This window comes from Phaenicophaeus curvirostris, chromosome 1 (genome assembly GCF_032191515.1).
Source record: "Phaenicophaeus curvirostris isolate KB17595 chromosome 1, BPBGC_Pcur_1.0, whole genome shotgun sequence".
Classification (NCBI taxonomy): Eukaryota; Metazoa; Chordata; class Aves; order Cuculiformes; family Cuculidae; genus Phaenicophaeus; species Phaenicophaeus curvirostris.
Window position 1 is genome coordinate 76,830,709 of NC_091392.1, and position 71,761 is coordinate 76,902,469.

Here is a 71,761-nt window from a genome sequence, read left to right on the forward strand (position 1 = left end):
TAGGCAGCCTGAATTCGCCTGCGCAACATGAACACACCCAACCTGACTGGGCTTCAGTCTGTCAATGAAGCCTGCCAGTCCAGCTCCCACAGTCACAAAGAAAATATGTAGTGTGATGAGGAGAATGTAAGAAAGATCTGCCTTGTTTGTGCTTTGTCCAAAGCTAGCCCCGAAGAAGCATGCTCAAGTGCCCAGTCTTCTCTCTGTAGGCTGCTCAACTGTACAATGTATGACAAGTGATGTGTCAGGTTCCCTCTCTTCAAAACCATTAAGAGCAGAGACATATATGACTGTGGCCTCAACCGCCTGAATCACATCAGGAATCTCATCTCCCCAGCTGGAGAGAAACAGAAAGACTTAACAGCCTGAAGTCAGTGTTTAGAAGAGGGAAGTGCACAACATCTCACAAGTCGTGTCCCATCACTGATCTTATGCTTCAGACCACTGTGTAAAAACAGGAACAGCACATCTGCACCCTTGGTTAATGGTTGCCAAAACTAAGTCAGTAGCTTGGAGTACATGCACAAAAAAAACAGTAGCTCAAAACAAAAAGCTTAACTAATGCCACAGATCTGGACTGGGAGGCTGTCTCATTCTTTTCTTCATGGAGACAAGAACGTATTCAAGCAGGTCTATAACTTTTAATTTTAGAAGCTGGCGTGAGTAGTGGGTTTCAGACCCTTTTGCAAATGGAGAAAACTAGACAGAAAATTGAAATTTGATACAATGTCCATTTTTAGAGTGAAGCTCTTTGAGATTATTGGAACAGGTCAAGTCTTTTCAAGTCAGAACTGAAACATGATTTCACTCTAAATGTCTTTCACTACTGAACATATTTAGATCCTGATAACAAAGGCTTTTCTTTGATTTTTGTTTTTTACATTGTTAGGGTTTTTTTCTTTTTCCAGTATAAAGATCAGATTTATGGGTGGGACACTTGGAAAGTAGACTCACTCCCTGATACCAGGAAATTCGCTCTTAGCAGCTTGGCTGTCTGTTGGCCAAGTTCCTTTCAAAGTCTTGGATAAATAGCACCTGACTGTAGCCATTTGTTTCCATTAATTTTACTGCTTTCTTTCATAACTTCTTGCACTGATTTTCTGAACTGAGGCACAGCTTCTCATGTACTGCGCGTGCAGAAGGTTCTAGCATGGGAACCTCCCCAAGTTCCTGCACAGCAAACACATGCTTTGTTGTTTTGATGCTCCTTGGCAAGCTGCTCCTCAGTCTCTTTCTTGTTTTGCTTTATCATGTTTTCATATTCAACTTTATAGAACTTATAGTCTCATCATCTTGCTTCAACACTAGTCTTTTTGTAAGTCGGCTTCTTACTGTTCACAGCCTTTTTTGCCTTCCTATCTAGCTCTGTCAGCGTTTTATGCTTTTACTTCAGCCAAAAACACAAACAAACAAACAAACAGAAAAGACCACAAGGAAGGGATTTGCCTTGGGACTCAGGCATTAAACCATGTCAGCCATGCAAAACTAGACTAGCTCTACTAATGTTCCTCTGGATTTATTTGCTGGGGACACCTGGGCAAAGGAGAAAAGAGGATCTGGAGGCACAGAAGCCAGTGATGTTTGATCACTGTTCTCCATCCCATCTACAACCAATTGCCCAAAACCGACACAATTATTTTCCCGGTGGATTTGAGGACAGCATGTAAAGATATACCAATCACTAAAAGGATATTTTGAGGGTCTGGAAGAGGTCTTTTGCCCTTGTACGTTAACTCTTTGTATTGTAGTAACTAAAATCCGGCACTAGATGTCTCTACTGGGCAAAAAATAGATCAGAAATACTATATTTAAACTGAAGAACATTTTAGATGCCTAGGTAGGCTTTTTAAGAAGTAAGAATTGCATAAAATAACTTTTCAGAGATAGCGAGAGCATGAAGGAGAAAGAAGCCTGGAAGATAAAAAGAAGTGGATGAGAGGGGAAGTGGCAGTGGTACATCAGACGATATTCTGAGGAAAACACATTTATGAAATTTTGAATAGATCAACTGAAAGCGCTTATACAGCTATGTTATTCTTGCAGGAAAACATCATAGCAGTTTCTTCCTGTCCTTGTCCTTGTCCTTGTTCTTGTTCTTGTCCTTCTCCTTGTCCTTCTCCTTCTCCTTGTCCTTGCCCTTCTCCTTCTCCTTCTCCTTCTCCTTCTCCTTCTCCTTCTCCTTCTCCTTCTCCTTCTCCTTCTCCTTCTCCTTCTCCTTCTCCTTCCATTTGAATATGGGATTAAAAACTCAAAACTGTTGAATTCTGATCTATCCCTTCCTCAGCTCACCTAAACTTTGTCAATTTCACTGCAGGCAGAAATCATTACAACCATTTCAGAGGGAAAAAAAACCCACTTAACTTTCTACTGAATCCTCAGTTTCCAGAAATAAACATTCCACACTAGCACTTAAAGATTTCTAAGAACTTGCTAAAATTCCCAAATTACTGTTTTTTTAAAAAGACCTTGCATGTAATTTAAAAAGCATATAAAGCTTATAAACAAGACCAGGCTTGTCCTTTTCAAGCACAACAGAAACATTGCAAACACTAAGATTTGAATAGGTGTGCTGCAGTATTTCCATGACACACAAGTCTCCATTGAAAGTAAGGCATTAAGTTACTCGAATCTACAAACAGTTGCTCATGTGGACAGGCACAAAGCAGAGCCAAGGAGCAATACATGTGTAGCCCTTTCCTGTTATTTGATGACATATGTACACAATTTTCTTTTGGTAAATCAAAAACCAATTCCCAGCATCTGAGAAAAGCATAGAAGTTGATACAGCTAATTTTTATGTAAGGTGAATGAGAAAAGTCTGTCAATATTGTGAAATGGGCTTGAGGGTCTCAAATCTGTTCCCTCACACACAGGAGTGTAGATGCATTGAAAGACTGCGTTTGAGGACTGTGATACTGCATTGGAGAAAAAGCAGTGCCAGAATTGTCTGTTAGAAAGGTTTGGAGTTTGTCTGAGAAAGACAGAGGAAGTGGAAAAGAAGTGAAAAAGCACTCGCTTGTCTGCACAGCTTATAATGTTAAGTTCCTTTCTGAAGTCCTGCTACTGCATGACTTCAGCTAGAAGTGCAAATGACCATCCGCAGTCCCCTTCCTGTTTATCACACTCATTTGAAGCAGTTCTCATAACCTAGTTTGGCACCAACAGTCAAACAGTCTTCAATAGGAAAAAGTGATAGAAAGACCTCGAGATGGAGAATGAAGAGGGTTACACAGAACTTTATTTTGAAGCAAGGAAGAAAAGCTCCAATGCGGGTGAGCATATGAGCATTTATGCTATGTCTTCAGACTTGTTCCATAAATAACACATCTCTAAAGTTCTATTCAGCTATGTTTGAATATTAAAAAACCCCGAAATTTGCCAAATTTTTCATGGGTACAATTAAAGTTGTTAATGATTTGTGGCAGTATACAGAGAAATGTGATGGATAGTAGATAAAATGCACTAATAGAACCAGGCTTGGAATACCATTGCTGACTGCCCCAGTACAAAATGGAGACTGCGGGATAGAGGAAGATGAGTAAAATGGGAGGCATTAGTTGTTAGCAAGTTTGGCTCGTTAGATGTTTAAATTTTCTACAGGGTTTTTTGTTTGGTTTTTTTTCCTCTGTTTTGCTTTGCTTTGTTTTCAGGAATCACAGCCTAGAAGAGTTCTGAATAATTTAAATCGAAACTGTAAGATAGTAACTTACTGTCCAGTAAGACTTTTAAACAACTTCTATTGTCAAAAGTGTTAGGAGCAGCAAGGGAGAAAATACAAAGGTATATGCTGGAAGGCTTTCAAGCTTACGTTTGATAACCTTTATTTCTTTTAAGTGTCCTGGGGAAGAGTTTCTTAGATTGTAAATATAATACCAAGTCCTCAGACCAATGAGATGTCCAATTTCCAACAGCTAATTAGCTATCAGTTCCTGAGAAATCATGGCTACACATATATTGAAGAACAATTTTTAATAGAAAAAAGCAAGAATCAACATCAGTTACTCAGTATAGCAGGATAAATAGTGTGTAACTTTATTGGCACCAGTTGTGCCGGTTTGTCTACTATTACAAGTCAGCTGAGAGCCTGTTCCCAGCTGCACTAAAAGCATAGAACCCAGAAAACTGAGAAAAAAATCATAAAATTGATCACAAAAGCTAATATTTATGTAACACATAATTTTAAATTGTCTTTGAAATATTTGTCAAAGTGTACCAAAGCATTGCTGTAATGGAATAGATTAAATGTTTCCATTTAAAAAATGTAGAAACTCAGACAAAACGTATGTGGCACAGAATAGTATGTGATCACAAACGTGCAGAGGCCACATTGACAAAACTGTGTATAAAATGCTCTATATTCATTGTTTACCTTCATGATTGGTTAGCATGACAGGACAGGGCATCAGGTAAGCAATTTAAGAGAACATTGCTTTCATTTAACTCTTTAAACAATGCACTGCAAGCTGAGCCTCTGCTTGCAGAGAAAAGTGTGTGAGCTAGCTTTAGACCAGACACAGAGCAGTCACAGAAGCATGATATACATACAGAATACAGAAAGGAATTCACTGGCGCGGTTAGAAATGGTTGCTGTGCCTCATTGGCATAATCTAGTGGAATATCTGTGCCAGTTCATGTAGCACAGAAGGAAGATCACAATGCGGAGCTCCCCTTGCCCTTTGCAGTGCCATCTGTTCTTGTCAGTGGTGGAAGCAACAGAGCTGTCTTGAGAAGCTGGGCAAATGCTGAGCTGCTGCCCATGCTGTGCTGTCAGCTCTGCGGTATTGCTGCTACAAGTGCTCACTCTGGATTGCTGAGTGCTAATCTGAGTACGCAAACCACTGTTACTGTTATACCTGCAGTCTAGTCATTGTGAGGAGTTAAGATTAGACTTCAGATATCCTAATTACTGTTTTTATGTCAAGATCACTGCATAGTAACCAAAGGAAGAAGGAATACGCTCACAGGTGCTTAACCTTGATATAGTGCATAGCCAGTGAAAAGTACTGCATTCTGTTTATGTATATTTGCCATATAAATAGGGTGATAATATAAAACCAGTGGGGATTAGCTGTATGAATATTTGAAGAGGACTAGTCACAGATAAAACATTTCAATAGTAAGCATGATTGAACTGACAAATGAGGAAAAAATATGTTTGACCTCTGTGCAAAATGATGATAGCTAGAAATGAGACAGAAAGTGAAAATGCTAGTGGAAGTGAGTTTATCATGTAGCACAAAATTCAAGTTACTTATGATTTGAAATACAGCTCCATGCATTACACTTTTGAAATAAGAGTGTAGAAGCAGGAAACTTTTCAATTAACTGATTCATATCTGATCTGGGCCACCAGCATTTGAAATCTAATGGCTTTTGAAGGATAATTCCATGGGGTAGTTCCTGACCTTATTTATGAGTTAGAGAACAAGTTACATCTGTCTACAAGGTATAACATTTTGGCACTCTGTTTTCTCTTCCAAGAATGGCCATTTCCATGAAATGTATAATCACCTTTCTGTTATTCTCTGACTTTAATCCTGGGTCCTAATTCATGGAAATTTCATGTGTAAAGTCTGTTTTTTCCATGAAGTTAAGTTTGGACAAAGAGAGTAGTGTATTATGCCTTAGTCTTTCTAGAAGAATGTTCACAAAGTATTTCCTGAAAACACAAGTGTTAGAAAGCCAGGAAGAATAATAAACATGACATTTCCCACATAGCTGGGCAACTTCTGTTATTCTCCCTGCTCCAAGGAATCCTTTGAGGTATCATAGAACATCTTTTATACCTCAGTTGTTCTGAAGATCTTTGTTGTATTGTAGTCTACATTAACTATATCATTACTCCATTCAAGAGCACAGGGGCAACCTGAAGGAACAAGTCCAGCAGAGGTCTCCTGATACACTGATTGAGCTGGAGAACTGACACAGGAAGAGAAGCTGAAATAATTTGCTTTGTGCAGCCCTAAGAAAAGGTGGAAGGGAGTCCTAACTTTCTCTTTAACTACCAAATGGGAAGGTGTAGAGAAGACAGAGGTGAACTCTTCTCAAAAGTGTGTGTTAAAGATATAAAGTGGAATATGGAAAATTGCAGTTGGAAAAATTACCATAGCAGTGGTCAAACTATAGGACAGGAGCCTGGAAAGGTTATTGAATCCCTATCCATGGAGATATTTATAAATTGGCTAGATGAAGCCTTGAGAAATCTTCTGTAACTCAGCTCACCTTAAGCAGGAGTCTGGACTAGATGGCTTCAATATTCCTTCCAGCCTACATAGTTGTTGATTTTATATTGAGATATTTAGAAATCCTGAAATAAAGTGAGTGAGCAAAAAGAGACAGTGGTTTTCACTAGGAATTGGTGTGGCAGGACTGTACCGGTCCTAAAAAAAATATATTCTAAGATCGTTGGGTAATATTAGAGAGAAAATTCACCAAGACTCTGCACTTTCAGGCTTCTCTGATTCTAATTAAAAGTAATTTTCTTTCAGTTTCAAGGGAGTTCATTTTTGCTTCTCATTGACTTTCGTCTAGCATCCACTCTAAAAATAAGCCATGTTTAATGCACTGCTACTTAATTTTTCAAACATTTTGTAGTAATTTTCCAGGTAGAACTGGCTGAATACAACCACTCATTAAAAAAAAACCCTCCAAATTATAATGTCCACTTTTCTAAAAGCCTTTGACTTGGCAACAAGTATACAAGTGATAAACCTAATTAGCGAGTCCTGGAGTTAGAAAGTTTAATTTTCAGAGAATCTACTCATCGTTTCTTGATTGACTGTATTGGTAGTCATAGCCCCAGAACCTCGTTTTTGGTCTCACTTCTTAGATACATCTCTTTCTCTATGATTGTTGGAAATGTTAGTTATTCCTTTTTCACTGAGTCTGTTAGTTTTTCTTTAGCAACATTTGTTAAGTGCTTGCTGTGACATTTAACAGCCTTCATGATACCTGCAAGGGACAACATCCTGCTATGAAGAAGCAGAAACTGTTCACTAGCCACTCGAAACCTCAAACGAACTGGCAAATGGTGAAGACAGCATGAGAAAACTCAAGCCCTCAAAAAGTTTTCATGAATGAAAGTTTATTAGAAACAAGAACCACTTGACATGCAGGAGGCAACCAGAAGGGAAAAAGCAATGGTGACAAAGCACATGGCAAAATGACAGTGATGGACATCCTGTCTGAAAGATATCCAGAGAAACCCAGTTTTATGTCCTGGGTAGCAATTCATGATGTATTTCTAAAGCCATCTTATTTCTTGCAGGACTTCCCTCTAATTCTTCAGGCTTCCGGTGTCTTACTGCTCTCATGGGATTTCTGAATGTTGTATTTCTGGGAGCTGTGATCACATAAATTCAGCAATGTGAGTGACTGAGTGAAAGGTTTTGCCTTAATTCCTGTGAAATTGACAGGTATCAATCCTTAACTTAAATAATTTCGTGAACAGTTTTTGTAAGGTGACAAGACTGCTCATACTTTCTGCTGTTGTATTTCTGATGAAGGTGGGAGAGAGTCACTGGCATTTTGGGGCCATGGCTCTGCAGAAAGTCAGTGGCTTTCAGAGGACTGTTGCATGTCTGGGGTGGGTGAAAGGGGCTGGAATATTTCCCACTTTCCAGTCCCCAATATAAGAATCCCTCCCATTCCTTTCCAAAACACAACAAACCACCAAAGTTTCTAGCCAAAGAATCCATTAGTTTGGAAAAAGTCAATTAGTAATGAAACAGTCCTCAATTCAGGTGTATGGTGCTACTGGAATCCCTGCTAACTCCTCCTTCTCTCATCCTCATGGCCAGTCTTCACGTCTAATGCCTGGCTTTGCTTATGTTAAGTAAGCCATTTCTTCCTGGCATGTACAATAGGGACATGAGCTGGGCTTCAGGGATGGTTGAGAGGGTACAGATAGTTGGAAAAGACATCTCAAAACAGAAATAAAAATGTGTACCTCTCACTTTATATCAGGGTCCTTTCCATTGCCCACAGAATTTGTCTATATGCACTGGGTCGCTACCAGCATTGATCATGTGTGTACAGAACTTATCTATCCAGCACAGAGATGGGCCATTATCCCTGAGCATTTCAATTCAGAGATCAGAAAGAAATGGTTGAAGGTGCTCTGGTCAGGCAAGTTGAACAAGTTTTTAGGTTTCCATCAACAAGCACCTGAATGTAAATCAAGAAGCCTAACTTCATTTTCGTCCTTTAGAGAATCTTGTCTTGGTATTCCTGACATTCACCCTGCTTCTGGACATCAAAATCACTTTGTGCATCAAAATCCTTTGAGAACACAGAAGGAAATGAGAACTAAAAAGCACTTCTGGGCATAAATATCCTACAGAGGCAATTGTTTTCTCTTTTCTTCATGCAAGTCAAACCGTGTTTTTCTGAAATAAGCTCGAAACAAATTTCAGGAACTGGAAAATCAAAGGCACAACCATGTTATTTGAAAAACAACTGTTGCGTACCACGCTGTCAAATGCATGGTGTTAATACACTGCCTTTGTGAAGTCAGTCACCTCAAGTATTTGTTTTGTGTATATGATTTGGATGCCCAACTCCTCCACCTACCATTTTTAGGCGAGCTGGAAGGATGAATGCACAATCTGATTTTCCACTTAAAGCTCCTATTATTATTATCCATGGGAAAATACTGTGTGGTTTCTATACATTTCACTTGTGAGCTTTACATTAAAATGTTTGAGATTCTTGTCCAGGTGACTTACTGACAAGTAACATGGGGAAGTCCAGAGAAAATCTTTCTGGAAGTGACGGTGTCTTTGAGGAGGATCTTCATGAAAACAGATTACTGACTACATTAAAAGAAAGCTTATGCTTGCATACAAATGGTAAGGAAATAAAATCTTGCTCATAGTAACATAAATGGTTTGACATTCTTGAAAATACTAAAAAGAAAATTAAAATCTATTAATGTGATAAAATATAAATAAAATATATTAAGATTATAAAAATATATTAAAATATATTTAGATTAAAATAATAAAATAATCACCCATGCAAAGGAATTGACACTTAGCTATTAAAATAAGCATATTTATATTGATAAAGACTTAGAAAGTGATGTATTTTAGAGTTCCTTGAAATATATCAGCTTAAGCCAAAAACCAAAGTGAAACAGTGTTACTGAACATCTTTGTTACTTCTCCCTGGATGACATTTAATTTTACTTCTCCCAGTAACTGCAGCAGAGCTGGATTTTAACCATACCTTTTATACCAATTGTAATGTAAAATATTTTGTACAATTATCTAGAAATCTGAAATATATAAAGGTACAGAGTGATCCCTAATCAAGGAATTACTATTGTAAAGCAGGGTAAAAAAAAGATACTGGTTGGGGGGGGGGAAAAAAAAAAGAACTTACAGAAATCCCTTCACCCAAAATTCTTCACAGACTCCAGGTGTGAACTCTGCCCCACTGGCTGGAAGCTGCCCTACCAGAGATGTTATTTCTACTCAGAAACTTGTGATACTTGGGAAAATAGTAGAAAATATTGCTCAGGAAAAGAATCTGAGCTCCTGATTATAGAAGATGAGGCTGAAATGGTAAGCCTGTAAGATGCTCTGTGGTTCGAATGCTTTTCTTACTTAAACTTTGTGAATTCAAATATCAAAGTATAGCTTTCTGAGTACAAGGGCACGTAGTAATAGGACAAGAGGGAATGGCTTTAAATTGGAAGGGAGAAGATTTAGATTAGACATTAGGAAGAAGTTCTTCACGATGAAGGTAGTGGGGCACTGGCATAGGTTACCCAGAGAAGCTGTGGATGCCCCCGTCCCTGGAGGTGTTCGAGGCCAGGTTGGATGGGGCCTTGGGCATCCTTGTCTGGTGGGAGGTGCCCCTGCCCATGGCAGGGGGGTTGGAACTAGATGGGCTTTGAGGTCCCTTCCAACTCAAACCATTCTATGATTCTATGATTCATTCTATGATTCTATGCATTTTTAAAAAACATTTGTAATCCAGATATGGTCATAAAAGGCATTGTCACTGTAAAGTGCTCTCATGACTGGCTTTTGCATGTTAAGAGCACTCCTGTCAAACAGAAGACCAGTCTACATTTCATTTAAATAGATGCAATAGATGCATCTCTGTTTCTGTGTCCTTAGTACATTTTAGGTGTCAGTACCTGGTCTGTGGCAATAGAAAAAACAGTTCTGTGGACCAAACCCTAACCTGTAGTGTGCTCATCTTGTGTTCTTGATTTGCTTAACAATGGCCAGGTTCAGTCACTTCTAGAGCACCCAGGAGGGTGAGCTGGCAAAATGTTCGCCTTCCTTTCTTATAGAGGGGAAAAAGAGGAGGTGGCTTCAGCTCCTATAACTCAGATCAGCCTGGTCGTCATCTTAAATGTGCTAGTGAAATGGGCCTGGGGCCAGCAAGGAATCAAAGGTTAGCTTGCTGATTGCTCTACCTACCATCATAAGCCATGATACTGGGTGTAGTTGAGAATCTGAACTAATTTCCACATGTTGAGGGGTTTTGGTTTTTTCCCTTTTAAATGTCTTCAAAACATTTTCTGGAAACTTTGGGCATGAAAGCATTGCTGGTTTTCAAGTATTACTTACCACTATACATCACTGGTGCTGGAGTTTTATGAAGTGTCATTATTATGGGAGTTCAAAATATACCTCTCTAGGATTTCCTAAGCAAACTGAAGGATGAAGACTTCGGCTTTGTTTGGACTGGATTAAGCTTTGATGAAGAACAAGGCAGATGGGTATGGTTCAATGATAACAAGCATCCAAGACACAGGTAGGTTTATTCTGGAGTGAATCTGTGTTGGCTTCCATGTTGTGCTCTCCACTTGCTGTGCCCAGGCTGTTTAGCCATTAGACCATGAGAAAGATAAGATAATATATCATGGCATATACTCCAGTTAGACAGCTCAGCCTGTTCTGATTTTTCTTAGTACAGAATTCTGATCAAAACCTGCAGTTGTGAAGTGAATTTCCCTGATAGCTCTCAGAAAAGGAACTAATCTCATTAGGAGGTACCTATGCTATGCAAGCTTTTCACTTCCAGCTGCATAACAAGTAGGAAAATAGAGAAAGAGTGAAGCTTACTAAACAAATAAAATCTGTCTGTATGTCAGAGAATCAAAAGAATGACAGTACAGAGCCAAAAAAATCCAATCTTTGTGGTTTCACTCTTTGTATATGCAAACGATTTTTGTTTGGCTCTTGCAGTTTTGCAATAAAAGGAAGGAAGAAAGAAGAGAACTGTGGAGCCTATAAATTGATAGAAATGCATGCTGATAACTGCCATTCCCTGTACAAGTGGATTTGTAAGAAAAGTGCAGACCTTCTGGGCATCTAAGAAATTATTAAGTGAAAGTGAATAGGTTGTTTGAAGAGTCTTTGGAGGTTTACATCACTTTACAGTGGGTAGGATATCTGATCTAAAATGAAGGGGAAATTGTTGACCTGAACTGTGATGCATCAGTGCATTATGATTCTATCTGTGATTAAAGTTGAGGATGATTTCAGTCTTCTTTTGAGGATGATGGTATAAAATCTATGTGTTTGCACATGCTGATGCATTGCTCCTTAAAGCCATTAAAATAACACACAATAACTGTTCAAATACAACTTGGTCATAATCTGGGACTTGCTTGCCTCTGTTGTTTGTAAGACTACAGGCAAAGACTGTCAGCTTTTTCCACAATGAATGCATTTCTGCTGTAGAAGAGTCACTATCTCAATCAAATCATTAACTGCTGTGACCTGTCAGCAACATCATGAGCGAGTTCTTTGGTAAGAACTGTGTCAATGCCTTACTTTGCTCATGAAGTTGTTCTACAGCTTCAGTCCCTCTAGAGTTGTATTTTCTCAGTGTTTTAATTCAGCAGGCTCCTATTTCAGCTTTCAATGTCTCGCCTTTGCTTCTGAAGTCTGAATTTCCTGATCTAGCCTATGTGTCACTGACCACATTGCGCATATGCTATCTCACTTGATCTCTTTACAGGAAAGTTTTGGCATTGGTGTTTTAAAGTTTGCAAACCCTTTGTTAGTATCTGTGTTATAAAAATCATGCTTTGAGTGCTTTTGCAACCCCATTTCCCAATTCTGACAGTTCATATAAAAACAGAGATGGAATATAAGCTAGATATCTGCCAGGATCACAGAAACACACATTATCTGCATTCCAAGTCTTCTGTGATCACTTGAAGGTGCCATCCACAGTCAGGCTTTCATGGAAAAGCTGCTCACATTCTTTGTTTCACTCAGAATCTTATTATGATTCAAAAGAAATATATACATTATATACAATGTCAAGAAATCATTGTTTGTCTAGATAAAATTGTAGCAGTCTAATCAGAATATAACAAATTATTAGTCTAGTTATAATAATTATTGGAATTACAAAATTATCAGAAAAAAATCTCATTAATAATACAAAAAAACCAAATCCTTCCCAGATGAATACTTCCTAGTAGAGTTTTGCTTGTCATTGCAATGCCCCATGAATCCTGGGTGTATTGTACCTATGTTCCACAAGAACAGGGAAAGGACATGCGTGGAGTCATTGACTGGTGCCCACCAAGTCGTATCTCAATGTGTTGATGGAGATAAGTTCTTCCTCCTTATTCTTGGGTTGAACTGGAGTTATATCTATTATTGCTAACTTAGTCTGCTTAGTTGCTCTTCTTTCACTAAAGTTTGACCATCTTTGATTGACTGTCTCAGTTAAAGATACACAACAGCCTCTGTAGCCTCAGTCTATAGGGTTAATATTTGTTAATAACAGCATTGGTTAACCACACCTTTGCTGCATGTGATATTCACACAGATAATTAAAACCCAAATGGTGCGGTTTCTCCTTGGCTGCCAGACAATTGCTGTAGGAGCTAAAACAAGCTGAAATCAGCTCAAGCTAAGACAAGTGGAAGACTGGAAAAGGCTCCCCAAATTAGTCATGGCATCAAGCCTGGCACAATTCAAGAAGCATTTGAACAATGGGACATTTTTTCTCTCTGGGAAAAATGTAAAGACGTTACATACTTGTAGTTGTAAAGAAACAACGCTAGAGAGCACTAGAAGTTTTGTGGAAGGAAGTGCTCATTTGCACTCTAATTTGTTCCCGAAACTGAACTGAAAAACACGTAGTAAGTGCAGGGAGAGCCCTGAAAGGTGCCTTCTGGTCTGAAGTGGGCCGTATGCCTCTGTGTTCCTTTAAGCTACCAGAAAAAACCTGTGTAGAGATCCATCTTGAATAAGTGGTGTATGGTGGCAGACTAGACACTCTTTCCCTTAACATTCACTTCTTCAGGCTGTCTGGACCCTGATTCTGGCACCCCCTCACCACCTTACTCCCTCTCTGCTGTATTTGCATCAATGTCTCTCTTGAAATAGGATTCTGAAAAGGAGACATGATACTTCAGCTGTGCTTTCATGACTATGTTGAACAAAGTGAAATAAGAACTTCGTTATCTATGCTCTTTTGTTTTTTGCCATGCATAAGCCCTTCATTATGGTCTTGCTTTCCTTGCCATAGGAGCACGCTGCTTATTCAGTGCTCGCATGTTTTACTGCATGGAATAGTCCAGTCACATGCTCTTTCTGCATTCTGGTATTTGTTCTAGACTTAATGTGCATTGGAAGGGACCTTAAAGATCATCCAGTTCCCCCCCAACCCTGCCATGGCCAGGGACACCTCCCACAAGAACAGGCTGCTCAAGGCCCTATCCAACCTGGCTTTGTACATCTCCAGGGAGGGGCAGCCACAGCTTCTCTAGGCAATCTGTTTTGATGCATCATCACCCTCATTGTGAAGGATTTCTTCCTAATGCCTAATCTAAATCTTCCCCCCTCCAATTTAAAAACATTCCCCCCTGTCCTATTACTACATGCCTTTTTAAAAAGTCCTTCCCCAGCTTTCTTGTACACCCACTTCAGGTACTGGAAGGCTGCTACGAGGTCTCCCCAGAGCCTTCTCTTCTCCAGGCTGAATGGCCCCAACTCTCTCAGCCCATCTTCATAGCAGAGGTGCTCCATTCCTCTGATCATTTTTGTAGCCATCCTCTGGACCCATTCCAACAGTTCCACATCTTTCTTACACTGAGGATTCCAGAACTGGACACAATACTCCAGATGAGGTCTGACGAGAGAGGAATAGAGGAACAGAATCCCCTCCCTCACTCTGCTGGCCAGACTTCATTTGATGCAGCCCTGGACATTGTTGGCCTTCTGGGCTGTGAGCCCATGCTGCCAGCTCGTGTCGAGCTTCTCATCAATGAGCACCCTCAAGTCCTTCTCCACGGGACTACTCTCAATGACATCATCAGTGTATATAGAGATATATATATACATACGTATATGTATATACATACATATGCGAATATATATACATGTGTTATATATGTATACACACTCTTATACTATAATAGCCCATTTCTTCCTTTGTTGGCGCAAAACTGTCCTATCAGAGTGAGATCACAGTCAGATCTCATCTCAGTTCCAGATCTCTGCCCTAAAATTGCACTGCATCCAAAGGACTTGGAAAGAGCAGAGATGCTCATCTGTCCTATCTTTGAATATATATTGCAAGCTGATAGTTGTAACTGATGGAGAGAGAGGCTGTTCTAGCAGGCTCCTTATCTCAGATGCCAAGTTAATATGTGTTAAATCTTCTCCTGGACTGCCTAGCTGCTTTCACTTATTGCAGGAAGCAGTGAGGCAGTTACTCTAACCAAGGCTAAACTTAGATCACTAGACTTAGGTCAGATGCTCCCACACAGCCTTGCTCATTGCTGCAGTCTGGGGAAGTTTAGCGTAAGACCCACTGACAAAGTATGTAACCTGAGATTCAACAGTTCTGTTACTGCTTGTCCCTATGATTTGCAGATACTAGAAATATTAACTTAAATGTAGCTCAGTGTCAAAACTAAAATATTTGTTAAGCTGTTTAATTGATATTAATTCCAATGTCTTCTGGAAAAAATGTAAGATGTGTGTTTTCTAGACATCTTTTGTCCATTCAGTCCACACAATCAGGCGTTTACAATACCTTTGCTTCCAATATCCTAAGCAGAAAGAAAATAATTGCCAAAAGCATTGTAACAGTAAATAAATAAGTTAATAGCCAAGGAATTTCTAACTCTACATGTGAGTGAATTTACAGAAAGCTCTAGAATGTATGGGAAGAAGGAAACATGCATTTGGATTCAGGTCTAACAATTTGTGAATCAACAATCTGCAAATTCATGATGCATCAATAAACAGCCTGACCTACTGACAAAGGTGTTGTGCTGAGGGACAGTAGTGCTAAGCCTTCTTCTAGCCTCTGCCACTGGCCTGCTGGATGAGTTTGGGCCAACCTTTTACTTTCGCCCTTCCAGTTGTGACCTGGGAATAGTGACATGCCCTTCTTTGCTTAGTGCTCTCAGACCTGTGGGTTGCTCATACATGAGGGTAAGAGACAGGACTTCTTTGCAACCTGATGGAAGGCAGCCCATATCTGTATTGGCAGAATAGAACGCATTGTGGAAGACCTAAAGAAATAGACTTCAGCGTCTAAGTCCACACAGTGCAGCGCTGCCCTGAGCTGTAGGGGTGTATCCAGCACACTCTGTTGAGAGTCTGCTTGCATTAAACCAGGATGTGTTTACTCAACCACAGTGCTGAGGTCACTTCAGGGTTATCTGCAATGGTATCAGAACCTCTGCTATGTCATACCTTTCAAAGACGTCCTCTGTTGTCCAAAGTACTAGATGCTGTTGTGTAGATATATATGGTCTGCAGAGGGATACACCACTTTCCCCTCTCCAAGTCACAGATATGAGCATTCCAGAAGACCATAACACACTTTATAGCATCACCAAAAGCATGCTACCTATGGAAGTAGTTTCAGCAGGCTCAATGCTTCAGTCCTTTGAAGGAAAACTAACTTAGCATGCAAGAGCACAGGAAAGGAGAGAAGGAAATAAGGCAGCATGCTGGGTGGGGCATTCACTATCTTCTTCCTGACATGCCATCACCAAAGTGCTCAGGAGACTGGTGAGACACCCCACCACTGTTTATCATTGAAAAATGCATCAAAGGAAATACATGGCACTTGGAATGAATAATTTGCTCAGCAACATCCTTTGGAACTAACCTGAATTTCAAAAAAAGTTGACATGCTCCCCAAATCCCATAAAACCCTGCACGGGGAAGAAACACATCTCACAGGCTTCTAATCCTGTTCGCTTCCCACCTGCTCCAAGTCCCACTTGCTGAACATGAAGCTGATGGCATGGAAATCCAATTGCAATCCAGAGGCACTCATGGTTCACTGAGTAATATTTTTTTCCTTTCCCTCTTTTTGGTAAATTAATGGATTTGTTCTATTTAGATGAAATCCTTTTTTTTTTTTTTTTTGTTGCAGTATAGGAAAATAATACACAGATTTTCATTTATGGCAGGAAGTGGCTTTGGTTGTAGTCCTAGCTCTAAATATGTATTCTGGGAGCCACTCTTGCACTGCATTGTATGTACAGGCTCTGCTCTCTCAGGGATTAGAACTGAAACCCAAACCATAGATGTACTCATGGGATTCCTGAATTTAGCTTGGAAGTCTCTGTGTTGTAGCTCAGCCTTCGGGAAGTGGAAAGGTCCATTTTGTTGCCATAACAACAGTTCAAGTTCATGAAAATATGAACCACGAGGCAGTTAGAGCTTTGCAGAAGGTGCTGAATTTTGCTTTGCAGCCCACATTGTTGTTTTTGGTCTACTTTTGCCTTCACGTGCAACGAAGGCCACAGTGTCACACCCACAGAAGGGGTGTCATCTGCAGTTGTTATCACATTTACTCTGTGGACGACTGGAACTGGTAACTGGGCTAACACCTGAACATTACTAAGCAGGTTAGTCAGGCATGACGGTTAGAAGTGGAGAAGGTGTCTATGTACAATCAGAAGCACATGAGCAAGAGCTCAACAGAGCCATTAATGTTCCAGAATGCCAAACTCTAAATGCTGTGCAGAGCAATCCTAGACAACAACCCCAACAACTTTCCCTGAGGCAGCAGATGCTGCAAGAGAGCCTGAACTGCCATATATCTCCATGCTCTGGCGAAGAACCTGAAAACTTAAGCCTAACAAATCATTCCTCCCTCCTCCCCAACATGTAGCTGACTCATAAACCGCAAGTTCTGCCATTTTGCTGGCCTCACCAGCCAACAAGGTGGCTGGGAGGAAAGAAGACATTGAAGCAAGGCTCTGCTTGATGAAGTAAAAAAGACATGAGGTGATGGTGGATCCTGGGAGAAGTTAGGCCACGTGGATACACCAGCCAGATTAAATCTGTGACAGGTTTGAAATAGGCTTGCTTTATAAAATTTACCATTCGCCTGTTAGCGTGCCTGCAACATTCTGTTAGATAACCTACAAGAAGAGGATTATAGAGAAGCTTGAAGCAGGCATTCTCAAAGAGGCACAGCCAAAGAACAAGAAGAAATGGGTACAAGTTGCAGCCCAGAGATTGCAGCCAGGCAGAAGGAAAAGAAACCTTCCTTCATGCTGGAACATGGAGTGCTGCAGCAGGTGTACATGGGTTCTCTGTCAGTGGAGATGTCTAAACTGCCTGGACAAAGCCCTGAGCAACCTTATCTAGCTGTGGAATTAGCCCTGCTTTGAGGAGGGTTTGGGCTAGAGGACTCTGGAGGCATCTTCCTCTCCAAATGACTCCAATCCTGTGATATGCAGGCTAGCAATGCTGATTAGCTCTGGAGACCTGACTCTTTGATCTGAGTGGAATTGCCACACCCAGACACATGGGTAGGAAAGAGGGGGCTTTCCATCATCTTTATGAGCAGCGGGCCATTTTGCTAACCAATATCTCTTGTCTCTATTGTGGCCTTTTCCTACAACAGCCTGGATTTATTCCTTCTAAAAGTGCTATAGGCACTTACAGGTCAGCAGGTTAGACTTGGCGACCCATGTCTGGATATTCTATAAAAAAGCAAGAATTTACAGTAAAAGCAAAGAAAATAATGAAGATACATTTGAAGCTGAAAGTATTAACACTAAAGAAATTATTTCTTAAATTAATATTCTTTAGGAGTGCAATATACTTTTCATTATAAAACAAAAAATAATCATTGTACAGTACGATAGAAAGAGTTCAAGAATAATGCCTTGCAGAGTCTTCCACCCGCCTATGCCTTCTAGAAATTAAAATTCACCTTCCTTGACATTATCATTTCTAACAGTAAGCACAGCATGTAGACTTCAAATCCCAAATGAGAAATGCTTATGGCTATTTTGTAAGTTTGCTCTGGAAAATAGCTGCATGCAACCCGTTTGGCATTCTAGCTCTCCTCTATGGACTAAAGGCTTAAAAAAAAAAAGTCACAAACAAATAAGGGAAGTGGGTTGGGTTTGTTTTGGGTTTTTTTTCCATTTCAGAGCCTAACTATCCTGCTGTAATGGTTAGCAAAATGTTCAGGGGAAAGCAATGGAAACTGATTCAATAAGAAGACAAATGCTTTTTTTCACATTAAGACCAGTCATTTGGCTTCTGTGTAGGTTGCTATGAAACAAACCTTATCAGTATCCAGGTAACAGCATCCACACCTGCATACTGATCACTTTGTAGCTGATAGAGGCTGATAGATTGAGATGTGTTGTGTATAAATTGTACCTGAGCAGCACTTCTGAGTAATCTGTTCCATGACTATCAAATGTTCATTTTTTTCCCTAAGCCTTTTTTTTTTCTGCCCCCAACACTGTTACCAACATTGAAAGTAGGAAGGGAAAAGATCAGTAATGTAAGATCACAATAACAACCTTATCTTCATTTTAACCTAGAGTGAGTTCCATTGAATGTAGCAGAAAAGGCAAATAAGCTATGTCAGAGAATTAAAACCATTATTTTTTATAGACCCGTATAGGTTTGCTGAGTCTATCTGTGTAGAATTCTAAAGGAATTTTTTAAGTGGGAATAAAGCACAAAACCAATAACATAGTCTTAGCAGGAAATGTCAGAACTGCGCACACAAGAGACTTTGTGCCTGTATGTTCTGAAATGTGTTTTTTAGAGTTTAGAAGGGCTTTATGCTTGTGGAGTTGCTGGGTCAAGCATCGAATAGATAGCTCAACCAACTTAGGAACAGCAGCTATGATCCTCGTATTGAAATATTTTTTTTAAAGGCATTAATCATATTACTTTTAATTCTATTCTTAGTTAAATAAAATGCATTGTTAATATCATCTAGATTCAGTTATTAAACCATTACAGTACTTAGTGGATGGAACAGGTTAGAATTCGAGCTACCTTTTTATAGCTCTAAATGTGGTTGCAGTTACACTAGCCCCAAAATTTCTTATACTAGTGTGTATCTTGTCTATCTTCCTTTTAGGTGAACAGGCTATGTAAGATCATGCAGACAGCATAATACATCTACAACACAGATTGTACTGCTTTAGCTATTCTCATGAGAACCAGCAAAGCTCTTGTACCTGAGTTAAGTCAATTTCCGGAAATTCCTTAGAAACTTTGCTCTAATTTTAGCCGAAACTTTGTTTTTTTAATATTAATAAAACCCAACGTTTCTTAATCTTTACATTCTCCTGTATTCTGAAGGGCAAGAGAAGAGACAGAATAGTGGCTTAAAATAGGCTTTGAAGCTATACTGAAAGAAGTAACTTCCTTCCTTTTCTCTGTTTCTCAGTCTATCTCAGAGCCTTAGCACAGCGTATCTATACTTCTGGAGGCAGGCAAAGCTATTACAGGATGCAACACACTGTATTAAAACAGTTCTTTCCATAACTCAGAGGGACTTGCTCATCAATGGCAGGTGATATCACGTATGTGGATGTGGCAATGCTACCCAGAGAAAGACCACACGTTCCTTCTCGGACACCAGTTCCAGGTAAAACAGCTAATCATCATTTGGACTATTTTCCTCTTATGTGTGCTCTCTTCTCTTCTCTCTTTAATTTTTAAAATTGCCACTGGATAGTAGTAGAATAATGCTATAAAATGCTGCATGCAGAGCCCACAGGAAGGGTGAAAAGATGCAAACGGTTGAAGAGATCCTCATGAGATACAAATCAGCAAATCTGCTCTTAAGTCAGTATTGCTATGGAGTAAGGTCTCAGTTCTGGCCCTTGTTTTAAGTAATAACAAGATACAAAAATTTTTCATTTTTGAACAAGGAGCATAATCTCTTTTCAATATAAATATGACCAAAAACCTGTTAGAATGTGCTCCAAAAAATTGCTACCTAGTCCAAAAATCAGATCAATGCATTTTATGATGTTTTCATGGAAAAGGAGTAGTAAATTAACTAGTAAATCATAGAATTAGTGGCAGTCAAAAGTGCAGTCACTGTCATTGAAGAAAGTACAGAATGACTCCTAAAAACTCTCCTGCTTTTCCTTTTTGATTGTTCAGTAGTGATATTCCCCAAACCACATTATCAATCTGCAATCACTGCATGTGCTTGTAACAAAACCCAAAGTTTTAAGTCAATATTCACAGTAAGGGGAAGATTTAAGCCTTATTTTTTTTTAAGAAATAAAATCTCTGCTACTCGGAAAAAATGTAATTCATTCATGAAAGCGTTTTGCCAAAATTCTGGATCACAGCAAATGAGAGTGGCAACTTCTCGCTATGAGCAAATAGGAAATGCCTGTGGTCAGACTAAGATAATAGTTTCATGCTTTCAAAGTTCATTAGGAATTAATCTATTTATTACTTAGGGAAACTACGTTATATAATGAGCAGTTTTAGATGATGTTCTACTTACAATGTAGATTAATAGTCATGGTAGTGTTCTGAATGCCATGTATTTAAATAATGGAAAAAATTATCTTTTAATATTTTTAGAGAACCTTTATCTAAAAAGTAAAAATCATTTCACATTATTATGTATCTCACAAAAAATTCCTACCTTATACTGTACACTCATGCATCCATGGATGCTGTTTGTACTACTTTAACTTGTACAACACAGAGGCTTCATCTAGAATTTTACCCCTTCTCTAAGGTGATATAATTTAGTTGCAAAGGAACACAATCATCAAATCTTGATTTGAAGACATCAAAAAATGCCCCTTGGTCAGACTGTCTAAAGGAAAACCTTGCACTTGAATAGGCTAGGCTTTTATTTCCAATGGAAATTCTCATTAACATCTACATGATTCTTGTTAAATTTTTGTCAAACAGATTTTAGCACTCAATATTTCCTCACATGAACCTACTGGCCACAGTAATCAAGTAATTTCTCAGTGTCCTTTTGCCTTCAAATCTTTCACTCTGACTTCCTGAAGAACTCTAATTATTTTTGTGGATGTTTTTCTGTTCATTCTCCAGTGTTTCCATCTCTCTTAAAAAATATAGGCACCAGAGACGCACCTGGTATCATTACGACACTGAGTTACACAGAGACAAAACTCTCTTAAATAATTGTCTCTTCATTGTTTGTAACTCAAATTACCACCTTCCTCCACCCTTATATCTGGTTATACTCAAGCACATTTTGTTTGGCTGGGCTTGAACTTACAGGTCTGTCATGATACCTATCTTTACTCACTGTTTCATTAACCTTTCTATTATTTTCAGATTTTATTAGCAATTATTTTCTACTTATTTTGACACAAACAGAAAAAGCACCAAATAGTTTAAGCAATAGAACATGCTAGAAATATCTCTCTGATGACAAATATTTCTCTGCCTTCATCATTAACACGTTTCATTGCTACTAAAATAGACAAGAACTTGAGCTGTATTTTCATGCTTTAAAAATTCAAATGAACAATTTCAGTTGCTTGTCCTTTCCCTGTTTTTTAACACTTTGATCAAAATTAACATGTACTCATCCAGCAAATGAGTGTTCTTTTATTCCAAGAGGCTCTTCAAAAACAAAAGATTCGCTTTTGCCACAGGAAGAATGAGAGGAAACATCTTTTCTAGATAATTAGTTCCATAATTTTTAAAAACTTGGTAGGAAATTTGAAAAAAACCTGAAAAGTGATAGGGTTGTTGAGCAATGTTCACAAAACAGATTTAAGCTCAATATAAGTATTGCAAGGATTAGTATTACAAGTACCCAGTTCATATTGGACCCTCACTGAGATGCCCTGCATTTCTTTACACGTAATGGAGGATAGTCTGAGATCTTAGCACATTGAGCTAGGAACTGCGCACAGTAGGACAGAACAATGATGTGAGGTGCTCCTCAGTCAGGCATTTCTGGGAGTTAGATCCTTCCCTGCAAGTTGGAAAGAGCAATCTCCTGCATGGACTGGGCTCAAGGCTGCTTCAGAAAGGACAGCTTCAGCATACGAAACACCTGTTATCACACCTTGCATGAAAAACTGTCAATGCTTCCTCCAGTCTGGAGCAGGAATTCAAAGCTGATTCTCGGAGTGAAGGTCTCATCTCCAAGATGATGGGACTCTGTGACAAGCAACACTAGCTCTCCCTCTGGCACTATTCCAAGCTCTGGAATGCAGCTAATACCCACATAGAACTGTAGAATCATAGAAGAGTTTGGGTTGGAAGGGACTATAAAGATCATCTAGTTCCAACCCCACTGCCATGGGCAGGGACACCTCCCACTAGATCAGGCTGCCCAAGGCCCCATCCAACCTGGCCTTGAACACCTCCAGGGATGGGGCAGCCACAGCCTCCCTGAGCGACCTGTGCCAGTGCCTCACCACCCTCAGCATGAAGAAATTCTTTCTTATGTCTAGTCTAAACCTGCCCCTCTCCAGTTTATACCCATTACCGCTAGTCCTATCACTACAAGCCTTTGTAAACAGTCCCTCCCCAGCTTTTTTGTAGGCCCCCTTCAGGTACTGGAAGGTCGCTATAAGATCTCCTCGAAGCCTTCTCTTCTCCAGGCTGAAGAAGCCCAACTCTCTCAGCCTGCTCTCATATGGGCTCTGCTGCAGCCCTCTAATCATCTTTGTAGCCCTCATCTGGACCCGTTCCAACAGTTCCATATCCTTCTTATATTCCAGAATTGGACATAATACTCCAGATGAGGTCTCGCAAGAGAGGAACAGAGGGGCAGAATCACCTCCTTCGACCTGCTGGTGTTGCTCTTGTCTAGGGGTGTCTAACTATCTTGCAGAAAAAGAAGGAACTTTGAGGCAGTCATGAGGGAAAGCTCAGCATGGTTATAACGCACACCATGGAGAAGGGAGAGCTGGGTTTAATCACCACTGCAAATTTGGCAGCTGAATGCTCTAAGTGGCAACTTCCTAAGGTTTAGGCAAGACTTCAAAATACTAGGCCTGCGGAAAGTGGAAAATGCTCACTTCTGGCAAGTTTCAGACCATTAGGTGCAATTTAATGTAGCAGAAACTAAAAAAACACATGGGTGGGGGGCATAGATTCTTTGCCCAGCTTTAGTAGCTTTGCCCTACTTTAGTACAGCTGCTGGAAAGATCTGATGCATCTGAAAGGTAAACATGCAAGGAGCTGAACTTCTACCAAGGTTCTGTAGTAGCTGAGTGCGTGTTTCAAATAGGTAAAATTTGGATTTGAGAGTGAAAGTCCCTTAGCAGATCCAGTGCCCAACCCCTTTTTCTTCTTTATCCATGAGAACAGAATTCGGTTTCATCATATTAGGCAGAGTTTCTTGGCGTTCTCTCAAATACTGTTCTTATCTCAAAGTCTATTCAGTGTATTTTATAAGGATACAGGAGAAGATGTAAAAATAACTGGGGGAGCAGTTGGAAAGAATGTAAAAGTTTGCAGTCTAATGATAAGGAAAGCTCAGTCATTGAAAACTATTGGGAAAAACTTCACAGAAGTGACAAAACTGTGTTAACACAATTTAACACAATGTAGCAATAATACATATCTGTAGCTGTAAGTCTGCGTGGCTGCACCCAGAAAAGTGATTGAAATAAATCTGTTCTGATTCTGTCCCAATGAGAATGTCAATGCTAGGTTACACAACCGTGGACTTCAGCTGTCAGTCAGGTAAGGTGATTGTTGGATGCTCTAGCAGGGCATATTGAGGAGGAGTTAGTAGGTGGTACTATCTGTGCAGATACTTTGGTGGGCTAATGGGTACTGTAGCAGTGCATGTGTTTCATAACAGGTGTTAAAAACCAGAAGCATTAAAAAAACATGCAAAGATAAATACAGCTTGGAAAATACTTTTCTAATGAAAAATTCAGTTTTCACTTCCTAGTTTACTCAAGAGTCACCTGATTATGGTTCATAAATGACTACCCACAAGACCTTTCCTCTAGCATAGAAACAAACCAAGATGAGTTCAACTCCATCATTCAACTATGCTACAAGTAGTTGTAGAGTCCTATTAGTCCACGCCTTAGCTTCCTGTTCTCCTTCTTACCCTCTTCATCCCCTCCAGGTCCTGACCATCTTATTATCCACCTTCTGCTGGACCATCTCCTGCTTCCCCCAGTCTGTCTTGAATGAAGTCATCCACATCTGGATATTGTGTTCCAGTTGTGGCCACAGCAGCAGCAGCAGCAAGTAGAGAAGCCCAGAAACTTGCCCTGTCCTGTAGACCAGGGCTTTCCTAATGCAGCTCCACTGGTGGCTTGCACAAGCTGTGATGGTGCGGGTGCACTGTGGGTTCACATTCAACCTAGGGTCTGATTGATCACAAGAGCTCTGACTCTTTGGAGTGAACAACCTGCCAGAAGCAGTCCCTATCTGCACATTCATCAAGCAGAAGCTTCCAGTAAATAGAGACGTGCAGAAAGCTGCACTTGATCATTTGCATATAGAAATGAAGTGAAATTTCGGTTTTAGTAAGTGACCGAGATTTCCACCTTATAGCAGGGCTCCTTGTTGCTAAACTAGGCAAGGGTGTGTAAGCATCTGGCAAAATTAAGGCTATGTGGTATTTTAAAACCACTCGCTGACTTCTGAGGACGTCACACTCAAATGACCATGTGCCAATACACAATGGAATAGAAATAATCCTTGTTGAAAAATATTCAGCTGCATGTATAGTATTCTTTTGTCATACAGACTGAGAGATATTGTTTAAAGGAATAGATCTTTCTTTGAGAGAGAAAATATTTAGTAATGATAGCAGATTTTCTAAAATATATATTTAAGAAGTGTCTTCATTTAGAAGGCTAGTGCACTTGAAAGTCCTGACTGTTCTTTAAAAAAAATTTACATTTTAAGAAGAAAAGTATTTATGAGCATTTGTTTTTGAGGAAAGTTACTTATCTACACAGATAAGTTACAAGTTTTCTGTAGTTCATTGAACCAATAAGTTGTAATAATGCAAACAGCAAAGCATATTAGGTCAGGTTCTCTAAAGCATAGAAGGTCTTACCTGAATGAATAAACCTTATTTTCCAACCAGGTTCTCAGTATTTTTCTTACTGTATCTCTCCACAATTAAGCAATCCTTATTCTACCTCATTTTAGCCTAATAAGACTCTCTTCTTTGGCCAAGTTCTTCACTGATGAGTGAGATTTTATACAAGACAAATTTCTTACTTCCTTTTAAAAGCACCAGTCATCACAAAATTAAGCCTGTAGCACAGAAGCTTATTCTTGATTCAGATTAATAAAACCTCACAATTTATGGAAAGCAGATCAGTTTACCAAAGGTCCAAATGTCTTCCACGAAACTAGTCAGTAGCTAAAAAATACCCAGCTAATACACAGTTAAAAATGTGTTCAATACATGTGCATCTAACTCACACCATGCTATATTAATGACATTTTTGTTTTGTTTTTGCAATGTGCATCTGGAAAGGGATGTCTTCAACCATCAGGTCTACTCCTCTGATACTGCAGGCATCGCATAATGTCCTGGCATAAAGATTCCCACATCAGGAATGCCCCCAAGAATCACCTTGCTGCAGAAGCATTTCTCTGAGTGGCAGTTTTCCCTTCGGAGTCTCTTTGCTCTCCAAATTGGTCACAGCTTTGATGCTCCTTCAGCCTTTCTAGTACCTCCTGAGATGACTTAGTAACCAATAGGATGTTTGATATTAGTCTTCGTCCTTCAGTCTGTCTGTCTCTTGGCTCAGCAACACAGGACCCAAGAAGTTCAAGCAAAGACTATGGAGGAGGCTTTCAATTACTTTGTGACAGCAGCAGGAAATGATAAGTCATCATCTTGCTTGTTTTTTCTTTCAAAAAGATAAGCTGAACTAGCAGCTCTGGAAACACATGGCTCTTTTTACACAGGCGCAGCCTTTTATGTAATTCTTTATTGTTTCTCCACTGAACAGCTTGCACAACCACAAATGTCAGCATTTCCCTACTCCTTTTACAGGAAACACGATCACATATGCTGAGCTGTGTGTGAAGCCGAAACCCAAAGGGAGCAGCAGATCAGATACTTCCACTTCTGGTAGTGTGCTATTTTGTTTGGTTGCTGGTTACTAATTATAGATTTACTCTTTCCTTTTATCAAACTGTTATCAAGTCTTTACATACCATCTCTCAATAAAGAATTGATTTATCATTTCATGGATTCTCAGATTATATAATTTCCCTGTAAAAATCAGAATGAAAGAGATGTTTGAAACAATTTCAAAAATGCCTTTGTGCCCTATGTTGATAACTTAATAAAGGAAAGAAAAAATCCACATTTTTTTAATATTTTTTTTTTGAGCAACACTCACAGGGACACATTTGGCTTTGGAAGGAGCATAATACCCAGCTGTCTATTTTCAGTTTGTGCACTGATGATTACCACCCTCTCTGTACTGAAGGACATGTGCCAGACAGGTCAGTTTTCTGTGACCTGAAAGGGAACATTACAGAATACATCTTAGGCAGCCTAAGTCTTAAGTCATACTCTTAAGCCTAAGCCTTAGAGTATGGGGCAGTTGTTCATCTCAAGCAGGCAAAGTCAGGAAAACAGTAGTTATGAAAGTGCAACTCTGTGGCTTGTGGAAATGGCACCTTGACCCCAAATTTCCTTGGGTCCTGCCTCTTTCTGGGTGTTTCAGTCTCACAAGCTGATGAATATCAAATGTCTAGAGAGATGCTTTTTCCGATATACTTCACTGTGCTACAGTGTCCGTACGGGATATTTTGCCTTTCCTGTGTGTTCAGCTATGTTAGCTTTCAGCCACAACTGGTGCATTGACACAGGAGAGCATGGCTAGAGAGAAGGAACATATTACAGACCACCTCTGAAACTTCCCTTGAATTTCTCTGCAGGATCTTGTAGGAGATGGTTGGGGAGGTAGGAGGAGGCCACATTTGAAAGAATTAACTCAAAGGAGAAAGAGACAACTCTTAATGGAATGATTGACTGAACATCATTTGCTCTATCTGATAAAATTATCTTTTGATTTCACTTTTATGTACAAAATATGGATGTGAATTTTTAATAAGAAAAATGTCCCTGCATACTTCAGCCAGCAGTATGATTGTAGGCAGATGATTTCTTTGTTGCACAAGAAACTGGCATATATCTAGGCAATGTTAATTTTAAAAGTGCAAAGACCCTAAGCTGTTCTTCCTCCCGCCCCCACTAGGCTGCCGACACAGGTACTCAGCCTGGTTCTATGTGGCTCTGGTCCTGGCTGTCCTTGTGCTCATCCTGCTAGGCATCATAGCCATACTAGCCAAGCAATGTGAGTAGAACCTACCAGCTGTTTCATCTTTTCATTGCAGACATAGTTAAATGTCACAAGCAGACTGATGCCAAAAGAAAGATTCCCTTATTGACATATCGAAGGTGTCAAGTTATTCATAAATACAGGAAAACAAATGCAGTGTTCCAAATGGAACATTTGCTACCTGTCATTTAACTATAATTTAGCTATAGCACAGATGAAGGGGAGTTTCTGCAGTCTACCTTGTCATCAGTGATGTTGAAAGGCCATAAAAGCAGATTTCAAATCATTATGACAACCAAAACATCTGGCCTTCCTGACTTACAAGGTGAAAGTTGCATCCATGGTGCTATTTGAGACCATTTCACTTAATTACTCTGCAGATTTGAACAGATAGAATAAAAATCACACTGCGGATAATTTCCTTTAATTGGACTTGTCTGGTAGTGCTAATATCATAATTCGCAGCATGGTCCAGTTAAGAACTGTTCCAGAGAAGATATTAATTTCCTAAGGAGAAAGAGTCTTGGAAAACTTTAGAGAACACATGCACCTTACTAACCTCCCTAAAAATCTCACCAAAATATTGTGTGTTCTTTATATACCCAACTATCAAAAATTACAAACAGATTTTTTTCCCTGTACTGTCATATCATTCAGCAGCTATGCCCTCTGCCAGACAGCTATACTCACTGACCATGCGTATTCTGAGTGTGCATACCCCCCCTAACGTATGCACACACACACTTCTCACATTCACTGTGTAACACTGGGTACAAAGACATCATTTCCTTGACCCTTTTGTTAAACATAATCTCTTTTTCTTTTTGTTCAAGTTTTGAAAGGCAGAGCAGGAAAATCAGAAATTTTCTCCCAGTATGGTCTAAACAGCACTGACAATCACATTTCTTCAGAGAAGACTGTCTCAGTGGTGGTCCTGAAACGGCTCATGGAGGAACTGTGTGAAGATGGACAGGGTGAGGAAAGTTAGTCCTTTGAAAGCATTGTGGACCTGTTGTGTGCTCACTTCTGTTGTCTGTTCCCATTTCTATGACACCCTGCAGTTTATGGGAACTCACTGGTACTACCCAGGGAACATTTGTGTTCCTGCACAGAAGTGATGACAGCATTGAAACTAACATTTCAATGAAAATAATTTTGCTTCTCTTTCAGTATAAACAGTTTCTGGTACTTGCTTTACATTTCTTTCTGCCAGGAGGGGCTGTCAGAAATACCATATATTGTAGATCCTCCCCTTGTCCTGGAGAAAATTTTCCAGACAACAACTGTTCATTAAGAGTGGAAGCAAATCTAGCTTTCCTATCCTTTTGCAAGGTCGGGCAGGGGAGGACTTTCTTCGCCTTTTTATTGTGGATCTATTATTTAGTGGCGAATACCAACACTTTTAATGATGTTACTTTGAAGCATTAGAGGAAGCCAAGACAGCAAATGTGGGGGACATTCCTCCCAGATGCTCTGTGTGAAATGGGAAGTAGGCCTGGCAATAGAACTGTTCTCCTTATTTAGCACAGTTCCTTTACCATGGATACAGTTCCAACGTCACCTAAGTGACGTGCTTTTCAGTCATGTCCTGTGTCACATCCACACACTCCATGTCACATCACACAGTGTCTCCTCAATAGGGCTGCATGTGGGAAGATGAAAAGTGTCTTCTCAGCCCTCTAGATCCTGGTGATGTGTAGTGGGAGTGCAGAAATGCATAGCAACATGGCAAGGGAGTGGGAAGCTGACAAGAGGGGTGGCACTGGAGTCTTAAAACCTGTCTTCACACCTAATGAACACACGCCTGGGAGTGGAGACTGGCTGCTTTTGTATCAGCCAGATAGGAACACGAACATAAAAAGACACAAGGCAACTGGAACCGTCACAATATGCGCTAATGGTTCCCTCTCTCTACTCACAGGAACAACATGCGAGCTGTGTCCTCCTGGGTGGCAACTACACAGGGGGAGATGTTACTACTTCTCCGAGGAGGCTGTAAGCTGGGATGACAGCCAGAGAAACTGCTTGGCCAGAAAATCCCAGCTTCTTGTCATTGAAGATGAAATTGAGATGGTGAGCCTTACAGTAGTCCTAAAACTGTGCAACAGGCATCTGCCTTAACTGGACATTTCACCAAGTGAACATGGCCCAGATGTCAGGTGCATATGTAGGCAAGCAAGAGACCCATTGAGTGCAGAGTGTCTGACAGGACCTTGTTGTGAGAGTGTCAACAGAGCAGAGCTAAAGAGTAGAAGCACAAGAGGTGCAAGTGTGGAAATCGGAGTAGTTTTGACTGTCAGGCGGAAATGCTGGGGACTTCCCACCCATTTTCATTACCTGGCTCTGTGAAGGGAGGTCTGGTTCAACCACTAAATGGCAATTCAAATAGCCAAACCTCTTTTTCATTTTCCTTCGGGAAAATGAATAGTCACCAAGTGACTATTCTGAGAAACTCATCATTGCCCAAAGAACAGGTCTTTACCTTAGTGACCAGGCTTTGCAACGTGGCTCATTAATGTGAGGGGCATCACTGAGGCTTTTTTTGACAGCTGATAGGAAGCTAGTCAGCCTGAGCGCCATCCTGAATCAAAACTGTGGCTGGTCACATGTGTATAAGCTATTGTAATGGGCTGCTCTGCCACAGCTGGATGCCTGCCCTTGCTCTCCATGTGAGAGACTATATGACAAGCTGTGCATCAGACAGGTCAGAGACCTGAGCACAGCAGAAAAGTTCTGCTGTTGGGCAACATGCTTCTACTTCTTCCACAGGAATTCATAGACAATAAAGAGAAAGATACCAAATATATCTGGATTGGGTTGAAGATTGAAGGCACAAGGAAACAATGGAGTTCAGTGGAAGATCCTGGAGTAAAAGAAAACAGGTGATGGTTTGTGGGGGAGGATGCCTTCTGCAATACCAAAAGTACAGTACTCTGCATGGAAATGCAACTCTGTATCCAAGCTAATTTTCCAAAGCACAGATCTAGTTCCACAGCCTCAGGCACCTGTACAGGGTCTATTTCATGGCCAGTTTCAGTTTAACTGGATCCTGCTGGACACTTTTGGAAACAGATTTGTTTTCTGCCTACAAGACCAACTACAGTTACAACTCATGCCTATATTAATGCAGACAGGCACTAATACATACTTCTCCCACTGAAGTCACTATCAAAAAACTCTTTCATTTTATAAGCCACATGTTGTCCACCTATGTTGAATGTGACACCTGTGGGTGCTGGTGTCTGTGCAGCAGAAGAGTCATTCCTCTCCCTCCTGCCATCGGAGGGATTGTGGGAATCTTATTCTTCTTACATTTGTGTTCCTGAGAACCCATCTCCCAGCAGCCAGCAGTCTCTGCTGTGGGTGCCCATCCCATCTACATATGGCTGTTGAGGACCTGTGCTTCGGTGGGTTACCAAATAGGTGTCACACAAATCCCTCCCTCAGGATATTATCAATACTTTTACCTAGTACTGGATTTAAAGCTGTTAACGTATTGCATTCTTTTTGTTCTCTTACCAGTCTAAACAAAGATGGAATTGAGACTGACAAGAACTGTGCTGTTTACAGAAGAAAAAACATGATCCAAGCAGATAACTGCCAGACTTTAAAGAAGTGGATCTGTAAGAAGAATGCAACTTTGTTGGTGCTCTGAGCCAAATTGTTGGACAACAGGCAGAGGTTTTTGTCAGAAGACCCATTTTACTGGTAAAACGTGTGACGTAAATAATTTTATGAGACTTGCACAGGAATTTGCATTTTGCTGTTCTGTGCTCCCCAAGACTCTGTCTGATGCAAACAGAGAACCCAGAAGTTGCCAGATGTCACCACTGTGAAGGTCATGCAAGAGAGCTGCAAGTCAGCACATTTGGATTTGGCGGTGCTGAGCCTTCTCGTGGACAGACGTTGGCAGCAGCTGCCTCTACAAAACGGCAGGGGAGAAGAGGTGCTCATGTGAGGAGGAGCACTGGGCACATAAAGTGCATGATGCGGAGGAAAGATGCCATCTGTGGGGATTGAAGAGAATGTTGGAGCCTACAGCTGTCGTACACATCCCCCAGGCAGCCACTGCTGAGCTGAGGCATTTCCTATTTGGGTTTCAATAGTTTAGTATTTTCTGAAGTCTGTGGTTTTTTTCCTTACAGTCTCATTACGACTTACAGAAGCCACTTCAGGGCCGGGAAAAATGCACTTACTGGACAGTGTTTTGTACTTATTCAGAGCCAGCCTACACAGCTCCTAGCTATACAGATACCAGACAAATCACAAACTGACTCACAACACTTTTAGTTAATATGCTGATGGCTCCCATCTTCTGATGCTGAACCTTAGGATGTAAAAGAAAGCTTTTAACTATGGAAGGGGCTTGGACCAAAAGACAACATTGCAGTAGAAGGAAATAAACATGATAGCCTGCCTTTCTACCTATCTTTTGTCCCATTACATTGCAAATTCTTAAATGTGGAACCGTAGTTGCTGCCTTGAAGGCTGGTGAAATTAACCCCTGTGGATGCACTTGATAAATACTTTACTTGGACATTCAAGTGCCATGGATACATGCTATTTCTGGATCTAATACAAAAATGCTGAGAGCATTCTGACTTAGTACCTTTATTAGATTCACACATTTGAAAAAAATGAGCGCTCTAATAGGCCTTCAGGATCCTCATCAGCCTCTCCTCCTGAGACTCTCTAGGTCTTCAGCTTCTGCCTGGGTTCTGTCAAAGACACACTTGCCTCCAGTCCCTTTCCAGCTCCTGGATGGAACATCTGAGTCCTACCTATATGACAGATTGGGACAAGTCAACTGGTAATTGAACCAAGTTTTAGTTTGAATAAAGTATCAAACAATTCTTCTGTGAAAGGTAATATTCAAAAAGCTCAAAAGTTTGTCTCCTTTCTAAACTGTGGGTCTATAGTCTCACACTCTCAGACAGCGGGGAAAAGCAGCTAAGGCACTCTTATAATTACATACTGCTGTCTTGCAAAGGTGTAAAATCTACTTTTCCTTGCTTACAGACAGGGTTGCTTAAGTAAATTTTCATTTTACCCATTCATAATTCAATTTCAGGCAGGATCTCTTCAAATGACCCTGAAGTTAACTCTACTATATTGTGATTTCCACAATAAGAAGCTGGATTCTTACTTAATTTCATAGAATTATGCAATAATTTATAGCAGAAGGGACCTAAAGGCCCTTTTGAGGCCTGTCAAGGCAAGATTCTAAGTTCCCAGAATTTTACTATAATTTTATGTACTTTTGTGCTAGCCACGTAGAGTAAGCAGTGTTTGGTGAGAAAATAAAAACAAAAGAAACAAAACCAACCCAAAACTTAACATTATAAAATCAAGGTGCTGCTCTAACAGAAAAAAAAAAAAGCACAGACTGGAATTTGAAGTTCTTATTAGCTGTGAGAGAAAAAAGTCCAACGTGGATTTTGAAATGCACAACCTCTACATCATATTTGCTAGAATGTACATAAATAAAGGCATTTTCCCAGCTACATTGCTAGCATCCTGCACTACATGTTTTGTGCCCCTGTGGAGGGCTGAGGTCAATGTCTAGCAAGTTGTGATAAACAAGCAAGCACTTGACTCCAGATGTAGAACAAAACGCTCATGAGCAGTAGTGTAACATCAACAGATTGACACTCCTCCATCTACAGACAGTGATGGGTAACACACGACTTAGTTATGGACAGACAGAGATGTCAAGAAGGTAGCAGGTGCATAAAAGTGAGAGTTGAAAAGGTGAAGAGATCTTCAGTGGAAAGAGACAACAAACATGATCATAGAATCATAGAATCATAGAATGGTTTGAGTTGGAAGGGACCTAAAACATCATCCAGTTCCAATCTCCCTGCAATGGGCAGGGACACCTCCCACTAGGTGTGCCAAGAATCCATCCAACTTGGCCTTGAACACCTCCAGGGATGGGGCAGCCACAACTTCCCTGAGCAACCTGTGATAGAACCTCACCACACTCACCATGAAGAAATTCCTCCTGTCTAGTATAAACCTGCCCTCTCCAGTTTATACCTATTGCCCCTAGTCCTATGACTACATGCCTTTGAAAACAGTCCCTCCCCAGCTTTCTTGTAGGCCCCCTTCAGGTACTGGAAGGTTTAATTAGACTAGTTATAGTGATAAGGCTCAAATACTATATGATTTATGAATATTATTAAATCCTAAAAGCCACAACCAATTTGAAAGGAGTCAGCTCATGAGTTTTTTCTTATTCAATTCAGCACAACTTGAGAAGTATCTGCCATAAAGCCAGCAATTTTTCAGTCATGTCTAATGCATGGAGAAGTGTATTCTACAATATATATACATATTGTATATGTAGATGCAGATACATATCTATTATAGATACACTTTTTAACAGTGTCCCCAATGTCCTACTGAATAGCCATCATGCTGTGCCTCTGCAACGCAAGACTGCATCACACTGTGTGACCCCTCCTGATTCCTTCCAATTCCCATAAAATTTGTGAAACGTACCCTTAGTAGGCCCCTATTGCAAATACTTAAACTGCGGAAAATTCCACGTTTCCCTCCAAAGTTACTGAACCATGTGTGTTTCACTACGCGCGTATCATCCTTTCCACAGTACTTCAGCATTTCTGTTAAATGCTTTAATAAAAGTCTGACACATGTTGAAGTACAAAAATCTGCTAGAAGTGAGATGCATAGGTTTTTGGGTAAAATATCTTGTCTCATGTCAACCCCAATATTATGATTTAAAGATACTTTCATATTCAAAAGTTTGGAAAAATTATTTTGCTTCACCTTTGTGGGTTTTTTTTCCTAAATGGCACCTGAGCTGAAAAAGGCTTTTAATGGTACCATATTAAGACACAAACCACTGTAATTAGAAGTTTTGTAAAGATATTTATTGAGTACCCTTCCAGTATATTGCACATACCATATCATTCAGAGATAGTTAATGTAAAAACGTTGCAGAATAACTCCTCCTCCCAACTAGTTACATATAAATTAACACATAGATGATTAGACTATTCATATTGTAGAGTCCTATTACTGTGCCTGTAAAGATTAAAAGTAATTTAAAAAGTGTAGTTAAGCAGAATTAGTGATCATATATAAATAAACATCTTAAATTCACAAGTTGTTATAAACATCCATCCTGCACAGTCCCGTTACAGTAGAGTCCCGTTGTCGTGGAAAATGGTGACGGCATCAAAAAGATGCTGAACAAAATTAGACAGCAATTAAATTTGCATAAAACCACAGTGATGGCAAAAATAATTGCAAATAAGACAAAACCCACCAATAAACCAACAACATTCTAAATAACCTGTCAACCACGGAGCAATTTTACATTCTTAAAAAAGAAGACAAAATTATCTTACTTTCCCTGAAACTACAGTGCACTCTAGCGGCTACTCCAAAACCGGCTTCACTTGCTCCTTCAAGGAGTTTTGCAGAGTTCATTCAGCCCTCTAAGATCAGAAGAAAACCAATTTTCCTGCTACATTCCACTCCAGGAAGTATTTTGCCCTGCTCCACACATGAAATTTCCCATTCCTTCTTCTCTATAAACCTGACAGTAATAGTCCTTCCAGGAAAATAAACCGCTTTGCTTCATGGGTCAACTGGCACTTTTAATCTTCAACTTACCTGCTAGACATAAGTGGACAGAGTTCAACAGGACTGTGCAATAATTCTGTTCAGGCTCATAGCAATTCAACAGCAATCAGTGCTGCTGCTGAAAATGATATGCACATACAGAAGGACTTATTTTCCATCCAGAAATGTACCACTTGCTTGAAAACTTCACACTCCAACAGGCACAGGACAGAAGGAAATCATGGAGGAATATCCTTTGCTGTTAACTTTCTTATTCTCTATTCATGATTTTGCCTATTCACACTGAAAACTATTTCTAAGTTTACAAAATTAAATGCTTGCAGCTTCACGATTACTTTTTTCAGTTCAAACTCTTTTTATCCCCCCATCAGTGTAGATGCTCAGGGAAATAAATGCTCTATCCATTCTGGTTTTGGTTTTTTTTTTGCTAAGATAAGAGCTGTGTGAAGGAAATTTTAAGTGCAGTGCAGCTACATAAAATCCAATGATAATACTGTCAAGCTAATTTAACAAGATCAATGTAAAATAACATTAACAAAATACTGAATACAATGCAAAGTCACACAAGATGTACCTCATGAAACCGGGAGAGTGAAATCTGCAACGATCCTGTCTAAAACAACAGCGCTTATTTCTTCATTACCCTGTATCTCAGAGGCACTGGTAGACCTTCAGGCAGACCTACTTCACAACCCATGTCTGCACACACAGCTTCTTTAAGGGAAAAGCAGAACAAAAGCAGAACTGCACACCAAAAAGCAAAACAAAGAGTAATTGCTTAGGATCCTGTAAGAGAAGAGTTGATGGAAGAAATACTGATGACACAACAGGAAGAAACTGCAGGCTGAGCAGTAGCTAGAAAAACGGGAAAGAGAAATGGCTTAGCAAGCTCCTGAAGCAAAAAATTGGTATTGTTGAAAAACAGGCTTCCTCCGTGGGTGCAGAATTCTGGCTACCAGAAAAGTCATTCACCTCCAGGCAGGAACTGAGATGTGCTCCCAGGTCTCAGAGTATAGACACAGCCTGTGTAGACATCAGAGCTATAGACATCTGTAGATATCAGAGCGCCAAGTGTCAGGGGTGGTGGCTCCACCCACCTTTATTGTGCCAAGTAGTATTCAAGCTACAGACCCACTTCCTGGTTAAATAACATCCGGAGGCTGAGACTCCTGCTGACTCAAGATAAGCACAGTTTCCAGAACCTTTTACTTCAGTCCTGTAATGGAAAATAAAAGACAGGATTACTTTGACACCCACAATCAAATAATGCAATAGAGAAAAGCGAAATACAGGGATCATAGCTTCTCTTTGTACAAAATCTGATTGACCATAGTCAAGACATTGCAGAAAGATGACAGCTTGTGCTTTGCAGAGAACAGCACAAACACTGTCTTAGTTAAAGGGACCCGGTCCCCAGAAAACAAAATCTAGGAACTGCAGTTCTAGGATCTGCAGTTCTCTGAGTTCTCAACCTCATCTAGTTGTTGCTTAATGTAAAATACACCCTTTGAGTGGAGATTGCCTTTGTCAAGGACGCTGCACTATCAAGACTGGCTCCTCCCCTGACTTCCACATCCTTCTATGCAGCGAAAATCCTCCAGCAGAAGCTGTGAAACAAATGCCTCTCTCATTTCCCTCTTACTCAGAACGGAACATGGCACTGTGGTTAAGGGGGTGGTGGAAACAGGAAGTGAATGTCAGTTTCCACACCATTGGTGTCCCTATGCAAGAGGTAAGGGTCTCCTTAGCCAACTCTGTTTCCAAACCAAGTGATACAGTGTTCTGTGAATAGGCCAACCAAACTAGTATAGTTTCTGGAAAAGCCAAAGGACAAATCCCCACCAGTGTGAATATGAGTCTAATAGCAACTGAACTTAGTCATTAAGGTATTCACCCTTCTAAAGACAGGAGAGGCAGTTTGAGGCAAGTACAGAGGCAAAAGATGAAGAATGTGAAGGACTTAATCACTGAAAATGAAAGCTTCAGTGGATGTTTGTAAAAGATATTTCTTTCAAGTCACTGTATCTGTATGAGCCATACTTTCTTATTTCCCTATAATCTAGCATCATGAACAACCACCTTCAACATCAACTTACAGTTTATGGTCTAATACGTTCCCATTTACCCAAAAGAACTCTTCATTTCTTTTATAAAGTCCAATCCACGGGTCTTGCTTTGTTATCTTCAACATAAAATTCTGTAGGAAGAAACCCATATAAGAAAAAAGTTTTGCATGTTCCGTCCAGTTGACAAAATACAAAGTCTTCAGTTCAGCGCTAGACTGCAAAACAATGACCTTGCCTTTCTCCCAGATGTAACAATATTAAAAATTAAATCTACTGAGTACTGCAGCATCTGGATCTTGTGCAATCCACATAACTGAAAGAGAATTCACAACTCAATCAGAAATTGAATTTTGAGACAGGATCTCTGCAGCACTCATATATTGTAGTGACAGAAATGCCAACTATAAGAAAGCAAGTATGCTACTGAATATTAAGAACTGCTACAGAACTGTAAATGCATAATTTTACTGTCTCTCCACAAGAAAGTCTTCAAAGAACAATAAACACCTTTGCAGCTAACACATTTCTCCATCACTGATATGTCTTTGTCATACTGAGTTTTTATGATCAGCTAGCAAAGACTTGTGGAAGACATTTTAGAGATTAGTTAAGGAAGATCCTTGCCCCAGTTTGTGCAATGGAATTGACACCTGCACACAATATGCCAGTTACACTGGTGTCTGTGATTAGGATGACTGACATAGAAAGCAATTGTTCTAAAATATCATGGTGTGCTATCAAGGTATCAAACAGATACAGAAGAAGTTATTCTCCTAGGTCTTTCTGCTTGGTGGAATCTTTCCTGATATTGTAGCATAATACAGAAAAATTTGCTCTAAGCTGTGGTTAGGATAACTATCTCCTAACTCCAAAGGTCATGACTAACATATATACTAACTTGGTTGTCATCAACCTAAGAGAGAACAGTTGTCTAATTAAAGATAAAAGACATGGAACAGTGTTTACCTTGACAGTTCCCTTCAATGTGAGTATTCATAGCTGCAAGCAGCACTGCATTTAACCCACATAAGACTTAGGCATTTTCTAAAAAACTGCTAAACTGATGTTTGCTGTTAGGAGAGAGAGGAGGCACACAGCTTTCTGCAAGCTGTGACTTGTCATGGTCTTTGCATCGGCTTTCAAATCATTCAGCTTCATAGGCTGAAAGAACACGCTGGTTCATTGTGCAGCTACCTAGCAGTGAAATAGGGGGCAACCAGGACCCCACTTTTGTTCCCTTACCAGTTCCTGATGATTTTCAATCACCAGGAGGGAGGCGTTGTGCAGAGAGCAGAGGCTCTGACTGGAGTTCCAGCTGGCCTCAGTCTCTGAGAGGTAGTAGCATTTCCTCTGGAAATACAGCCAACCTGATGGACAGAGTTCCAGGGAAGGACAGATGGGAAGATCTTTGGCCGAAGAATGTTTTACTGCAAAAAGACAAAACACAATCTACCTATTTCTTTCAACTGGAAAAGGTTACTGGAAATTTTTAGCTTGCTTTCTGAAGGTATTATCTAAAATCATCTAAGCCTAACCACAGCATTATTACTTCTGCCCAGAAGAAATAATGACAGTAAATATACTCTGGTTCCTACATCCTTATGGTTGCTGTCATAACTTTAAAGTAATGACTTGGGGCAGGTAGGTAGAAGTAGCTGAGGAGGTGATAATAATGCACCCTCTAAGAATTCTTCTACAACTTAAATATTTCTGACAGCTTTAGTTTTTGCAAGTGTTGCTTCTTTGCAGCCAAATTAATAACTTTATTATAGTGCTATTTTTCTTGAAGAAGTACTGATTTGTTGCAAAGAACAATCTTCCACTTGCTACTTGTTTTCTTGAACATGGATTAAGACCAACAGTGAGGTTATAAACTTGAATGCCAGAAGTACACTAAGACTAACCTGAGCAGTCATTAAAGCCACCGCAGCTAGTGGAGTAATTTCTCCACCACTTGACCACAATTTTAAGCAATATGTCACGAGACATCTATATAGCATTGAGATAAGGTAAGTTCTGAATAAACCTTTTTAGGTTTTGAGGGACTTCTGACAACATAAACCTCCAGTAATTTCCAAGGCTTATCTTATTCTATTTTTATATGATTTACACACTTACCAAACTGAATACCCAAAATCAAAATGACGGCAGCAGAAAGGACTCCAGCAACACCTCGCCATAGCCAGACATTTGAGAATAGACCTGTAGAAAGAAATGTCCTGAACTAAAAAAACCCCAAAACTAACAACCCAATCCACAACCAGTCAACCAGTCAACAAGGGAGCCTAGCCCAGGACCCATGAAGCTGTTCCAAAAAATGTCACTTTCCTTCAAAACCAGGCTGGGAGCAGAGTTGAAGACTAGAAAATGTGTGACATTTAGCTTGTCATCACAAAGCTACTTAGCTAACAAGAACTCTGAATTACTCTGAATTTTATTACTCCACCCAGAACTTAACCTAACTGTGAGTTAGCTCCTGATACTTCAAAGTGATGGAAAAAGAAAGAAACATGAAGAAAATGGTGGTTAGGTATGAGGTTGACCTGATGCCTAAACACAGAACGGGTAAGGGAAATAAGACATTTACCAGCCCCAGAGCCCAAAAAGGTCTCCTGAGGAACATCTACCCTTATCTCACAGTGACAGCTTTTCAGAGTCTCCTTTTCTTCCCATCTTCCTTCCAGAAGGCAGAAGTGAACTGTGTTTGGAGGTGAGAAGGATGGAACAGCTTGCCATCACTGTGTTCAGTGTCCCACTTTGCAGGCAGCAGCAAGGGATGAAGTGCCCCTGAGAGGCTGCATAGGTAGGGTCCCCTCTCAATTGTCACCACTAGGCTCTGCCCAGGCAGCCTCCTACCTCTGTGAAGCACCACAGCACACCAATGTGGTTATCTGGCCTCCAAGCACAAGATGAACCCCATGAGACTGAATAATAAAATTGTTTGATTGGAAAACACCTTTGTGATCATTGAATCACAGAATCATAGAATGGTTTGTGTTGCAAGGGACCTTAAAGATCATCTAGTTTCAACCCCCTTGCCATGGGCAGGGACATGTCCCACTAGATCAGGCTGCCCAAGGCCCCATCCAACCTGGCCTTGAACACTTCCAGGGATCAGACATTGACTTCCCTGGGCGACCTGTTCCAGCGCCTCACCACTCTCATAGTGAAGAAATTCCTCCTTAGGTCTAGCCTAAATCTGCCCCTCTCCAGTTTGTAGCCAGTACTATAGTCCAACTGCACCTCCCGACTACTAAACCATATCCCTGAGTATCTCATCTGCCCATCTTTCATAGAATCATAGAATCACGCGGTTGGAAAAGACCCACAGGATCATCGAGTCCAACCATTCCCATCAGTCACTAAACCATGCTCCTCAGCACCTCATCCACCCATCTTTTAAAAACCTCCAGGGATGGTGACACAACCATCTCTCTGGGCAACCTGTTCCACTGCCCAATAACCCTTTTGGTGAAGAAATTTCTCCTGATCATAGAATCGCTTGGTTGGAAAAGGCCTTTGAGATCACAGAGTCCAACTGCACCTTCCACTAATAAACCATATCCCTGAGCACCTCATCTACCCATCTTTTAAACACCTTCAGGGATGGGGACGCAACCACCTCCCCGGGCAGTCTGTTCCAGTGTCTGGTAACACTTTCGGTGAAGAAGTTTTTCCTGATGAACTGCCACGGCACAACTTGAGGCCATTCCCTCTCGCCCTATCACTTGTTACTCGGGATAGGAGACCGACAACCACCTCCTTCCAGGCGGTTGTCGGCAGCGAGACCGTCGCCCCACAGCCTCCTCTTCTCCGGGATAACAGCCGCCTCCCAGCCTTGTTCCCCAGCCCCGCTCCCCTCTCCGGACACCCTCCGTCCCGGTCCCCCGACACCATCACCCCCGCTACGCCCCGTCACCTTCGCGGGACGCCGAGCGGCACCGGGCACCGCCGGCCCCCGGCCGCCCCATGGGTGAAAGGAGGTCGCGGGGTCGGAACCGATAGAGTCGGGGCGGTAGATCCCGGCATCGGCCCCCGGTAGCGCAGCCCCGGCTCGGAGCCTGCAGCCCCGCCTGGCGACGGAGACGGGACACGGGGAACGGCCCGGGAGGAGCTTGGCGCGCGGTGGGTCTTGCCGTGGCTTTCTGACATCAGCGGATTCCTGGAACTGGGAGGGACCTAACAGAATCGTGGAATCTTAGAACAGGTCGAAAGGGACGTTAAAGTTCCTGCTCAAAGCCCCATCCAGCCTGGTCTTGAACGTCTCCAGGGATGGGGCGGCCACCACTTCTCTGGACAACCGGGGCCGGGGCCTCACCACTCTCACAGGAAAAAAATTCTTCCCAATATCTCATCTACGTCTCCCCTCTTTCAGCTTAAAAACGTTGCACTTCATCCAAACCCTGCACTCCCCGACAAAGAGCCCCTCGCTATTTTCTATGTAGTCTAGGCAGAAGGCTCTTGCTGCCTTTGTATTTAAAAGTTGACTGAAAACATGATCTCTTTGGAAAACCCAGCCAGTGATTTGCCTCATCCAGGAAAGCATAAAGCCTGATGATTCTGATTTGACAGCTGTGGGGATGTAGGTGCAGCAGAAGTTGTAGTATTGCTTGTAAAGATAGGGCCATACATACCGTGAGGGCTCACATGCCATACAGACGTTTCATCTGGTATGTTGTGCACAGTAACTGGTTTACTTGCCACAGGTCTTGGCTGTGTTGTGTGTTCAAATAGGCAGAGGAGCACTGCTCTCTTCCAGTCAATGTGAGGGCTTCGTGCGAGGACGTTGTGGGAGGCAGTGACGGTTTGTCCAAACCAGGCATCCATCTGTACCTGAGGAGAAAACCATGAGAATGGAGGGTTACACTTCATGTTTTCTTTGCACTCTCCCATTACTTTGCTTGTCAAGGATATTGAGCAGTAGTCCGTTACTGAAAATCACATCCAAGTGATTATTACCTGAATAAAGAGCCTTAAAAACTTTATACTTCCATAAATACAAATTGACTTGCAGTTGATTTTAGCCTTTGTCTGCAGCAAGTGCTTGTTTAGTCACTAAACTGGGAGAGGTGGACAGGCCAGCATGCCCAAGATGATACTTGAGAAGAAACAGAATGGCAAAAAGATGAAGAAGAATCCAAAAGATATGTGCAAACAGAGGTTAAAGCATGGTGGCTTCAGGGAAATGAGGGAACTGAAGTTTACTAGGAGAGTGAGAGACAACAGGTGGTGGGTCCAGGGAGCACAAGCTGTAGGAACTTGGCAAGATTCAGTATTAATGAGTTCAAAAACTTTAGTCAGATTTTGAGGAATTTGTACCCCAAACAAGACACTGACTTCTGAGTTTTAGGATGCTTTGGAAACTCTCATAAAGTCTACATGTATCAGACAAGTGTTAGTTTCATAAGGTCCCACTGAACTTAGTCAATCCATTTATTAGAAAAGGAGCTGAATTTACGTTGTGCTCCTTTTCACATTTTTTAAAGCTCATAATGCTCCACTGATCTATTGGTAAGTACCTGTTATGCAGCAAAAAAATCGTGGCTTCTTCGTACTATTTCAACTGTACTCCCCAAAGCCTCCTGATTTCAGCGTGCCTTTGTACCATAGGTACTTGAAGTTTTGCTTTTTGCTTACTGTTCTTGAAGTTTACTTTTCATTAGTCCTGTGTTTAGCTGAACAAAAATACATCTCTTTCATAACAGTTATAAATTTTGTGCTATTCTAGTGCCTATAACTTTTTGAGATGAGATATTTTCAGACTGATATTGAGAGGTTCCTGCAATTCCCAAAGTGAAATCATGAGACTGGAAAGACAAATGCATTTGCTTATCTTTAACTTGCAAACACTTTTGTTGTAAAACTAGTCAGATGATTAAAGATAATATGGGAAATATCCATAATGAAAAAAAGAGATGAAGGATGAATGTTGCAGAAATAGCCTTGGGTGCCTTATGGGACATCACATGTGCTTAGTAGTTTTGAACATTAAAAAACTCTCCTCTAGAAAGTACTTAACAGAAGTATTAGCAGACTTTATTTACTGCAGCAGTTAAGGTAGTATTTGAGAACTACTAAGCATTGTATGAAGTGCTGGGTTGAGAATGCTGCATATGTCAGGCAGCTAGGTCTTTTACACCAAAAAAGCTCAGTCATTCAGCTGCAGAAGTCTTGCAAAATGTTATTTTGGAATGTTTTGGAATAGGAGGCACAAGAGAAAGGAACCCAGCTATGCTATCAGCTGTGTTTGTATTTTTGGTGAGGCTAGTATTCACTAGGGTTGCTTCTTACTTCTTTATAGCACTTGTGCATTGTTACTATGTAGTAGAAGACACAGTCCTTGTCTTCAAGAACTGACAGTCTTAACACTGAAATTGACCTAGAGGAGGACAGAAATAAGCAGGGAAGGTTGGAGTATGGAAGAGAAAGCACCACAACAATGTAACAACATGGAAACAATTAGCACTAGTAAGTCGAATAAAACAGGTAGAAATATAAAAATAAGCATGACAGGGATATTAGGGTGGAAAGCTCAGATGATATTTAAAAGTTTCTTTGGCTTTATCTACAGAACTCGAAGGCCTGGCCATCAGTAACAATTAGTAGCTATACTTACTGTAAATGCTATCTTCTAGAAAAGTGCAGAATTTCTCTGTAGATTATATGTTGTTCACCATACAGCAAGCATCATGTTTAACACCTGGAAAAGTCACTCACCATTTGAAGCGTTTGGGGCCACAAACCAAAAAAGTTTCCAATAAAGTCCAGTCTTAGATTTTACCAGTTGAGTTTGGTCTTGTTATGTCCACTGAATGGGTAGTAGGCATCCGTTTCTCCCCAAAATGTCTGCAGGATGTGCATCTGCACCAGGAAGAGGCCAGAACTGAAATGAGACCTTGCATCTACATCATCAGATAGAAACCTCCATGGCTTCTACTGACAGGCCCATTCTAAACCAAAGAGGAGACGAAAGATGCACAAGCAGAGATCACCTCCGAATTTTGAAGTGGTAAGTCATTCTGACGTGGGCTACTTGACTCAGTTTCCTGTTCAGCATCCTGTGTAGTAGTCTCATGGCTGCACCCAGTGGAGCCAAGCATCTTCCATCAAAGACATGAATAACATTTGGACTGTTCAAAAAGATTACTTTTCCTAATCTGTATCGGTTTAACAGTTTTTCTTCCCAGTGTTGCCTGTTGTAGTGATGAAGGTACCATAGCAAGCAGTCCTATCATGCCTTGTGGATCAAAGCAAGAGAAGGATGTTCTATGAGACGTGCAGTATGAGACCTGCATGGGGTCTGCAGAGAAATCAGAACCTCTCATGGTATGATGAGTATGTGCTAAAAGGGAAACCAATATGCTATTGATTTATATGAGCATTGTAATGTTGTGAGCACTATCCTTCACTGTAACTTCCTTTTTTTGGACATAAAATGTCATTTGTCATTGTAAGGTCAGTTCACATGTGTTCTGCAGTCATCTGCATTTCTTCTCTACCTGCTGTAGTCCCTTATCGCCTAAATAATCCAGGGTAGCTTGAAAATTTTGCTGTGTCAGTACTTTCTTCCTCCACCCCAGGTAATATTAAATTAGTGTTAATATTAAGTACTAAAAACTGGTGGTGGATTACACACATTATTCAACTGAAAGTAACTCTTATTACAAAAATATTAAAAATCTTAGTGAGATAAGGAAAAATAACCAGTGTGCATGGCATATGTGAGTACTAATTGAGCTATTTCTATCTACAGAATCACAGGCTCAGATGAGAAAAGACCTTTAAGATTATCAAATCCAACTGTAAACCTAACATTGCCAAGTCCACCATTAAGCCATCTTTTAAAGGCCTTCAGGGATGGTGATTCAACCACTTCTTTGATCAGCTGGTCCCAGCCCTTGACAACCTTTTCAGTGAAGTAGTATTTCCTAATATCTAGTTCAAACTTCCTCTGGTGCAACTCGAGGCCACTTCCTGTCGTCTTATCAATTATTACTTGGGAGAAATAAATATGTAAATGTTTAAAATACTTATGTTCAGTAAGATAGGGAAAAAATGGTGCTGGTGATTTGGAAACTAGGCATAGCTATAAAACTAGAATAACTGTTTCTATCACACTGAGGTCCTAGGCAAGATTCTGTTTGATAAATACTTACAGCAAACAAGTTATTTCTGCCAAGAAGAGCTTGCAGTCTAAATAGAAGAGGTCTGCAGAAGACCAAAGAAAGAAATTATTGTTATCCACATTTTACAGGTGAGAATCAATGTGCAGAGAGCTATTGTCCCCGTGAGTGCATAGGAAGTCTATAAGCAGGAGAAAGAAAGGAGAAGATCTAGTCTTGTGTGTCATCCTTCCTGTCATGAGTCAATTTTCAACAAACAGATGTCCAGACAAAAAGGAAACTGTAGGACAAATTGCTTAAAGTGTATGTTGTTGAAGAACTGCGGTCTTGCAGTCTGCAAGTCATAGAATCATAGAATCACCAGGTTGGAAAAGACCAACCGGATCATAGAGTCCAACCATTCCTATAAATCACTAAACCATGCCCCTCATTTGAATCCTTTTTCCTCTCTTAATATAAAAATTCAGCTTAATGATATTTCAAGTTCTTGGTTTGAAATGTTAAACAAAGGCTTCCCTAGTTTTAATTTTGTGTCCTTAATTAAATTCCTTTCATTTTTTTTTTAGTATTCTAAGGCAATCCAAGAGACTGCTTGATAGCAAGTAAGAAATGTAACTAAATGACAACAAATTGTTCTTCTATCTCTTTCTCACCTAACAACTTGGACCCACAGAGAATGAAGTGGAAGGCAAACTGTACTGTAATAGGGATGACTGCTTTAAATGGGGCACTCCTTAGATGCATGGAAATAGCACTGCAGTGCAGTCTGCAGTTAACACCAGCCCTTTCGCTATCTCCTCTGCAGCCAGCTTAGCCAACTGCATCATTTGTTTCTTCGTGGTCTTCAGGAGAAAAGCTGCTGAGACAAATACTACCCTGATCTGAGAGGAACAATAAGTGTTTGCGAGTCAAAATAGAGCAAAATATTATCTTTTCATTGTAAGGACAGAGTAATAACTTTTTTTGTTTCCTGTTTTCTTAAGTAAAAAAAAAAGGAGGGGTGGTGGGGGAAGGGCTCAAGAGGGACAAGGCATAGCTCTGTGCTCTGGACTCTATTTTGTCCTTCCTTCTTTCAGTGTCAGCGTTTTTGGCATGTGCCATGGGGTATGATGGAAAGAGGCAGCAGCTCCCCACTCCGTAGGTGGCACGTGGGCCAAGATTCCACAGGGATCCATCTTAGGGCCAATACTCTTTAATGTCTTCATAAATGACCTGGTTACAGGACTTAGATGTCTAATAACTAGGCTGTTGACACTCTTGAGGGCATAGAGGCACTTCAGAGGCATCTGGACAAATTACAGAGCTGGGCAATCATCAACTGCATGAAGTTTAACAAGGGCAAGTGCTGGATTTTGCACACAGCAGCTCTGGATATACATACAGACTGGAAAACAAGAGGTTGGAGTACAGCATTGTGGAAAGGAATGTGGGTGTTCTGGTCAACAACAAGTTGAACATGAGCTAACAGTATGTTCTGGCATCTAAGAGAGCTGACGATGTCTTGGGATGCATCAAGCATGGCATTGCCAGCCAGTCAAGGGAGATGATGGTCCTGCTGTGCTGTGCATTGGTGTGGCCCCACCTCGACTACTGTGTGCTATTTCAGGCACCACAGTATAAGAAGGATCTAAAGCTACTGGAGAGTGTCCAGAGGAGGCCACAGGGTTAGTGAAGGGTTTAGAGGGCAAGCCATATGCTTCAGCAAGCAGCTGAAGTCACTTGGTCTGTTCAGCCTGGAGGAGACCTCATCATGGTCTATAGCTTACTCACAAGGGAAGGAGGAGGAGCAGGCGCTGATCTCTTCTCTCTGGTGACCAATGACAGGACTCAAGTGAATGTCAGGAAGATGTGCCAGGGGAGGTTTAGGTTAGGTATTAGGAAAAAGTTCTTTACTCGGAGGTTGGTGGAGCACTGGAACAGGTCCCCAGGGAAGCAGCCATGGCACCAAGCCTAACAGTATTCTAGAAGCATTTGGGCAACGCCCTCAGACATACGATGTGAATGTTGGAGTTGTCATATGCAGGGACAGGAGTTTGACTCCATAAAGGTTGTGGGTCCCTTCCAACTCAGGACATTCTAAGATTCTGTGATAGTGTATAGTTGTGGCCTGTGACTCTGTCTGTGTAGGGTGGCAGAAAGTTCACCATACAGGTGTAGATGATGATGGAGGCATGGGCTGTGGCACTAGCATGGCAGTTCCTGTAGTTGTAGTGAAGTTGTGGTGGTGACCATAGCTCTCCTACTTCTGCTTCTGCTTGTACAGGGAGTATGGTAGGTACCAGGAAGGAGCTCTCATGCTCCTGTTGTCATAACACTCGGCATATCCCAACTACTGAATTGCAGAAAGCATGTGAGTCCTGTTCTTCTTCATTTCCTGGCCACTGTCCCTATTGTCGGTTTCCATTCATAGGGATGGGGTTTCCATCAATAACAAAAATAAGTGCTGCCTCCTGCTTCAAAAATGGTGTGGAAGCAATAAGAGAAGTACATGGAGAGAAAGCAATTGATTGCAGAAGTATAAAAACAAAGTGAGGGCAAGGAACAGAGAGCTAAAGATAAGGAACTACAGGAGAACACAAAGCAGAGCACCCCTCACTGCACCTTTTGGTCTTTGAAAGTACCTTGAGATCACAGACATTGTGCTTTGATGCTACCCTAGAGAACTAATAGGGTGAATGAACAGAAACAGTCCCTGTTTTTGCTGGGATCCAACAAAAATCTTCCTCCAAACAGAAGACCAGCTTTTTCTGGGCAGGAATTGCTTAGAACCATATCCATTTCTGCACAGATTTTTTGAGTGCCAGTGGTACTGAATGTTGCCATTTTCTTGCCAGGGCCCAGCAGGGACAAGCCAGCTCCTCATGTCTTCACCACCTGCAGAGCTGCTCAGCATAATCTTTTTTTTTTTGAGTACTGGTATCCTCAACTACATTTGCTCCAAAAAGTACTCTGTGCTGGCTTCTTCTTTGAAGATCTATATGGCTTCGAGAGTTTTGCCCTTTTCTAACACCATGCCATTTCAATGCATCACTCTGCACCAAACTAGAAGCTATCATTTTTGAAAACCCTCCTCGGAAGGTTCTGCCTGAAGATAATATATTCTAGACTGTGGTTGTGGAAAGGTGGATCCACAATGTAGACATGTGGGCCTTATCCCTGCCTCTTACATGGGGCATTTGAGTGCCAGCTATCTCCAGCATGGAAGGAATTGCTAAGAGTCCCCATTCTGAATGAGCATTAGCCAGGTTTAAAGTTAGAGCAAGATTCCATGCATAAAGCTACAAAGAAAAGAGTGTCACTGTTGACAGTAATATCAGTACTGCACAGTTTATTAAACATTTTGAAACACAGTGCCTGTGCCTTTTACCCTGGCACCACTGAACTACGGATGCTGCAGTTTTTGAGTCATTTCTGGGAAGTTCTGACACAGTATTTCTTAATGAGGAGTGATGCTATAATACATTTCCAGTACCAAACAACTGTGGAATTACCACTGTAGATGTCACTTTTCAATTACATTATGGCTTATGCAAGAGGATAGATGTTCTTTTCTGCCACTGTGAAGACACAGCTTCAAAAGGATTTTGAGGAGCTGGTACTCAGAACTGGGCTCTGACACTATTCTGCCAATATAAACTGCAGTGTATTTGGAGTACAGTCATTGTTACTGTTACTGCTTGCTGCTATAACATTGATTGTTGCTATATTAATTGTTTCTATTCTTTTGATTGATACTGTATTATTGATTGCTGATAGGAATTTGTGATAATTTTGTGCATGTATGCATTCACTTCATTGATCTTAGGCAGTCAGTGGTGATTTTTCTGTGGTAGTTTAGTTGCCAGTGGTGATTTGTGTGGTATTTGTGGAAATCTGTCATAAAGCAGAGAAATTTAGAGGATAAAAGCTTCCATGTCTTTGTGTATTACAGAAGAATGGGTAACACTTTGGGTCAGCACAATGTGTCAGCTTACAGGTATGTCAGAAGTTTCTAGAACTATATAGAAAAGTCTATGCTTACTCAAAATCTGCATGATAAATATGATGTTATAACCACTGTGGTCTGACATGACTGAAGGTATCTGCCTAGAGGTTCGACTCCTCTGCAGAGGGACTGGTTTTAATCTGGGAAGAAGAGCTCTGCCTGCTTTATGAGGGACAGCATACACCACGTTTGCTTTCCAGGGACCACCCTAGCCTTTTGCAAGCTTGTGGGGTTTGCTCCTGTTAATGATTCCTCCTGCAGCCCATTATGTAAGAGGAGAGAGGCTTATCCCTGCCTCCGCTACTTGCAGCCTCATATCCCAAAGCCCACCTCCTGGTAGCACGGGAGGTGTCTGGGAAGTGGGTCTGACTGGCTGTGCAGCAGAGAGCCTGGAGCAGCAGGCAGCACTGCATGTGTTGCATGTGAATTGCAGCTGCCTGCCTGCGAAGGAGAACCTGCTGTGGTAAACCTTGAGGAGAAGGATGGGAACAATGAAGGTATCAGAGTTGACTTTGGTCTACGTTGGCTTTGTTGTTGGGGAAACCACCAAACCCCATCAAATAAAAAATATGCAAAACCACACTGAACAGAGTCAAGTAGTTCATGGTAAAGTGTTGCACTTAGGGTTGAGGGCCTTGTTCCTATACGGCTTTGGGTATCTGAGATCAGTATTCTGCAACATGAGTGGAGCTGGTGTGACCTACTGGATCACTTCTCAGTTCCCAGTAACGGCTCCCTGCACAGCACTCGCTTTGCTGCGTCTGGCTGAGACCAGTGGAAGGCTGCTGAGAACCTTTGAGTTCAGTTATAGCTGCTGGCACACAATGTTATGGGACAAAATTATCATGTAATGTGTATTGAAAATCAGAACTGTACACAGGAAAAAAAAATCAAACTTACCCGAAAACCAGGTGGGGAGAAAAAAAGAGATGTGTGAGGGAAACACATACTTTTTTCTCTGTGCTGAAAGCTCTGTGAGTACAGATCTCTCTTACACATCTGAACTGCTTGTGTACTTTGGATAGGGGATTCCTCTGGTGTTATTCAAAGGATCGAGGAAAGCCCAGGACCCTATGCTTCAAATATTCTCATACCGTGGTATTTATTTTGTTGCAAGCAACTGTGGACTCCAGCAAGAGCTGCATTTCTCCCAGGTAACAAGTGATAGTATGAGAAGAAATGTCCTCAAGTTGTGCCAGGGGAGGTTTAGATTGGATGTTAGGAAAAATTTCTTTACTGAAAGAGTGGTCAAGTGTTGAAAGAGGCTGCTCAGGGAAGTGAGGGAGTCTTCTTCCCTGGAGGTGATAAAAAAGTGTGTAGACTTGGCATTTGGGGACATGGTAGGCATGGGTATTGGGCTGGTGGTTGGACTTGTTGATCTTAGACATCTTGTGCAGCTTTAATGATTTGACGATTCAGGTGTACAGTGCAACTTATTTCCAAGCTGTTACTGACTTGAATCTCGACCTTACCCAGCCTTAACAAGTACCTGTGATTTGTGTGTAGCTGAGTGCAAAATGAAAAATGAGGCTTTTTTCTCTTACCATGGGATCTTTTGTCTCACTATTACACCTTGCATTTGTCTTTAAACACAAGGTAGGTGAACAAAAGAACAGGAAATGGCACTTGAGAGACATGAACAGCGGCAGCACATTATTGAACAACAGAGAATTTGCTGGAAAAACCTGTTGTTTTAAAACAAGGTCAGGCAAACAGAACCAACAGGAAGGAATTTCAAGAAAGGAGTTCTGTGATCTCCAAGTATGCAGAGATGTCCAGGCAATGTGAAAGAAAAGATTAGGGGACCTATGTACTGCATGGTTTAGGCTAATGCCAGTTTACAGAAAGCTGTGAGAGGTTCCAGTGGGAAGATTACATGAGGTTTGATCCTTGCATGCCTTTAATGTAATGAGGTTTGGGTCACAAATCTCATATGTAGAAAGACGGGGTCTACTGTAACAATTTTGTATTTAGGAAGATACAGCTGAGCTTTTGTTATGCATTTGCCACTTGGATCTTACTGTAAAGAGAAAGTAAAATGATAAGTGTCAAGATTTACTTTGTATAAGGCAAAGATTTGCAGTAGTTTTGTTTTAGTTTCAGATAAGAATAGAAAACAGAAATCCAGTCTTTACCTCAGATAAATGAAGAAGGATTAAAGGAGAAAGAAGAATGATTTGCTTCTGGTTTCATTTAGTTGTGCTAATGTCCCCTACCAAATTGCTTATCAAAAGCAAACAGTGATCTCCCTGCTCCATGCTGTTTGCCTGTCCTGGTGTTCCATTGCCCAGGTCAGTAACAAGTGTATATATTCCAAGATCTGATTTTCTCTGGCAATGAAAAATCAAAACCCACTATATTCTATTGAGCCTTTCCATTTGTTTAATTCACTTCAATATAAAAGCGTATGACTCCATGAAAATTCAGCTTCATTTTGGAAGTGTTTTTCTCAAAAGGTAGAACTGCTGGGTGTATCAGTAGGTGCACTGTATGTATCATTTATTGCAATGCATTGAATAAACATGTGCTTGCAGACATTTTTCTGCCAGTAACACTTGTAAGAGTCATATCAATTATATAACTGCCACTGAAAATAACAGTAAGTGTAAAATCTGTATTTGTTAATCTATAGTGATATTGTTTCAAGTAAGGAATAATTATTCTGTTTCCTGCTAAAATGACCATGATGCGAGCAATGTTGAAACAGAAATACTAAGAAGAAGGGGTGTATAAACCTTTAGCTATCTGCAAATCAATTAGCAGTAGTGAGAGCTGCAGCTGTGTGCAATTCCATAGCAGCAAGCAGGGATTGTCTGAAAATTCAGTGTCCTGGGGCTGATCTACCCTGGGTGCTTGTGCCTGGCTGTTGGTGGCCTGTCTTACCCTAGGCATAAGTATATGTCCTCTCTCTTCTGCCCTGTCCCCACATCTCTACCCTACAGTGGTGTCATGGTTTATCCCCAGCCTAACACCAAGCAGTTAGGCTCCCAGTTCCCTTCCCCTCCACACCCAGAGAAAGGAAAATGAGAGGAAAAGACTTGCAGGTTGGAAACTAAAGTGAAAATAGCTTTAATGAAATAATCATAACAATAATGACAATGATGAAGAAAATGCTATTAATAAGAAAACAATAAAATGTATACAAATATACAAAATTATGTCCCCACCCCTTGACGACTATACATCACCACAAATTATGCAGAGCAGGCAAGGGGAAGGGTCCCAGGCTAGAAACAAGCTTGACTCTGGAACTGGATTCAGGAACTCACAGATCTGGGATCAGGGGCAAACAGACAGATAAGGTCCTTACTGATTGTTTGCCACTGAAGAAGAAAGCTCAGCCTTTGTGATCAGAAAATCATAGAATGGTTTGGGTTGGAAGGGGCTGTAAAGATCATCCAATTCCAACCTCCCCGCCATTGGCAGGGACACCTCCCAGCAGACCAGACTGCTCAAGGCCCCATCCAACCTGGCTTTGAACACTTCCAGGGAGGGGACAGCCATGACTTCCCTGGGCAACCTATGCCAGTGCCTCACCACCCTCATTGTGAAGAATTTCTTTCTAATCTAAATCTCTTCCAGTTTAAAGTCATTCCCTCTTGTCCTATAACTCCATGCCCTTGTAAAAAGTCCCTCCCCAGGTTTCCTGTAGCCCCTTCAGGTACTAGGAGACCACTATAAGGTCTCCTCAGAGCCACCTTTTCTCAAAAACCTCAACTCTCTCAGCCTGTCTTCATATCAGAAGTCCTATCTTTGTGGCCCTCCTCTGGATCCATTCCAACTGTTCCGTATCCTTCTCCTGTTGAGGATCCCTCAATTTTACACCATGCATGATGTTTATGGGACAGAATACTCTGTTGGTCAGTTTGGGATCACCTGTCCTGCCCACCCTTCCCTGCAGTTGCAGCCTTTTTTTTTGTCTTTGACTTAACAGCACTCCACTAGCTAGAGGATGGCCTTGGTTACTATAAGAATAAGCAATGGCCTTTCTGCATACCGGTGCCCAGTGTTACCACTTCTAGAGAAAAATGCTGTCTGAAAAACATGCATTTAACTTTCAAAAAATGAAGCTACCTAGGCGAGACTTAGCTGAATTTAGAAAACCAGTTCTACTTTATCTCAAACCAGAACAGGTGACATGTCTCTTGTTGCATGGAATAACTTTTTCTTCCTCTTCCAGTCATGTCACACAGTTATCCTTTGTGTTTCCTCCCAGTGTGATGGAGACAGCCTTGCTAGGCTGTGTCTCCAGAACTGCACTTATCACCTCTTCACCTCCACACTCCCCACCTGGGGCCACACCAGGTGCTGGGAGAGACCTCCTCACTCATCTCCCTGACATCTAACGAAACTAGCCTCCGCTTCACCAGGAAAAGCAGCATGGGCAATTTGACCAGGTCCACTGTAGCGCTTCCTTCTGCTTCTCTATCTACTCAAGACTCCATGGCACCTGGGCACCCTTTGCTGTACCCTTCCTTTCGCCATCCTTGTTCAAGACCTTGCATCCATACCCACTTCCTTTGGGGTTGTCATAACGTGCTCCAGCTAGTTGTTGGTTTTCTTTGTTTTGTTATGTATTGGCCATGGGAGGCTGTGATGCTTTTGCTGGGGCTGGGATACGGCCTTATACTGGGGAGAATAAGGACCTTCACATACAGCTGTTGTGGAGAAAACCCACATTCCCCTTGACCATGTTGCCTGAGCTTCATAAACCAGGAAAGCATCAAATATTTGTCTTCTTGACAAGTGCCCTCCCCTTCACTCTTTCTCTGAGGTGAATTCTCCTTCTTGGCAGAGAAGTCAGTCATGGAAACCAGTAGCCGCTGGGTCTTGTGTCTCACCTCTTCTGAGGTGGTGAGTAAATTATTCCTTCATCTTTGTTACATAGCTCTCCTTCATGCAATAGCAATGATGCCCCACTGTCGAGGTAATGTCCTACTCTGGACACCCAAGAGGTGTGGTGGGAGATGTAGAGAACACAAAGGTGGTTGTTGCTCAGATTACTGCTGCCAGGGCTGGCAGCTCTGGTTAGTTTTGGTTTCTGGTCCTCATGTGAGCTCAGCAGAGGGAAATTACTTTCTGAGGTGAAGGAGGAGAAGGACATGGAGAAGAGGAGGGCCTTGCATGAAATCAGCTGGCAAAGGGGAGAATGTGGAGGCTGGAGACACTGGAGAACACACCGTGCCGTTCATACAGTTCTCAGCAAGCTGCTGTGTGACTTGTTCAGGGCTTGCCAGGACTGAGTGAGATGGGAATATTTGGCAGTAGAAGGACACAGCTTAGCACCCCTTATTTCTTTTTGCCTTCATAAAGTGAAATTGTTTTACATTTTGCGTGCCAGGTGTTTGCAAAAGGTTGTGTTTTCTAAAACTAATGAGGCTGTGGATGATACAGGGAGAAATACAGAGCGACAGTACCTGAGCCTTACTTACACCTTGTTGTCTATGGGTTTTGGAAAGGTCATTGTATTATCTCCACAGCCTCTCCAGTGTTGATGCATGGACTACTTCAAAGAGATTTTCATACCAAGAACAAAAACCCCAACAGTTATTACACCTAGCTCTTATAAAGGGCCCTAAGGCAATCTGGTTTTGTCCTTGTCTTGCGTAGCTAGCCTGAAATGAAGAACAGACTGTCTGAGAAGATCCAAGGCCTTTTCTGGTGGTCTGTGGACAGCTGTCTGAAGAGGGTGCTGCACTTATGGTATTAGCTCTACTTCTCTCTTACTTCTGCTATTGTAAATTGCGTCTACAACTACAAAATCAAATCAGCTGATGAGAAACTTCTGGAGATGTCCCAGATTGCTTCTGAGACTTACTCATTGCTGATAAAGAATTCCTGCTAGCTGGCTGTGATTCCTGAGTGAATCTCCAGCTAGTTTGCATCTCCATTGCAGAGTGTAGAAGGCACTTTGCAGACTTTTGGAGAGGGAGAACCCTCTGCCAAAGGTATGTTCCAGCAAGCCTTGCAATTTTTCTTCTCTAATTATGCCTGCTGTGTAGCCAAGAGACACTTCCAGCTCTCCTGCTTGGGGACCACACCAAGGCACTTGGGCAAAGGGCCTTGATTTTGCCAGTTTGTTTCCCAATGCATGGAGGAAGGGTCCTGGCACTGGAATACTGATTATGGTCCAGTTAAAAGATAACAGGGACGAGGGATGAGATTAGATGCTGGAGAGTTTATAACCTGGGCAGTTGGCAAGATAGATACATAGTGGACACTTTGCTGTCTCACCAGCTCTTTTTTCACTTGACAAAAAGAGCTTTGGGCAGCAGGAAGAAAAAGAGATTCTCTTCTTTTTTTACTTAACCCTCGAAGAATTACGACTAAAGCATCTGCACCTCAGATGTTTACTGTGTAGGAAAGGAAAGGAAGTCCTCTCTTCACCTACAGAATTAGCTACACGTATGCACAGCTCTGAGAAGCCACCCACAAGACAAAAGTTAGAGAAAAAAGTGTAAAATATAAATTGATTGGAAGTGCAGACATTCAAGCATGCAGCAGAGGGCTCACCAAAGGCTGATATAGGGGAAAATATCTGCTTCAGGTTTATTAGCAGGGGAGTTAAAAATTAAAATCTAGATGATTTGGTGTCTGTTGAGCACAACATGTTCTTTATGCTTTGATTAATCTGCACTGCAAGTTGTACAAAACAGGTGAGGTGACTGCTCAACTTGAAGTCTAGTCTTGACAGTGTCAAAGTGTCCATAATGCTGTTGTGTATGTATGTGGGGCAGGAAAAAACACCCAGAAGAGTACTAGTGAAAGTACCCACAGCAGTGTGTAGAAGTGAGCAGCAGTGGTATCACCAGAGACCAGTGTGGATTCTAGAAATTCATCCCTTCTGGACTGTGGTGTCTTTAAGATGGATGCCGTTTGTGATGTGAGCCTTTCTTTCTGGCCTGGAGAGCTTCAGTGAGAGCAGCCGGGGAAAAACAGTGGTCTGTCAGAAGGATGAATCCCTGACATGTTCTTTTCAGGGACAACATTTTCAGTCCACACAGAACATTTTACAAGGCTGATTTCTGGCTATATCAAGTTGCTACTTCTCTCTTCTGTAGCTCAGTGACCCTCTAAACTGCAGTGGGTCATAGGTGATTTTCGGATGCTTGTTCTTTGATAAATTATTAATTGTTTGTTCTGCTTGCCTCTCTCATTTGTGTTGCTGCTTAGAGGATCTCTCAGATATTAAATGCACTTCAGCTGAAAGATTTATTTATAAATAAAAAGGGTGATACATTCCATCCACTTTGCAAATTCAGCTTGGAATCAGGAAAGCAAATCTGGGCCCTTAAGCATTCCTAATCAGCCCAAGTTACAGGCTCATCATTCACACTATAAACTGATAGATTTAATTAAAACAGAACAAACAGATTGCTCTTCATGGTAACTAGTAGCAACATCAGCTTTATACCCTACAGCTCTGCTGGCATATCCAAAAGAGTGAGGCAATCTCTGCACTTTCTAGTTTTGTGTTTTCAGCTGCCAGAATGTGACACATAGCAGAGCTTGATTTGTTTCTTGATTTTCTATTTCATAAAATATTTGCAGACTGTTTTATGCACAAATGGATATGGTTTATTTTTTCTAATGAAACTGATAATCAGAAAGATAAATTTTAGTCAAATCAGATCAAAGCCCACCACCCTGCTGTCTGAAAGGCTAAGAGTATGCAGAGAACGAAGGAGAAGGTACAGGGGGATCTTGACAAATATTTATAAATCCCTGACGGGGGGAATAGTGTGAAATGCTGTTTTCCCAAGTAATTCCTGCCACATTCTAAAGTGTTTGCCTAGGTTAGTGTCTCTTTGAACTCATTTCTTTAAAGCTTCCCTCCCTAAAATGGTACTGTAGTTCTGCTCAGAGCAAAACACTTCAGCTAGTTTTAAAGACCCGTGGTCTCCATTTCTAGCAGGTAAATCTAGCATCTTGGCAACACTACAAGTGAGACTTAACTTTCAGCATTTTAGTTTCTGATTAGTACTGAAGTGCCTTAGTATCCTGCTGGATTTCCCTTACGTGAGTTTATTGAGATGTTTTTGTCATAAAGCTACTTTTTCTAGTGAACTATGCTGATTTCCTAAATTAAAAATGAAAGCAAAATTTTATTTTCAAAAATACGGTACTTCAAATATGCAGGGTTTTTTTCTTCATACTCTGGGATTGTCTTGTTCTCTAAAATAATAAATGCATGTGTATAAACAGCCACAAAATCTGGAAGCCAAGTAGGTGTCCAGCTTAATCTTTTCTTTAGAAGTGAACCCTCAAGAAAGAAAGTTCACATGTTTTTAGGCCTTTATAGTGCTGAAAGTTTTAAAACTTTAATCCTCAACTTTGCAGCTACTAAGCAGTCACTCTGCTGTTCCACTTATGAAGGAAAGAGAATATGCTTTGCAAGTGTTAGCTACCTTATATCAGATCTACACTAGAGAATATAACTGACAAATCTACATCAAGAAGATACCACACTTGGACAAAATAGTTACACTAGTTGCAAATAGAGTTCGAGTGCTGGATTAATTGTAGCAAGCCTTTGTACCGCTCACTTGCGCTCCAACACTAGTCTAAGACCAGAAGAGCTATTTCCCTGACCACCTGATCAAAGGGCAGCAGCTGGAATATGAAAATACAAGAGTAGGACCAGTAGGAAACTCCTACCAGTCAGGGCTATGCCCTTGCTATTCATATAGAAGGGTCTCTTTCTTAACGAAGAAAGTTGTAGGCTAGAGAGCAAAACTGTCCTCTTAAAATGCTTGTTTGTTGGTTTTTTTCTTAGATGGAGGAAACAATAACGCCTGTAGTTTAAGTCTCAGTTCAGTAATTCTGTGGTTTCTAATTCTGAAATAAGGAAAAAACCCTTCACATTCTTAGTAATTTTATAAGTACACAGACAGCCATTTCACTGAAACTTCGTAACACCTCCACCAACAGAGATTAGAAATTTTACAGGGAAAGTACCCTAAATACAGCCTCCCAATATCTCAGTTTGTACGCAATGATTAGAGGCTCAGCAGACCCTGGTAACTTCCTCTCCAAAGATTTGATGTGTACTTCAACACACTTAGGTGTAAGTAACTAGGACAAGGAAAAACAAACAATCCCCAAAACCTATCAACCTAATCAACCAATCAAAAAACGTCTGTATGGATGAAACTTGCATTTTCTATGGTAGAAATGATCCTTTTCTCCTCCCATGGTCCTCCTCCTCATCTAGTAGTTGATGCAGCAGAAAAGGAAGGATTAGCTTTTTTTCTTTTCAGAATAGCACCTCAATAAGGTGGAATGTGGGCAGACCTTAATTGTCAAAGAGTTTTAACCAAGGAAGCTTTGCAAAGGGTTAATGTGTATATTTGTGTCTCTGTGTATTCATAGACACACACACGTTTTCTCTTTAGTGTCTACTCACCCACTTAGCTCTGTTTATTGGTACTTTCATGAAGGGATCATTCCAGTTAACTAAAATAAAACTATGCAGAGCAGGCGTGTCAGTGGCACGACAGCTAAAAAGTGAGGGAGGCAACTCTTTACCAACTAGAAAAGTGTAAATGGAAGGAAGTCATCCAGTGATCAGGCAGAGTAACCCAGTGAAGTGACAGGGCCTGATTGACAGACCTGAAATGATATACATGACCCATTAGTGTGCCATTGCTATGTGCACTGTTCAATCTTTAACTTTTCACATTGCTATTTACCAGTGGAATTGTGCTGTACTATTCCTGATGCATAAAACTGTGAGCAAGTGATTTATTGTCCATGTGATTGTGTTGTGCTATTCTTGGTGAATTCACATATTCTTATGAATGCTATTCTCTGTATTTTTGGGGTGATGTAAGTTGTTTGTTCAATGGTATAAAAGCTAAGCCCCTTGCAGTGATGGTTGGGAGACCTCATCCACGAGTGGAAGCACTGCGTGAGGTTTCCAGTTAGAGATAGACTCTCCCCTTCCCCCCACCCTCCAACCCCATGACTACAGATCTGGATGATTATAAGAAAGCAATTTCTGATGGATCTTTCTTAATCACTGTACTTATTCTCTTACAATAAAGATTAGACACATTGCCTTTACAAGTTGCTACAAGTGTGTTGTCCTTATTCAGATGACAAACTCCCAGGTTCCCTTGTAGAATAGATACAAAGTGCTGCGAGAGGAGAAGGATGGCTCCCACAGCATAAAAACACTCCCTAGGCTGCACTATCCTCAGCTGACCACCAAAACAACCTCTGAGAAAAAGAGAAGAGTGATTGTCTTGGGGGATTCCCTTCTGAAGGGAACCAAGGGCCCAGTCTGCAGACTGGACCCACTGCATAGGGAGGTCTGCTGCCTGTCTGGGGCCTTTGTGAAAGACGTCATAAGAAAGCTTCCTTCCCCCTGTTAGTGTTCCAAGTAGGCAATAATGATATCCAGAGGAAGAAGCTAAGGGCTATTAAGAGGCACTTTAGGGCCCTGGGGGGAATGGTGAAGGGCTCTGGGGCACAGGTAGTGTTTACTTCCACCATTCCAACAACAAGGAACGAAGAGGGAGAGAGCAAGAAAAATCAGTCAGTTAATACCTGGCTCCAAACCTGGTGTGAGGAGCAAAACTTTGGGTTCTTTTATCATGGACTTGCCTATACACCTCCAGGCTTCCTTACCAGGGATGGGTCACATGTGTGTCCTAAGGGTACAAAATTCCTGACCAAAAATCTAGCAAGGCTCATTAATAGAGATGGGAAGGGGGATGAAGCCAGGCTAGACAGGAGTGAGCCTGGAAATGGCAATACAGTGCCTGAGAAATGGTGTACTGGAAAGGACCTCCAGTATATCAGCCCAGAGCAAGTGGGGGCAAGTACATCTTGTGATGGAAAAGATGTAATTGGCACTGATAAGTTAGAAAATCCAAGGACCAGTCAGCTGGGAATGAACACTATTCCCTTTATGAGAGCTGAGGGATTATCAGCCCAACTGAAGTGCATCTACATCAATACACGCAGCATGGGCAATAAACAGGAGGTATTGGAAGCTATTTTAGGGCAAGGAGACTGTGACGTAGATGCCATCACGGAAACCTGGTGGGATGACTCTTACAACTAGAGTGCTGCTATGGTGGGGTATAAACTCTTCAGGTGGGACAGGAAAGGTAGGAGAGCTGGTGGGATAGACTTCTATGTTAGAAAGTGCTTTGGTACGATCGAGGTTTATTATGGTGATGACAGGATTGAGTGTCTGTGGGTAAAAATCAGAGGAGTCCATAAGACAGCAGATGTTGTGATGGGAATCTGTTATAGACCACCTAGCCAAGAAGAAGAAGCTGACAAGCTCTTCTACAAACAACTGGGAGAAGTCTCAAGATGGCTAGCTCTTGTCCTTGTGAGGGACTTTAATCTACCAGATGTCTGCTAGAAGTACAATACAGTGGAGAGGAAGTAGACTAGGAGGTTCCTGGAGTGTGTGGAAGACAACTTCCTTGAACAACTGGGGAAAGACCTGACATGGGAAGGCGCCCTACTGGACCTGCTGTTTGTGAACTGAGAAGGCCTTGTCGGAGATGTGACAGCTGGAGGACGACTGTGGCAAAGTAATCATGAGATGGTAGAATTCTCAGTTCTAGGTGAGGTGAGGGGCAGGGTTAGCAGAACGGCCGTGATTTATAATCCTCAGAATCACAAAAGCCCCTGGGCCCTAAGAGCTGCTGAAGCACATTGGAAGAGCTTTGATACTATTCACTGTTTACTGGTCACATCTCTGCTCTACTGGTACCACCTTTTTCTGCTGATGGTACTGATTCGCTGTGCAAGAAAAACCTTCATGCATGATTTTCTCCTTTGATTATTATTCAAGAAAACCAGGACAGTCTTCTGTTTTGTCATTCTCTGTAGGGCATTCTCATAATTTTCACCAGATTCTTCACAGATGAGTGTGGGGTTTTTTATTTGAGTATTTTCTGTCCAGTTGAAGGTATTATTGTGACTCTGTTTTTCAGGCTTTGGTGCTCTCTACTGCTATTCATCCTGTGCACCTCCCCAGCAGAGCTAAGTCTGAATCTGACAAACTTTCTTTGACTAGTGGTCACAGGACTAGTGGTGATTTTATGCACAGAGCTGTGGTGGAGGATCATTTCCTTTATGGTGAATCACATTTTAACCCCAGAGGGTCTGGTATCCAGTGTGATTTTTTACAGAGGCAGTCTTTTACAGAGTGAAGTTTGTACACCCACACGTTTGACTTTGCCACATCAGCCATATCTATGGCACACGGTAATGAGCATGGTTGCACTTTTTTTATGGGATGCAAAATATAAATATATGTTAAACTTCACTTGTGGCTGCAGGGAAGACTGGTGCATGGCAAAGGGTCTCCCTATGCATGAGCAAGGCTGTGAAAGTATTGCTGTATATGTACGTGTCTATGAGAAATAGGATCACTTTCTGATTACACCTATCATCATGGTTGGAGCCATATCACCTAACAGTGACTGTCAGAAAGTCAGGCATGTTGTATGACCAAGTCCCCCAGATTCCTAATGGGTGAAGATGCAGGCTTCTTTAGAGGGGAATTCATCCAGTCTCAGACACTCACCTTGGGAAAGAATGTGCTATGCTTGGTAAGTTGTCTAGAGGCAGCCTGTAAGGGTTCCTTTGACTAGATATTTAGGCAGCTATAGAGAAATGAGACAAATCCTATCTGCCATTCCTACAGGAGGCTGGGGATGACATTCCTACTTGGACCTCTTGTTTTCAGCTCTTCCTTCTGCCTTTCTGAAATATTTGCAGCTTCTTCACACATATTTTTTGTTGTTGAGGCTCCACCACAACATGCAGTTTGTACTTTGCTAAATCCAGTGACAGCACAGAGATAATCAGTAAAATGTCCTCCTATCTCAAACCTGATAAGGGAGAGAACGTCAGGTTTAGTTGCATTACTGACCTAGCTGGGTGCAATGCAGTCAATATCACTTCCATGAAAGAGAGAGTGGCCTTAGTGCTAAGTTATATTATTGTCAGTGGGATTAGAAGTTGCCTTCCTGGAGTTTCCCTCCCATTCCTTAATTTTCTTCCCCAGACCTCACCAAAAACCTATGGGTTGTGCTTTCCCATCCAGAGACCTTCCCCTACTTTGGTTGCCTCCACTCAGTGGAGCTACATCACGTTCTCTCTTGTCCCTGCCTGGTATAGCCTTTCTTTCTCCACTAAACTACATCTAGTCAGGTTCCTCCTTCCCAACCAGAACTACAGTTGTGTCCTCTCTTACTGTCCTGATGTGACATGCCTGTGTTCTCATTTGATTTACAGGTCACCTTTAAATTGCTACAGGGATGTGCTGAAGCACCTGAACCTCAGAGAATCATGTTGCTATGAATAGCAGTCCCTGATCTTGCTTGTAGTCCCTGTTGTTGGCTCTGTTTTGTGTTTTGGGGTTTTTTTTTGTGGTTTTTTTTCCCACTATTTTCAGATGTTGTATCACAGTGATCACAGTGACTTGTGTGTCTGTGCTGTGTTCCATGATGTTAATCCACTTCTGCTTCTTCTTGGTCTTACGATACACAAGACTAAGTAAGTAGTAGCTACCTCTTGATTGTGAAAAAAGATAACATTAGAAAGGAAACAGCCATAATACATTAAAATTATATTTTCTTCACCAGAGGTACGCAGAAAGCTTAGTGTAAATAGCCAACACAGAATGTACAGTGTGCATCTTTCCACAACTCCAGAGGCTGATTTTTTCTGGTTTTATTTAATCTCATCTCTCTTCCTAGCTTCTTAGGAACAGACTATATGGAATAATACACCTGTGATACCATTAAAGCTATGTATTGTAGTTAGGTGTGACTTGATACCTGGAGACACTTTTTTATTCTGATTGTGATGGAAAAGCCTTTCAGTTTTCATCAAAGCAATGGCTCTTACAAATAAGCATTTATCCAACTTGCATGGTCTTGGTTTGTGTGCTAAATCTTAAATTGTAAAATCATAAGTCTTCTAAGCAGAGAGTTTAGTGCAGAGAGTTTAGTTGTTTGTTCTTTTTATGATAGTTTATGATAACTCTGTGACAACTAGGATCTTAAAACCAAATTGAAGTGTTTGTTGCTGTTACGCCTGCTCTGTAAGTAAATGGTTTTAGACAAGAGAGGAAGCTGTCCTGAATCTTCTTCCAACTGCAGTCAATATTTGGTCTCTTGGTAACCTAATTTTCATACCTGTCATACCTAGAATGTATTAAACTAGATTGATTTGAAACCACTTTTTGAAAGAAGGCATCACTCAAGAAGAACTTTATCCTGTCAGGTTATCTACCTGAAAAGTTTTTGCCAGGAAATGGTTGCACCCTGAAAATATGTTAGTTGCACTAATCAACTAATCTATTTTATGAGTGCAAACTACTGATACACTGGTTTGTGTAGTTACCAACAAGACTGAGAAGGGTGGAGAGAAGTTTTAGTGGCAGAGGAAGGAAGTTGGTGACAAGGTGGCATTTCCAGAAATGGTCCCAGAACCTGATGCAGGACTGGAGGGAGAAACGAAAAGGCAGCATTTTAGCACCTCACTAAGAAGATGAAGTATGGATCGAGATTTCTGATTCCTCAGGAATTTGGGACACATCTGGTGCAGAGTGTCCAAACACTCTGGAGGAACAGATATCATTTTAACTGTAAGGGAGTCAAACTACTGGACGTGATATACAAAAGGTTTTAAGTAACTTTTTGAATTAATAAATGCAAGTTGGCAGGGTTGAAGGATGTAAGTAACCCTCGGTGATTTAAACTGACTCTTAAAAATTCCTAAAAAAGGGAACGGGAAGCTGACATGGGCTAATGAGCAATTTAAGGTGGCGTTATCATTATGTGTGACATTAGTCCTCAGGAAATGAAAGATTAGAGTGTAGAAACAATCAAGCAGAAAAATGCAAAACTGATCGTCATTTAGGTAAAGTGTTAAGAAACAAAAAACAGCTATGGTGTTGCTGCTTCTGCACATATACTAAAAGTCTGAAAATTAAGATGGGAAGACCTGGAATGTCCCAGCCTAGACTAAAATACTCACATGTCGGATACCTGAAAATGAGTGGCTTCTGCCATCTGAGATATCCTCAGATAGCTACATAGACCTGGGAAATGTTGCACAGGACCTCCAAGAATCTGTGACCTTCCAGATTTACGTACTGAAGCTAGATTGAATGTCCCATTGCTTCCCAGATGGCTCTTGATGTGGTTAGGTAACTGAACACCATCCCAACAGGTTATGTCTATGAGGAAATGATTAAAAGAGAGAGTCATAGTACTAGACTACATAAGGAAAAAGAGAGAGATAGTAAATAAAAGAGGGGTACTAATGGAAAAAGAGGATGCTTACTAAAAGAAAACTAAAAAGGCTTGCTGAGTGAGAATGGAATCCTGCCAACACATGGCCAATACAAGGCACCTACTAAGAATGATCTAGCAACATATAAAAAGGAATTGACACAGATATTAGAAGCAGATTGTTATGTTTCCATAGCTGTAGACATTAAATGAATAAAATAGGAAGAATCACAAGCCCTGGGCGATCAAAGATTACATATAGGAAAAAATAATCAGATAGAAAAACACTTGAGAAGGAAAAGACTTCAACCACATGTTTTTAAACACGTGTTTCAAACACTTTGTGTCTTCAAACACTTCAAAAGAACGTACTTTGCTGGAGTGGACAGTAGCCTGTCCAGGAAGTACTCAGAAGATAAATTCACAGTGGAAAAGCTTCGTTAATCCCTCATATCAGGGTTGACTCTGTAAGAACTGAGTAGATCTTCCATTTCAGGCAAATTCCTTGTGAGGAGTCATATGAACTGGAAGACTTATGGCTGAAATTAAAAAATGGATATACTGACAAATTCCAAAAGACATTAGCTGTGAGGCAGCTGGATTACTAATGCAGTTTTGTAATCCCACTCATAAAGCTATCTTTTCACTCAGGGGTTAGAAACTAACAGATCTAATGTGAATTAAAAATAATAATAAAAAAAAAGTAATTTCTAGAGGAGATCTGTGAACTTCAAGTCTACTGTTCTGACCACACAGTCACAGCATCATTTAGGATGGAAGCAACCTTTTCAGATCACCTGGTCCAGCTTCCCTGCTCAAGTGTTGTCAGCTAGAGCAGGTTGTCCACAACCGTGCACGGTCAGGTTTTGAAAATCTCCTAGGATGAAGAATCTACAACCTCACTCATTGGGAATTATTCAGAAGGAAACCAAACAAAAATCAGAGCTATTTTGTCTGCTGTATGGTTTTATAAATCCATAATTCACCTCATGGTCAATGGTGCATGCTGTTCTACTACCCCTCTTTCAGAAAGTATATAGGAAAAGGTTCAGAGAAAGGAAGCAGTAAACAGTCACATAGGTTAGGATTCTGCAGTATGAAAAAGAGATTACTAAGAAGAAGCTATGTCAGAGCTATATAAAATTCTGAATGTCATGGAGACCTTGGACAGGGTTTGTCTGCTTACTGTCTTTCTCAGGAAACATCAACTGAAATTAATAGGAAGCCAGTTCTGAGTTAGAATTGCAAATGGTTCTTCTTGTGATGTTAAAAAGAACTCTGGATCCCCTCATCAAAGGACATAATAGAAATCAGGGCTGTGTATAGAACCAAGGGGAAATCGAGCAAATTTGTAGAAGAGAAATCCACTGGGGGTATGTAAGTTGAACCACATCTGTCTCAGGAAGTCCCTGAATAGATGCATGCATATGTAAGTATTGCATGAAGATACCATATATGTCTACTCTCTTCTTATTCATTCACTTGCGCCCGTTGCTGAAGGCTGGAGACTGAGATATGTGATTCCTCAGTTTGGCCCAAAACATCCTTGTGTTCCTGTAGCAGTGAAGCCAACAAGTATTTAGTTGCATATAATGCAACACATCGACTGCCCCCTGCTCTGGTAATGTAAAGCAGACAACACTGCTTATATCACTGCAGTTTTGTAAAATGAGGCAGGGCCTCCTCTCCTGTCATCATTTCAATTCATTTCCATTTAGCAAACAGCTGAAAATTCACTGAGTGATGTATAGTTAGCTGCAGCATTTGTATCAAGGGACTGCACTTTCACTTCTGGATGTGTGGAACCCACAACCAGGCAAAAATGAGAGAGAACAGAGAAAGTTGAGAAACAACTTAAATGGAATAAATGTGATTGAAATCATGAGAAATGCTAAACACATGACAGCAAATTATTTATGTGACTGGTTTTAACCATGCCCAAATATTTTTGTCCATTGCATCCACACCTTAGAGGACTTGCTGTACGCAGAAACAGATCAGTGCAGACAGTAACAGAGGAGACATAAGCACATGCATTTCATTTCACATGCACATGCATTTCAAACCCAAACAGAAGTGCAGAAAAATGTCTAAGGTTGACTGATTGTCTTATTCAATTCACATCTGCATGTGAGTGATAAGAATGGCTACAACATCAAATCAAACCTGAAAACTGCTAAATTTGAATTTTTTACTGCCTAATGATGAGATGGTGAGAAAAGTGAAAACTATTCTAACATCTGCGGATAATAAATACAAACAAGAATGGAAGAAACACATGGGGAAGGAAGGAAGGATGTGGACAAATAGAAAGGGTGGGAGAAAGTAAGAGCTACAATGTTGCAATTTTTAACAGTTAAACATTATTTTTTAATTCTGAACGTTTAAAAACATTCCAAGTCATTCTGATAAACAGCACTGAGCCCCTTTATTTTTAACACCACACAATTAGTGCCTTGTGTGAGTTTAAGTGCATTCTTCTGGCTTATGAAATTAATTTCATTCCTTTGCATTTGGACCAGGGAATCCACTATCAAAGAGAAGACAGCAAACCAAAGCGAAAAGAAAAGATGCCAGATGCTGGTGTTTGAGTTCTTTTCTGTAAGGTATACGTAATCACTGGGAAATATTATGCATAAATTAAGTGAACGCATGGAAGAAAAGAGTTAGCGGTTTTCCAGAAAGGCACAAAGAAAGAAACATGAAAATCCTATTAAGACTGAATGAAAACTTTAAGCAGGAGTACTTGAATTAGATTACAAGGAAATTGGAACTTTTAATCACGTGGCATCTATTATGAGTGCTTGTCAATTTATCCATGAAGTAATCTACAGAAAGAGGTGGTAGAAACATTGTTTCTTGGGGCATTAGAAACTGCAGCCATCTGAAAATAAAAGCCAACAGATTTCACTTTGGCAAAAGACAAACACAGGCTAGCAAAAAATAGAAAATACTATTTCTGTCAAAGAGATAGTAAAGATAAGAAAGAAGTGGAAGGAAAAAGAAAAGGAAATAGAAAGAGTATGAAGTCTGTTATTTTAGGATACAATTTTATGCAGATGTAGCAAAGCCAGTGCAAAAGTTTATGCAAGTTTTAGTGCATTAAAGAAAGATAAATTTAATTCAGACTTGTGCAAAGTCATTTATACTAAATCAAACTAAATCTGTCCATGAAACATTTTAGACTTGATTTATTAAAATAGTAGTTTGTGCTGACAAAAGCAGGAGGAGAAAGCCCAAAGTGATGCCTACTATGCTCAGCAAGCAGAAACAGGGTACACACAAGCTTTCTTCAAACAACAGAAACATTAAGCACTCAATCTCTTGATTGGTTTGGTGCAGGGATCAGTCTGCTGTGCAAGAACAAGCCTGATTTAGGGTCGGTTGTTGCTTAGCTGTGAAATAATCTCCTAAATTGATAGAAACGACTCAATATCTCGGATAAAACTCGCTCACACTGCACCTTAAATGAAAAGTAGACCTTATAACAATCCCCCTTTTCTGATAAAAAACCTACGTGGACACCTCACTTGCATTTTTTGACAGCACTGACCCTCACATTTCCTTCATCCTTGTTGGAGTTTTAGACCTCCCTGGCACTCTTTCAAAATATGTGGAAGGGGGCTTGAAGAATACAAGAAAGCTCAGTGCAAAATGATTGACATACCTTGGATGTCAGTGACCTGCATCCTGGGCCTGGTTGATTCAGTCAAGTTCAAGTCAGCATAAATGAGATTTTCTGACATTCTTTCTCCCCCTTCTCCTTTCTTTCTCTAGCTGCTGTTTTCAAAATGCTACTCTGGTCTGAAGACAACTCACAGCTTCCATTCATCTTTCACTTTCAGGAGGAAGTTCTTTCCTCTTTCTGTCACACAGAAACTCATCATGGAGGAAGCCTGCTTCTGATTGATCTTTTAATAATAGCGCTTTAAATCTAAGGTTGTAGCCTTGGTGTGATTGCCTTTGTTGGTAAGTATTTCTGGCATTAGAAGTAGCTTGAGTTTCCAAATCTGACACCCCGCCGCCCCTCCCCTGCTTTGTATTTTGAAAAGACAAGCTTTGTTGCATGAAATGGAAAGGAGAAGAAAAGTTCAGAGTGAGTTCCTAGTCAGCCCTAGGAAGCTGAGTGAAGCTTTCAGGGTGGAACTACAAAACATCATCAGGAGCAGCCCTGTGGAGTACAGAAGGCAGTGCTCTCCAAAGCAGACATCTGAAAGCATGATCCATAGAGAAATGTACTCAACACTGCTGAAACAGGTCGCTGCCACACTTCAGGTCTCTGTCACGTTTCTGCAGCTCTTTTAAAGCAGAACCAAGCTGACTTGCAGTGTCCTGAGGAATGAGGGGTTTATGCAGCTCAGAGTCATGTTTTTCCCTTCTGTAGGTGAGTTCTGGTTGCTGATGAGGATTCTTAAAGTAGGATTGGTCCAGCATGTTTTGGGAAGGGTGAAGAGTGCTTAATATACAAAGGCAGCAGCTAGAATAGGTTCCTCTCAACAAGACAAGACCTAGGCTTTCCACGTTTGTAATTCCCACATGACTAATTCTTCACAGAGCAGGAGGTGGACATTGTGCTGTCATTGTTAGACAAAATATCATAGCTCATAGCAGCATTTACTAGTTGAAAACACCAGATTTAGTTTTTGCACTGATGGCAAATTTAGGTTTTGCAGTGATGGCAGATGTAATCTGCCAGAAAAAGCCCTATCATGCAGCCTGATCTGCTAGTTGTCAAGTACACTCAGTATGAGTCAGTAGCATGCCCTGGCAGCCAAAAGAACAATCCATATCCTGGGACCATAAAAAATGGCATAATCAGCTAGTCAAAAGAGGTGATTGTTCTGCTGTATTCAGTGTTGGTAAGGGTCCTCACCTTGAGTACTGTGTGCAGTTCTGGGACTGTCATAGTTTAATGTCAGCTGGCAACAAAGCACCACACAGCCTCTTGATAACTGCCCATTCCATTGGGATGGGGGAGAGAATCAGAAGGGTAAAAGTGAGAAAACTCGTGGGTTGAGATAAAGGTAGTTTAACAGGCAAAGCAAAAGCTGTGCATGCAAGCAGAGCGAAACAAGGCATTCATTCACTACAGAATCACAGAATCACAGAATAACCAGGTTGGAAGAGACCCACCGGATCATCGAGTCCAACCGATCATCGAGACCCACCGGATCATCGAGTCCAACTACTTCCCATTGGCAGGCAGGTGTTCAGCCATCTCCCGGGAAACAGAACTCCATCACATGTAACAGTTAGTTAGAAGACAAACACCATAACACCAAGCACCCTAAACCTTCTTTCTTCTTTCCCCAGCTTTGTATGCTGAGCATGACACGATATGGTGTGAAATATCCCTTTGGTCAGCTGGGGCCAGCTGTCCTGGCTGCTTCACCTCCCAGCTTCTTGTGCACCTCCAGCCTACTCACTGGTATGGTGAGATGAGAAACAGAAAAGATCACGACACTGTGTAAGCACTGCTCAGCAATAACTGAAACATCCCTGCGTTATCATCAACACTGTTTTCATCACAAATCCAAGGCATAGCTCCATACTAGCTACTGTGAAGAAAATTAACTCTATCATCTCAGCCAAAAGCGGCCCAGGGCCCCACAATTAAGGAAGGATGTTAAGGTCATTGAATGCTTCTATAGGAGGGCAACAAAGCTGGGGAAGGGGCTGGAAGGCCTGTCCTATTAGGAGCACTGGAACAGGCTTCCTAGAGAGGTGGCCAGTGCTCCAAGCCTGTCAGTGTTTAAGAGCTATTTGGACAATGCACTTAATAAGATGCTTTAACTTTTTGTCTGCCCTGAAGTGGTCGGTTGGACTAAGTGATCATTGTAGGTCTCTTCCAACTGGATCTAAACTATCCCATCCTGTCCTGTCGTGTTCTATCCTAAGGCCTCTTGACCTAAAAAATACAATGGAGGATGAATGTCTCAGTCAGTACTACTGGCCTTGCTGTGATTTAGCTACAGTGTGAGTGAGAAGGAATGTAATATTTTCCCACAGGAATTCAAAGGAAAAAATGTTTAGTGAGAATTAAGACCACGTAACCAACCACAACACAGTGATCTCAGTAATGTGTGGGAGTTTTGGGACACAGGTCTCAGTGTCTGGATGATTCTCTTGGAATCTCATGGATTCTCTTTAGGAGATTGTCTTCAAGGCAAATATTATATTTTTTATGTCCATGCTTCAGATTTAGCCAAGGTAATTACTAACTAATAAAAGTTCATCATCCGAATGTATGGTTATCCTCCTAATCACTCTGTTTTGTGATGCTTGCTTTTGAAGTCTGAGGGTGTTTTTACCTGGTGTACTAATTATTGTCAAAATAAGGAGAAACTCTGCCTTGGGGAACATGGAGAGAGAATATGCTGAAAAATACCAGTATGAAATTCAAAATTTGGAGGAATCATTGTAGTGACAAATCATCATCATCAGATTTGCTCTTCTAATTCTCATGTATACTTCAGGGAAAAAATATCATAAAGAGAATAGCAAGTGGTTTAGCTTTTGTAATACTGGAATTCATGTTTACTACATGACAGTGTATAAGGTCTATTTTTAGTTAAGCACCAAGTCATTGCCTTATTATTACCTGGCAAACAGCAGGTAAATTCCCTGCCATGCAGACATTGATGTATATGGCAGGACTAGTTTTAGAATCAATCACTTTAATAACTGAAGAGCCTTGTTTCCTATACTGACCTAAATACAGTGGGTGTGTGATTAGCTTGGGACTAAATAATGCTTACTGAAATGCCAGTGAGTAAATACATATCATAGCCCATCCATGAAAGCTCTGGATTTAATAATTAAGCAGCAGCTATTGAAGAGAAGATTTAATTCCTGTCTTTACTGCATTATACTGCATTGCTTTTCTGATGTAGAAAAAAATACAATAGAAAGTACTTTTTATGAAAATAAGATAAATGCCAATGCCCATTGATTTTATTTCTTCCAAAAGGAGACAATTTTCTATTATGTACGTATCTTTTCATGTTTAGGGCCATCAGATCTGGAATACCCTGCTACCAGGCAGTAATTACAGAGACTTCTTCAGCAGGCTAGTGACTTCTAGTATTCTGCCCATCACTGCCCATACTCAGAGGTCCAGATAAGCCAAACAAACACCAGCTGTGTGAGAGAAAGAAGGGGAA

At 41.0% G+C, this 71,761-nt stretch overlaps 2 protein-coding genes and 1 long non-coding RNA gene across 3 annotated transcripts in view; 1 reads left to right on the forward strand and 2 right to left on the reverse strand.

Moving 5' to 3' along the window:
- The first annotated feature begins 3,069 nt into the window (after nt 1-3,069).
- LOC138723796 (killer cell lectin-like receptor subfamily F member 1) lies at nt 3,070-33,013 on the forward strand. The gene is made up of 13 exons (XM_069863180.1): nt 3,070-3,272; nt 7,268-7,366; nt 8,718-8,849; nt 9,415-9,566; nt 10,658-10,773; nt 19,672-19,872; nt 26,236-26,313; nt 27,452-27,550; nt 28,369-28,509; nt 29,457-29,608; nt 30,305-30,417; nt 31,058-32,453; nt 32,694-33,013. The coding sequence occupies exons 6-12, from the start codon at nt 19,791-19,793 to the stop codon at nt 31,188-31,190; spliced, it is 798 nt and encodes a 265-aa protein (XP_069719281.1). The 5' UTR covers nt 3,070-3,272; nt 7,268-7,366; nt 8,718-8,849; nt 9,415-9,566; nt 10,658-10,773; nt 19,672-19,790; the 3' UTR covers nt 31,191-32,453; nt 32,694-33,013.
- A 1,396-nt stretch (nt 33,014-34,409) lies between these two features.
- LOC138724856 (C-type lectin domain family 2 member B-like) lies at nt 34,410-41,306 on the reverse strand. Its single transcript, XM_069865220.1, has 5 exons — nt 41,135-41,306; nt 39,334-39,417; nt 38,458-38,642; nt 37,246-37,346; nt 34,410-36,365 (listed from the first exon to the last, which is right to left on the reverse strand). Exons 1-5 carry the CDS (start codon nt 41,184-41,186, stop codon nt 36,224-36,226), a joined length of 564 nt encoding a protein of 187 aa, XP_069721321.1. The 5' UTR covers nt 41,187-41,306; the 3' UTR covers nt 34,410-36,223.
- A 30,240-nt stretch (nt 41,307-71,546) lies between these two features.
- LOC138716698 (uncharacterized) overlaps nt 71,547-71,761 on the reverse strand; it is a 2,133-nt gene continuing 1,918 nt past the window's right edge. The window contains exon 3 of the long non-coding RNA XR_011336712.1: nt 71,547-71,761. This exon is cut by the window's right edge and continues 172 nt beyond it. This is a non-coding gene — a long non-coding RNA (uncharacterized lncRNA).

What these genes read in the sequence shown, in the direction of transcription:
- LOC138723796 (XM_069863180.1), top strand. Translation starts at nt 19,791, where the DNA reads ATGGCAGGTGATATCACGTATGTGGATGTGGCAATGCTACCCAGAGAA. An exon ending in TTCTCGGACACCAGTTCCAG is followed by an intron (nt 19,873 to 26,235) that starts GTAAAACAGCTA and finishes CTCCTTTTACAG; the next exon opens with GAAACACGATCACATATGCT. An exon ending in CCTGGAGTAAAAGAAAACAG is followed by an intron (nt 30,418 to 31,057) that starts GTGATGGTTTGT and finishes TTCTCTTACCAG; the next exon opens with TCTAAACAAAGATGGAATTG.
- LOC138724856 (XM_069865220.1), bottom strand. Translation starts at nt 41,186, where the DNA reads ATGGGGCGGCCGGGGGCCGGCGGTGCCCGGTGCCGCTCGGCGTCCCGC. An exon ending in CCGCTCGGCGTCCCGCGAAG is followed by an intron (nt 39,418 to 41,134) that starts GTGACGGGGCGT and finishes TTCTTTCTACAG; the next exon opens with GTCTATTCTCAAATGTCTGG. An exon ending in GATTTTGGGTATTCAGTTTG is followed by an intron (nt 38,643 to 39,333) that starts GTAAGTGTGTAA and finishes GTCTTTTTGCAG; the next exon opens with TAAAACATTCTTCGGCCAAA.